Raw genomic sequence first — 62,640 nt, 5'->3', positions numbered from 1 at the left:
AGCCTACACCGCCTCTCCTGCATGGCCATCTCAGGGTAGTGGGCCGTCTTCCGCAGTGGCTGGCTTCCTCTAAAATGAGTGTTCTGAGAAGCTGCATGGCCTCTTATGACCTAGCCTGGGAGGTCACATAGCATCACATCCATAGTATTCTATTGGTCAAAGCAGTCTAAAACTTACCTGGATTCAAGAGGAGGGGGCATAGACTGTACTGCTTGAATGGAAGAATATCAGAAAGCCACCCACCCCAAGTGTCTACCTTTCCTCCCTGTGTTCTTTCGATCTAGTTTTCTGCCATTGTTCTCAGATGAACCATCTCTCCAGAGCAGTAGCTCTTAAAATGTGGTCCTGGACCCAATATCATCTGCATTTTCTGATGTCCTTGTTAGAAATGCAAATTCTTAAGCCTACTAAATCAGAAACTCTGCGGTGGGGGCCCAGTAACCTTTGTGACAAGCCCTCCAGGTTGATTCCGGTGAACACTAAAGCTTGAGAACCACCGCTCCAGGACAAAACAGCCTCCCTTGCTGAGCCTCAAGGGATGATCCATGACCATGATGGCTGCCTTCAGCTTCCCCTGCTGGGTCAGAAAGGGTTGAGGGTAACCTACTACATGTAGTACTGTTTATGGGTTGACACGTCAAAGACCAAAATGTGGGAGAGCTGGGGGGACAGAGAAGACAAGGTATTTCCTCATCATCCTTGAAGAAATTCAGGGACCAAAATAACCCCAGCTGAAATTCTCATGGGGTAGTAATGTCTTTGCAGCAGAATTCAGTGTTACATGCGGCCCCTTTTTAGTTCTATAAAGGGGTAAGTGGTGGGGCAAGGAGGAATAGAGGGCAGGGGAAATAGTTAATTTCTTCCTTTATTAAGGTTGTGTTGGTTGTGGAATGGTCTGACTCTAAAAGTCAACTGTCTGGGACTGAAAAGAACTCAGGGTGAGCCCCCAGAGAGAAAGCCCCAGATAAAGGCAATGTGAGTTCTTTCACTGTTTTCTCGGGCAGGGTTGGATGAGGTGGAAGTGGGGAGTCCTTAGCCCACCACTCCTGTGATTTGCAACTCTTAGAATGGTTACAAATGAGGATGCAGGAGAATAAACCATGCTTCCAGAACCTCTGGGCCTAGGGATGGTAATGGTGGGTGCTTAAGTGCAGCAATCTCCTTGTTGAATTACCAAGGTCCTTGACCTGTGAGCTGATTGTCACTACACAAGTGCAAGAACTGAGTTTCACTGAAAATTCTAATTGGTTCACTCTACTGGGGGCAGGGATGGGGCTGGACCACTCCAGTAAAACTGTCACTGGGGCACAGGTTGGCCCGTTCATTGTAATGAGCTCTGGAGACTCTTTAGCAATTTGATCCATTCGTGCCCTCCGTGGCCCTAGTAGAGTGATGGATGCCCTGTGTGTCTTTGCCAGGAGACACTCAGAAACTCTGTTCTGCTACCTTCAGCACTAGTTCCTAAGTGCCTAGTGACCAAGCTTCCTTCAAAAACCTTATTACTTTGCTTACAAATTTGTTACTCAAATAACCTTGCAGGTGCATAGAGAAGAGACCTGGGGCCAAACCCCATCCCCACACTTCCCTGGTTATGGTGGGAGCTTCTGGGCAGGCCTAGAGAGCCCCAGGGACAGGCTGGATCCTTGGGTGGCAGCTGAGCCAAGCATGGGCCTCTGTTACTGGTGAAAACATCAAAACCAGCCCAATACTGGAAGAGAGAGAAAATCGGTCCAGACTGAGAGAGGGAAAGTCAGCCCTGTGTCCCTGCCATGCATCACACTGCCGCAGCTGACACTCAGAAAACCAACCGCAAATGGAAAGCAATATTTCTCCCAAGATCACCGCTGCAGTTGCAAAGTGTCATAATCACTCTTTTCTTTGAGTGAGTGCTGCTTTCTTTCCAGTGACATCCCCAGCCTTGTTTTGTGACTCTCTCCACCTGAAAAAAATTCCCACGAAACTTTGTGACTGAAGTCAGAGGCTGTCAAAACTTTGCAGTTTGAAATCCTGTAAGTAAGAATAGAATACTCTGCTCTTGCCTGGAAGATCTGGGCCTGTGAGTCACTTTGACACACAGAAGCAGTTTCAATTTCCAACCTAGATGCAGAACTTCTGGTGGTGTTTTCAGGCACGACACTCAATATTTATCTAACTCCAAGGCTCTGAGGGATCCGGACCTGGTCCCCTGCACAGCTCAGGCCTGTGTTGCCCCCTTATGCACGGCCTGCTTTGCTTTGAGCCTCTCATCGCCGCTCCATTCCCATTCTACTGAAACCCCATCCCTTCCCAGACCCTATCAGAATCTTGTCTTTCTTGGTTTGATGAAATGCCCATTGTTCTTTGGGTGTTTGGTTTCCCTACTACAAGTCAGTAGTAACCTGTTAGTCTATTCAGCCCTGGTGGTGTGTATCAGAGGAGCTATTGTGCAGAGTGTGAGAACCACTGCTCTTTTTGTTTGTTTGTTTGTTTGTTTGTTTTTAGAGATGGAGTCTTACTATGATGCCCAGGCTGGAGTGCAGTGGCTATTCACAGTAGCAATCATAGTGCACTGCAGTCTCAAACTCCTGGCCTCAAGTGATCCTCTTGCCTCAGCCTCCCAAGTAGCTGGGACTATAGGTACACAGCACTGCTCCTGGCTCCACTGCCCTTTCTCACTGCTTTGCAATAAAGACTGTGGTCTAAACTGCTGTCCAAAGTGAAATCATGTAATCAGCCTCAAAGAGAGGAGAAAAATACCCCTAGGTCCTCAGAGAGGTGATTGATTCAGCCTGAGCCACTAAATAATGACACAGACAAAATCCAACACTTCCTAAACAGCTTCTAGGTGGCAGGAATTTTAACCATATTATCACTAAAATTCACCACAACCTTGAAATAAGGTACTGTTATTCTCAGTTTATAGATGAGCAAGCAGAGATTCAAAGAAGTGAAGTAAATTATGCAGGATAATTAAACAGCGAGTTAGCAGCACAGCCAAGACTCAAACCCAGATGTGTGATTCCAGTCCCTGCTTTTTCACACCACATCTTACTTGACCTACGGCACCCTGTGAAAGTCAGCCTCTCTGAGTGCACCTATCAGAATCAATCAAGAACATTCTGGGTTCGGGCAGTTTCCCCAAATATTCCCAAGTGGCTCAGCACCTATTCCTGCCGAAAGGAGAAGCAAAACCAGAAAGACGCCCACTGTCACGGACACTGTGTGTGCCTGGCACCCATTCTCCCCGTTCTTGCTCTCCCATATTCAGTCCAGTAGCCACCCCTTCCCCACGAAGCCTGTGAGCTTCTGGAGAAACCCCAAGGGATAAACTAAGAGTAATTGCATAACCTTTGCCACCATGGGTTCAGGAACCCAGCTCTAATTCCATCAGCAGGTGCCAATCTCCTGATAAATAGGAATTGGTTCAGGAATAGGCATGGGACCTAAAACAGGCCAAGGAGGCTCATGGCAAGACTATCTAGCCGAGAGGAGAGCAGAGAAATGGAGTGGGGGCCCTGATTGAACCATGCCTGATCTCCACCCCACCACTGGACTTTTTAAGTCATATGAGCCAATAAATATCACCTTGTAGTATTCAGGTTAGGTTTTCTGTTTCTTGCCAACAAAAGCATCTGGACAAGCAGAGCCTCCTTTGGTGACCAACTGCATCTCTGAAGACCATGTCATATTCTAAGCCACTCATGTGACAACCTCGGGAGTAGCTGAGGGAATCCATCACCACTCCTAGGGCACGTGCTGTCAGAGCTGGAGAGCAGAGTCCGTACTCACAAGCTGTTAGAGTTGGAAGAAAATTCAGCCCTTGTCTAAACGCTCTTTCAGGAAATTGAGGCTGTGAGAAGTGATGAACCAAGTCTGAACACAGGTACTTGGACTCCCAGTTCAGTGTTCTTCCCTCTATACTGTAGCATCTCAGCCTCCTACTGGACCAGCAAATTATCTCAGGAAACATTTTTCTGGTACAGACGAGCTCTTGGATACCTATTCCATGGCTGCCTGGCCTACTTACAGGCAGCACGGCCACTTCTGTTCATGGGGAACCCACACCCTACGGCACAGAGTTAGCATTTCAGGGAGGGCTGGGGAGCCACGCATCTTCCCTGATCTCTCATCTTTCCATTTCAAAATGCCAAAGGGGAAGAACTGCTATTATTACGTATATTATTAAAGCACACGCCTTCAAATCCTTTCATATCTTGAGCCTTTCAGAACCCTCCCTTGAAATAGCAGGAGACAGGCCCACCCCTAATATTTCAGACAAGAGCATATACAGACACTCACATACCAAATGTCTAAATATTTACATTATAATCAAATGAACAAACTAATTTTTGTTTTTTGGGTTTTTGTTTTTGTTTTTCTTAGAGATGAGGGTTTCACTATGTTGCCCAGGCTGGCCTCAAACCCCTGGCCTCAAGTGATCCACCTGCCTAGCCTCCCACGTAACTGGGACTACAGCCACGCACCACCACTCCTGGCTAAAACTATTAATTAAATATGTTCTGTCTGCTTACCCCAATAAACACACTCTCACAGGGACCAGAAGGCCAGGTTTGAATTTGGAATTTTAGGTTTCATGACGTCCTGGGGCAGCGCTGGGAGAGCAAGGCCCAGCTCCCCGCCCGACCCCCTTCCGTTTTACCCTCCGGCCCGACCCACACCGGCAGCGGCCTCACGTGGAAACACCAGCCCTCATCCAGGGGCTCTGTGATCTCTACAGATAGCTTTTCCCTGGCCACCACTCAGGCCCGAGTGTGTGCAAGTCATACTCAGGAGGACAGACGGGGGACCAGGGCTGCGCAGGCCCTGGGAGCAGGCTCAGGACCACTCGGGCAGGAACTGCGGCTCCCTGGGTGCCCGGAGCGGTCCAGGAGGGGACTGTGCAGGCCCACGGACACCTTGCCCTGTGGGGAGGCTCGTGGCCAACGGAGGGCCAGAGTGGCACCCTCCAGCCTTAGGAGCCAGGAGAGGGCCTGTTGGGAGCGGTCTCTGATTACGGGTGAGCACATAGCCAATAGAATCATTGCTGGGAGCCTTGTCAGGGCCCTCTACCAATCACTTCCCGCCACGACTACCTGCAATGGTATATAAGCCCACGGTCCTTCCTGTTCGGGGTCTCTCGCCATGTAACTAGACTAGATGCCTCATTAAACCGCTGTTGGAAGAACTCCAGTTTGTTGCGTCGTCCTTGCAGGCGAGTGCGGCGCGACAAGTGGTGCCGAAACCCGGGAACTTCTCGCACCGGCGGAGACGACCTCTTTGGAGGTGAGTTCAGAACCACAGCAGCTGGGGCGGCTTTATTTTGGACCCCTGCCCTCTTCTGACGCCGGCACCGGGTGCTTGTGACCTACCCCATGGGGAACTCTCCTAGTTATCCCTGACCGTGTCCTGCGCCATTTTGTGCAGGACGTGGACCGGGTGGCCCCATGGTTTCTCCACTTGGGGTCTTTAACGATTCCGAGTTGGGATAAGCTAGAGCAGGACCTTCGCCGTGCCCGAGAGTCTGGTCCCCTTTGGGAGTGTGTTCTCCCTGTGTGGGCACTGGTGCGCTCCTGTTTAGAGGACGACCGTTGCAGCGGTCCGGTCCGGGAAGGTCAGCAAGTACTCAGTGATTATCAAGATAGTATGTCTGAGAGAGGCAAAGTGGGTCAAGAAACGTAAGTCCGCGGGTAAACAGGAACGGCGGGGACGTCCGCCGCCTGAAAGGGACATGGAGGAGGTGGCTCTCAAAATGGCCTCCCTCCACATGTCGGCTTCCTCTTCTTCCTCTCGTCCTTCTTCTTCCTGTTCTTCTTCATCGTCTCGCTCTTCTTCCCGTTCGCGTTCTCGCGAGGCGGAGGAGGGGCTGTCTCCGCAGGAGAAGGCGGAGCTGGAGGAGGCGGCGGCTAGATATGAGGCGGAGCGTAATCGCCCGCCCCCGTACGCTACTGCCCCTCCTTTTCCCGTTGCGGGATCCGCCCCTCTAAATATGGAGGGCGGAACCTCGTTTGTGCCTCCCCGAGCTAGAAAGAAGATACAGAGGGAGTTTGCTTTCCCCGTCTTTGAGGACGCTAATCAACATCGCTTTCACGAACACCTAGATTACAAGCAACTAAAAGCTTTGGCTGAAGCTGTCAAGGCTTATGGGTGCAATGCCGCTTACACCCGTGGCGCCCACGGCAGTACTCTGGCAGGACGGGCCTTTGCTGTGGATTCATTCACATGCTTCTCCGCGGCGTGCTATAGAACATTATCCTACGCAGGTTGCGGATTTGGCCTTATCTGGGCTTTCGTTGTCCCTTTCCCACTTCGGTATTTACCCTACAGTTATTCATTGCCCATACACCAAGTCCCAGACTCAAGTCCTTTGCTCTTCCTTAGATTCTTGGGCAGTACTCTGTTGTATCTTCCCAGGAGACATAGATAACCATTACCCTAAACATCCCCTTCTTCAGTTTGCACTTCGGCAATCAGCTTATCTTTCCTCATCTGACTTCCCCTGAGCCTCTAATTGGGGCTACCATTGTTTATACTGACGGGTCATCCACAGGCACCGGTAGCTATGTAATCAATGATCAGGTGTTTACGGCCCGCTTCGCTTACTCTTCTCCCCAGCACGTTGAATGTGCTATCGTTGAATTGGTTCTCCGAACCGTGCCAGAGCCCCTTAATATAATCTCTGATTCTGCTTATGTTGTTCAGGCTGTCCGTCACTTGGAAACAGCCCATTCTCTTAACTCTCGCAGCACGGTGTTCTCCTTATTCTGTGCTATCCGTGCTGCCATCCATTCGCGCCGGTCCCCATTTTTTATAACGCACATTCGGGCCCATTCCCTTTTGCCGGGCCCCATGGCGCGCGGCAATGCCCTGGTGGATCATGCCACTCACGCTTATTGGGTTGGCTCTCCGTTGGAGGCAGCTCGCCAGTTTCATTCTCTATACCATACTCCTTCACTGACGTTACGTCTCAAATTTGGCCTCTCGTGGGCAGCCGCACGCGATATTGTGCTGCAGTGCGCGGCCTGTGCACCTTTTCGTCCAGCACCTCATGTAGGTGTCAATCCTCGTGGTCTTCGGCCACTCCACTTGTGGCAAATGGACGTCACTCATTACTCCTCCTTTGGCACTCTTTCTTATGTCCATGTTTCTGTTGATACCTGCTCTGGCATAATTCATGCCACTCCCTTGACAGGTGAAAAGGTAAGTCATGTCATCACCCACTGCTTAGAGGCTTGGGCTGCCTGGGGTAAACCTCAGGTTATCAAAACTGACAATGGCCCTGCCTATACCTCACAAGCTTTTCGTCAATTCTGCACACGCCTAGGCGTGGAGCACCGCACGGGCCTTCCCTACAACCCCCAGGCCCAGGGTATCATAGAGCGTGCCCATGGCACCTTAAAGGCCTATCTCAAAAAACAAAAGGGGGAGACGGGGACGAGCCCTTTGGGCTTACGTACCCCTAAGCCTGTGCTCTCTCTCACCTTGTTCACTTTAAATTTTCTTTTGCTGGATGATCAGGGGCGCTCTGCTGCGGACCGCCACGCCAACCCCGGTTCCCCTTTATCAGAGCAGGTCTTGTGGAAGGATGTCCTGCTTAACAAATGGAAAGGCCCGGATCCGGTTGTGAGCCGGTCCAGGGGAGCTGTCTGTGTTTTCCCGCAGGACACTCCTGATCCAGTGTGGGTCCCAGCACGCTTAACGCGGCGAGTGCAGCGGTTGGCGGATGTGGAGGATGCAGATGATGGGGCGTCCGCTGCCGGGGATGCTGCTGCTCCTGACCTTTCTGCTGCTGGCCGCATCGGTGACGACGGACCGGCGCTGGGCCATCCTGTCGGTGTTCCCGAGACCGATGCCGGTGACCCATGATGCCCAGATCTTCCCCCGGCTGTTCGCTACTAATGCCTCTTTGGGCCTTGCCAATCTTACATGGAACTCCTCCTCAACATTTGAGACGTCGGTCCACGCTATTCAGCAGCGTAATCTGTCTTTCCCCTCCACACCTGTTTGCCTCTGGCCCCCTTTTATCTGGATCACTGCTACTTCCTCTGGTCCTGGTGTTCTCAATTGCTCCACGGCAAACTGCTCCTATGCCCGTTGCTGGAATGCCTCCAGCCAGTCCATGGCAATTGTTGCCCGTATGCCTCGGCATATTCCTTGGCCGGTGGAGGCTCCTAGCTCCTTGACCCTTTTCCGACAGCGAAGAGATTTTGGCGTTACTGCAGCTGTAATTTCCACATTGGCAGTGACTGCCGCACTGGCAGCCGCTACGGCTGCAGCGGTAGGCTCTGTTCAGACAGCACAGATGCTGAACAACCTATCGGCATCTGTGGCTACAGCTCTGGACACACAATCCGCCGTCAACGCGCATCTGAAGGGTGGTATCATGATACTGAACCAACGTGTGGACTTGGTCCAGGAGCAAATAGATGCCTTATGGCAGCTGGCACAGCTGGGCTGCGAATGGCGTTTCACAGGACTATGCATTACCGCGGTACCGTTTGATAATGCTTCCGCCGCGGCCAACAAGTCTCGTCAATTATCTGCTATGTTGACAGGACACTGGTCTAGTCAATTTACCGCCTTGACCCGGCAGTTGCAATTGGAGATCACCCACATTAACTCCACACGCCTGGACTTGACAGTGACCAATGGTCTCTTTCCTACATTTCAGTCAATAGTCCGAGGACTTCGGGACTGGGCTGGCCTGGGGTCCCTAGGGTTCATGGGGATCCTGGGAGCAGGTTTCGTGATCTGGGGGTTCCTGCGCGTTCGTGCACAGCGCCGCAGGGACCGAGTGGTGGTTACCCAAGCCCTAGCCGCCCTCGAGTGTGGTCAATCCCCTGGCATCTGGCTACAAATGTTACGCTCCGAAGGTCAAGACCGCCTCCCCTCTCGCACAGCGTGACATGGCCCATGCACTCTGAGGGGTTTCCCCATTGCACCAGATTGTGGCGTGTCACCCCCTTACCAGCTGTTGCACCTCCCAGAGTCTCTGCTCATTGCACGGGAGACGGTGGCCTTTGCACCTGCTTCAGGGACTCCACCCCCTGGATCCGGACCTTGAGGTTGGAGTCCCCAAAGCTTGTGTTGCAAAACAAAAGGGGGAGCTGTTGGGAGCGGTCTCTGATTACGGGTGAGCACATAGCCAATAGAATCATTGCTGGGAGCCTTGTCAGGGCCCTCTACCAATCACTTCCCGCCACGACTACCTGCAATGGTATATAAGCCCACTGTCCTTCCTGTTCGGGGTCTCTCGCCATGTAACTAGACTAGATGCCTCATTAAACTGCTGTTGGAAGAACTCCAGTTTGTTGCGTCGTCCTTGCAGGCGAGTGCGGCGCGACAAGGGCCCTGCTGGTCAGGTCCAAGGGCGGTAGGGAATCCCCATCCCATCCTAGACAAGGTCGTAAAGCAAGGCTGGGGCAGGGCTGGGCAAGCAAGACAGAGCTTCGTGACTTCGGACAAGTCCCACTACATCTCTGGACCTCAGTTTCCTGCCTTGTCTCTAAGGGAGCTGGAGTGCTTCCACATTCTAGAACCCTCTGCAGAGATAGGGAAGCAGACTTGAATTCAGACCCCTCACTATCCAGCAATGCTGAAGCGCTGGCCCCACGCCCCAAGGAAGAGAGAGTCACAGTGGGGAAATGAACTGCCTTTATTTCTCGATTTCCCATCCGGAAATCTCAATGTGACGGTGGAAGCAGCAGGGAAGCGACATCTCCCCAGGACCTGCAGGGGCCAAGGGAACCGGAGCAACCAACGCACTCGCCCCTAGAGACACCACCCTCGGGCTGATGTCACCTGTGGGAGAAATGGGCCACCAACAGACCACCAGCAGGTGGCCTGCTGGGCCCAAGGCTCCTGCCTGCTGTGTCCCCAAGACTCAGGCTCATTAAACAGCCATGTAAAAACCCCAGGGTGTCCGTCCACCCGGTAACAAACGGGCAAATCCCACCTGAGGTCTTCCGCGGGGCGGACCTCCCCCGGGAGATGCGTTTCCACAGCAAAGCCCAGCCCCACGCGGGAGGGGCGGTGGTGAAAGGCAGCTCGCAGACATGCAGCACCGACACGGGCTCGCAGACGTGAGGACAAGGCTACCACGCAGACACAAAAGCGGTCACAGGGCACTCACAGGAGTCAGCAGAAGCGCGGGGCTGGGCGAGGGGAGTGTCCTCAGCGGTGGGGCCCCAGGCGGGGAAACCGAGGGAGGTGTCTTCCTAAGGACCAGGGAAACACCAACAGCCTGCGCGGGTGTGGACTTGGGGAGGTCGCTCTGTGCCCGTGAGTCTCCTGGATGGGAAATGGACATGAGGGACATTCGCAAGACAGGTCAAAGTGCAGAGAGAGCCACGAGGTCAAGATGCTGCCAGGGATTTCGAAAGGAAGCAGGGAGGGGGGGCGGCCGCTGCCCTGCTGCTGCTCACGTGGCCTCCGCCCTCCGCTGGGCGGGCCTGGGTCTGGCGGGTTTCTCGGTACTTTTTCACAGTTAAGTCTCTCCTGGGGGAGCCACATCCACTCGGGTCTGGGCCAGCCTGTGGCCAGCTGCGGGGTCCCTTGGCGGGTCCAAAGCTGTGAGCCACACTGAAAGAACGTGCCTGCTTTCCTGCTTTGTGGTTCACAGGCCTTGGGAGAGCCGGTGGCCACGGCCCCGGTGAGCATGCCCGGTGCAGACGGCAGAGGGCGGGAGGCCCGGACTCCAGACTCCCCAGACGGGAGATCGAGACAAACTGCCAGCCCCGGAGGCCTGTGTGTGTCTAACAGTGCTAAGCCAAGTCCACAGCCTGGGTCAGCCACTGTCTGGAAGAGGAAGGGCGTTGTAGCGGCTGTCAGGCCGCATGGTAGTGATGGGGGACAGTTCCCAGGCTGGGCATGTGGAAGGTTTTCTGGTCCTTTGGAGCAAGACAGGATGCAGTGGTCCTAAAATTCTTCCAGTCAGACTGAGTTAAAAGCACGTCTTAGCAGCAGGAGTTTGTTTTTGTCGCACAAAGGTTGGCGGAGACTGGACCAGGACAGCGCGAAGGCCAGTTGGTACAGTGAAGACGCTGCTGCCGGTGACGTGGGGCGCAGCCCACCTTCCCCGCGGGGCCCTCATGTGAAGTAGCGGCAGGGCGTGGAGTCGATGTAGCAGTACCGGGTGCACCGCAGGTCTCCATACGACCTAGGGAGGTAGAGACACGTCCTGAGGCCACTTCTGCTGACTCTCGGCCAGACTTCACCCGACCGCCACTGCTACCACCTTACCAAGGGGCAAGGGTTCCATGAAAACTTTTCTCCTTCTCATTTGGGGTGAGGGGCTTGGGGGAGTTGAGTCAGGTCTCTGGGTGTTCTGCCTTGAGCCCCAACTGAGGGAGCTGAGTGGGAGCTGGCAGCCCTGCTCTTCACAGCACATTGACCAGAGAACCACCCCTTGCTCAAGGCCTGAAAGGTTGCCGGTGCTGTCCATTAGAACACACCTTACTGATGCAAATGTTCTATATCTGCGCAGCCACTGGCCAGATGTGACTACTAAGCTCGAGAAATATGGTGGTGCTTTCCTGTAGTCCCAGCTACTTGGGAGGCTGAGGCGGGAGGATCACTTGAGCCCAGGAGCTGGAGGTTGCAGTGAGCTATGATGACATCACTGCACTCCAGCCAGGGCCACAGAGTGAGACCCTGTCTCAAAAAAAAAAAAAAAAAAGAGGCCTGAGGGGCCAGCAGATCCACTCTGGAACCAAGAGAAGAGCAGATCAGGGACTGGCTATGAGGAAGCGGCCTCCCCATTTTCCCACAGACGTTATACGGCTCTGGTCTGCGAGCATCGGGGGAACACGGAACAAGCCAGAAGGCTACATGCCGGGCATGGAGGCAGCACCTCATGGGGCGGTGGCCCTCAGTTGGCTTGGAAGATGTCAACAAGGAGGCCAGGACACCAGAATACTTGTCCTGAGTAACGAGGACACCCACTGAGGATTCTAGGAAACAACCAAAAAGAGGCTCTTGGAGAGAACATGTTCTCAGAGGGGCCACGAGGCAGCAAAATGAGGTGTTACGGCCGCAGGCATGCCCGAGGGCTGGGCAGGGCGTTCCAGAGGAGCCAGGTCTCGTAGACACGTAGATTCATTGAAAGCCCTGATTCCTCTGCCCCCCACTGGGCTTCCGTCCCAGGCCCACAGCCCAGGAGGCAGACGTAGCCGTGGGGCACGGGGGCTGCGCGTCCCACAGCACCAGGGGGGCTCAGACCGCCGCTCCCCTCTGGGCCCAGGTCGGAGCGGTGGCTGTGGTGCCCCAGCTCAGCGCCGGTGGCACGCAGGCTGTGCCCCCTGAGGGGGCCACGCTGAGTGTGTGATTACTGCCTGTCCCCCCTGAGCAGAAGCTCCAGCTGGGCAGGGAGCATGTGTTGGGTCATTCATCACTGTACCTCAGTGTCTAGAAAGTACCAGGAACGGGAGAGGCACTCAAACATTTCCGTGAAGGAGAGAAGGAAAGGAGAGGGTGGGGAGAGCAGGGAGGAGGGAGGGGTGTCATAATATCAAGTGGGGTCAGCCCTACCCAGGCAGATAGGTCTCGCACGTCAGGTGGCCGAAGTCGGAGCCATCACAGTCCTCCACACCCTCATGCCGGTGACCGTCTCCACAGTAGGCCCGGTGACAGCCTGAGGGGACACAAGCAAGCCCAGCCTGAGAAGAAGCAGGGATGGGACAGGCTTGCCGCAGCCTGTAAGGATCATGTTGCCCAAAGGATCCACCTAGCGCACTGCGCCCCTTGGAGAACCGACCTCTGTTAAGCTTCAGCCTCACCTGGGGACAGCCCCTTCAGCCCTAGGTCCCACACCGATGCGCCGTGGAACAAGGATAAGGAGGCCCAGGCTCCGGCCCAGCCTCGCCACTCGCTAGTGAGGGATGGGGGACCTCCCTGTCCTCATCTGCAAAACTGGGACATTGACATTGCCTCCCCCGTGGCCCACGGGGGGGTTCAGGAGACTGTTGAGTATCAGGCACCAGTGAGGGGACATGGCGGCTCTTATCTGTCAACAGAGAGCTTCAGGGGAAGGGGACACTGAGGGGCCCAGCCTTGTGTCTCCCGGGAGCTACACGATCTTCAGCAAAGACCTCTGTTCTCACATGCAGGGAGGGTCTTGGAACACGAACCCCACCCTCGTTTTTACAGGGCATAGAGACCCTTCTGGCTGTGAGAGCTCCTACTTGACAGTGTCTGCACCGGAGGCAGACAGGACTCCAGGCAAGGCCAGTTCCCAGGGGTCGCCATCCTGGAGTTGTTGGGGGACACTGCAGCATCTCCCCTGTACCCACCCTTGGGCACACCTTCATCACTCTGTACTGTCATCCTTCCCCTGAGCTGCTTGAGGACAAGGACCATGACTTTGCATCCACATACACCCAGCCCTGAGCCTGAGCTTGGCTCTGCTGAAGAGGGGCTTAAAATGCAAGTCCCGAATGTCCTCAATGAACGGATGTTGAACCCTTGCTGCATCCAGACAACCCATGCCAGCGTTAGCTCAGACTCTGGAAAGACTCAAGCAGCCAGCACGTCACACCTACTTTACAGCCAAGGCAGGTGAGGCTCAGAGCTGTCAGTCTCTCTCCCTCACCCCACCCACTCAGCATGCCTCCGTTCTGAGCCCGAGGGTGAGTTGGTGGCTCTCAGAGCCTACGTTCAAACTCTGTCCTGACTCTACAGCCCATGCTTTCCATCTTACCTCTTGCTTTTGTCACCTGGTTTAAAAAAAAAAAAGCAAACCTCCAGCGCCTGCTGCCTGCCATCTCGGCAGCACCCATGAGGACGGCAGCTCTGGCCGGCACCCTCGCCTTACCGAGGGCGCTGCTGCTAGAGCTCTGCTGGTAAAAGCCAGTCCTCAGTCCTCATTCCCTTTGCCTTTCATTCCTGCATGCAACTGAGAGCCCATCACCTTTGTCTCTTGTGCCTGAAACATGGGTTTTGCCAAGAAGTAGCATCGGGAGGGCCTGGTGGCTGCACTTGGGGGTAAGGAAGGCCTCGCTGGGGGCAGGATGCTTGACACCTACCCCTGTTGACCGGCTTGGGTGGTGGAAGAGTTAACATTTGGCCTGAAATTGGGGCAGGCGGGCACAAGGGAGCCCAGCTACACCCTCGCTGGCTCTAGAATGGTCCCAAACCACCAGAGCTGGTGTCCAGAGCTTGCCCCAAGCCCCACCCCACTGGCTGTTCAGGCCTCAGGGCCTCCTGGGCTGGGCCTCACTCACTGATGCAGTCGTCACCCACATTGTTGTTACCGTCGTCACACTCCTCCCCAGGCTGCAGGACCCCGTCCCCACAGGTGCTGTGCTGGTCTACAGCATAATCCACAGGGTAGAGAGGGGTCAGCTGGCCAAAGAAACACACAGCGTTAACTGGAGGATGGCATGCCCGGGCAGCCGCAAGGCAGGGAGGTCGTCAGCATTGGGGAGGGACAGACGCTCTGGGTCCGGGGGGCACTGCTGGGCAGCATCCCTTGCCTTCCTCCTGGGGGGCTGGGAAGGGTGTTGCCTGGAGCTCTGTGGCTGGTGGAATGCTGGGTCAGACCAAGACGGCAGCCTGGCAGGGCAGGAATGTGGAGACCATCTGGAACCTCGGCTCAGAGAGGAGCTTCTATTTGGGGGTGAGGGGCATGGAAGCTGCTCAGGAACAGTGTGAGGAGGATGCTTAGCCCTTCCATGGAGACAGACAGCAGAAAGCTCCGCCCAGGCCCGACTGCATGGCCTTCCCTTCCGGTACTGGCTGCGGCCTTTTCCTGGGCAGGGGGAGGTGGGGTGTGTCCTGAGGTGCTCGCCTGAGGGTACCTGGATGGGGAGCCAGCCAAGGCTGTCCTTGAAGTACAGAGATCTCTGGTCTCTGCGGAAGGCAATGGCGTTTTGGGTGTTCAGCCTCTCGAGCTCTTCCTGGTTGTTGACCACAAAAATCTGACAGAACACACACTGGTGAGGATGCTAGAAAACACTTTCACAGGGGCAGGGAAAAGCTGGCCTGGTTAACAGCGGGAAGGGGGATGACACGCTACGCCCTGGCATTCCTTCCCAAGTGGGGAGGAAGATCCCGGTTCCCACACCTTCTCAATCCTGTGTCTAATGCCCGAGTTTGAAATTAAAACATCTACTATGCTTTAACATTTTTAAACATTTTGAATGTTCCCAAAACTTAAATTAAAATGTGATGTCATACAGTTAAGTAATGCAACATCTGAAAATGATTAACAAAATTATCACGCTTGGAGTTGTTCATTACAGGATTCTTTACATCAGTGAAAAGCTCGGGAGCACCCTATAAATATCCAGCCACGGGCAGTGGTTCGAGTGCTCCAAGCACAGCCACACGGTGGGCGGGTGACTACGCAGCCCCTCTGACGATGTTTATGATGAATTGATGTCCCAGGTCTACTTCAAAGTAATCCAGGGGAGGGTGGGCAGTAGTGGGTAGGCATAAAGAGAAAATAAGGAAACTAGGCTAGCCATGAGTTGATAATTACTAAAGCTGGGTGGAGGGTACATAGGTGTTCATTACACTACTTATTCTGCTTTTATATTGATTAGACATTTTCTGTAATACCAAGTTTAAAGTGATGTTTATAGAGTGTAGAAACATGGTAGGATTTCAACTGAGATACCTAGAGTACAACATTTTTATGCAATATAATATCAATCATATATACATTATTCTTAAAAAAAAAAGACAAAGAAAATACACAAAAGGGGACCCACAACCAAATGGCCAATTTGGTTTTCTTCTTTTGATTTTCCAATTTCCTACAACGAGTGTCTACCCAGAGTAATGGAGGAAAATCAATTTTACTGAAAGGATTTTACAAAGCCCTAAGAGGATCAGATGAGAGGTCCTTATGGATAATCACCCCAGTCTTCTCCCACAAAGCCTTACCACAGGAACTCGCGGGGAACTGGGCCCATACACGGATTCCCCGTAGGAAGGGTTATTCACATTCACAGGGGGTCCACAGAGACATCTTCCTGGAGGCCCGGGAAATCCTCTTTCCCCTTTGGGTCCCATGACAAGTTGTCCTAGGAAGCAAGAGACTGCTGTGTTACTAGAGCCAAGGAAGAGAAAACCTAACAGTCCAGGGAGATGTGAGCAACTTTGCAACAGAAAGAAAGTTAAAGTCCACAGCCTTTCAAGGTAAGCCTGAGGGAGAGGTTCAAAGAGATGCTCTTGATCCAAGATGCAGAGGAGATAAGGTAAGAAAAATAGCTGGCTGGAAACACAGCTTCCTACTCCTTCCTGCCTTGAAGACAAATAAGATATCTGGTGCTGCAGCAGCCATATTGTGACCATGAAGTAACAAGCACAAGAAGACAAGCCAATGTGCACGAAAGATTAGGGCTCATGAGGCCTGGGGCCTGACAGTGACAGTTAGAGCCTGAACCAAAGCCAGCTACTGCCCACCTCTGGATTTCTTTGTTGGAGAAAAACTATGCCCTGTTTATTTATTTATTTATTTATTTATTTATTTATTTATTTATTTTGGAGACAGAGTCTCGCTTTGTTGTCCAGGCTAGAGTGCCATGGCATTGGCTCACAGCAACCTCAAACTCCTGGGCTCAAGCCATCCTCCTGCCTCAGCCTCCCGAGTAGCTGGGACTACAGGCGTGCACCACCATGCTCAGCTAATATTTTCTATTTTTTAGTAGAGACGGGGTCTTGCTCTTGCTCAGGCTGGTCTTGAACTCCTGAGCTCAAGTGATCCTCCTGCCTCGGCCTCCCAGAGTGCTGGGATTACAGGCGTGAGCCACCACGCCCGGCCATATTTGTTTAGACCATTATTAACAGGGGGCTTCTGGCAGATGAGTACATTGCTGACTGATAACTTTTGTTGTTTTTTTAATTTTGCTTTTCTTATATATAGGACCTTTAGAGGGGAATTTCTGGGTGTGAGCTTCTTTTACTTCTTCAAGAAGAAAATGGAACATTAGTATATGCTCAGCCCACTTACTTTGCCCTGGTATTGAGAAAAGTCAGGAAATATACTAAAAAAAATTGATTAGGAAATTTATTCCCTAGCAGTGTAGGCGGAGCCAGGGTGGTAGGTCTCACCTTGACATTTAAAGGCCCCGATACCCAGGCCACATCCCAGACCAATTCCATCACGTCTTCTGAGAATATAACCTAGGTGTCCGTGCTTTCATTTAAATAATTAATTATATTTATTTATTTAAACATGCCACTTTAGCATAAGGGAACCATACTTTTTTTTTTTTTTTTTTTCAGACAGGGCCTTGCTATATTGCTCTGGCTAGAGGGCAGTGGCATTGTCATAGCTCACTGCAACCTTAAACTCCTGGGCTTCAATGACTCTCCTGCCTCAGCCTCCTGAGTGGCTGGGACTACAGGCACACACCACCATGCTCAGCTAATTTTTCTGTCTTTCGTAGAGACAGGGTCTCGCTGTTGCTGAGGCTGCTTGAACTCCTGGCCTCAAGCGATCCTCCCAAAGCGCTAAGATTACAGGCATGAGCCACTTCGCCTGGCCAGGATCCATACTTGTAAAAGCTCTCAAGATGATTCCAGTGTGCACCTAGGCTGAGAACTGCTGGTCTGGCGAAATGATCCTTGCACAGGCCATTCCCCCACCAGATCACCCTCCCTCCATCCTCCATCCCTCTCCTTCCCAGGTGCCGCCTAACTACTTTCTGATGTGGGTTCAAACATCACTTCCCTGAGGAAAGCCCTTTTGAATCCTCACACTCTGTCATGTTCACCCCGGATACAGTTTCGCGGTTCCCTATCCCTTTCCTTTCCAGCACTTATCTCTGCAGTCAAATGTTCTACTCCTGAACTACACCCCCATCGGCACTTACCTCTGTTTGTGATTCTACATATTGTGAAATTATTCATTCGAGGTCTACCTCTCTTAGTAGAATGTCGGCTCCACAAGGGCAGGGCCTGTTTTCACCGCCCCCCTCCAGGGCTTGGCACATAGTAAGGGCATGTACATATTTGATGATGGAATGAATGAATGAATGCAGACTAATTGGTGAGAAAAAGTCTTTGGAAAAAGCTAGAAGTCACACTCCGGCTGGCAGAAAAGTACTAGAGCAAGAGCCCTCTGACAGGAAGAGCAAGAAGAGAAGAAAAGATGGGGAATGAAAAGAGAAATAAGGACTCCTTCTCCTGGGAAAATAAGGGGGGATTTGGAGACCAGCCAGTCAGGGGGTAGTATGACTACCTATGACCGAGGCAGTATGACATCTGGGGCAGCTGGGAACTGGGAACACAGTTTCCAGATCCCAGAAGGGTAAGACGTGAACTGACCCCAGGGGAGAGATCTGGCCAGCACCCCAGGGAGGTAGCTGTAGCTGGAGGAGACCCCAACAGAAAGACCCCAACACCCTGAGCCTTCCTGAGCTGGTTGACAGATATGCCCAAGATCAGAATGCTGACAGGATGAGGGACAGGGAGGTTTGCCATCTTATGCCAAGCTTTGGTTGTTTGTTCTAACAAGAAATATCAATACAATTCTGTGGGAAAAGCTCCAGCTCTGATATTTTCAGAAGAGGCCAAAGAGTCAGACACTCTATCAGCCTAGGGATAGTCTGGGTAATTACACACTTGGGGGAATTGAGGTGGGAAAGCTCTGTAACCGAGAACGTGAGAGTGGCATTGGGGCAGCCCTCTGGAAGGCTCTGTGACCCCAACTCTTCCAGAACCATGGCCCAGAGCGAGTCAGGAGTCTGTTGCATTAGCCAGCCAATTAATGGTGAGGCTGAGATTTGAATTCACGTTCGACTTAACACTGTGCTGTTCAAAAGACAAACGTCCAAGAATATTGATGCTCTCAGGAAGCCGGCAATTCCCAGGTACCACACTGATTCACTTATGTATAGTCTGGGTGCAGGAAGGCATCGGCCAAATTTGTGATTTGATTATCGCAAATTACATCCTACAGGCATTTTGCCCTTGTTCCCTCCCCACCCCCAGCCCCTCTTTCCCTGTAACTCGGGTAATTAACACTCCCACCCGTTCCACCTCCCCTGGCACCATCTGGTCCCACAGTGCTGGGCACCAGAACCCCAGGGAGCCTCCCGACAGGACGTGGCAGGGAGCCTGCTGCCACCACTGCAGTTTCCCTGCAGCTTCCTCCCAGCTGTTGGAGGGCATCCGTTACCCCTGCTTTCTGCCAGGCTGCGCTGAAGGGCACAGCAACCTGAACTTCCCACCTCGGCCTCTGGGAGCTCGTGGGCCTGGCCTCATCGCACGCCCTGCAGCCAGAGCACCCCGCACTCCCTCTTGCCCCAGGGAGCCTCCCCTTCCATCAGCTGCCTCAGTGGAGCAGGTGAGGAGAGGGGAATCTGGGACAAGGCAGAGGAGCCAGCTCGACAACCTCCAGAGGCTGCATGGCCGGGTGGGGAGTCAGAAGGGTCACAGACTGATCCTGGCCCAGAGTGGCCACCAGTCAGCTCTGTGACCTTGTGAAGTCACTCTTCTCTGAGGCTCAGGTTTCTGTCTAGAAAGGGAGGGATGGACTAGACCAGGGGAGTTTAACCTGAGGTCTCTAGAGCCCAGGGACATCCCAAGATGGATCTGGGGCAGGGGTTCTGGAACCCTGAGAAATAGTGTGCAGAATCTTGGGTGTAGGTACACACATTTTTCCCTGAGAGTGGGTTTAGGACTTTTATCAGATTCTCAAAGGTAGCATCGGGAATCACTCTGGGGACCTATTCCAACTTCGGAAAATTATCTGACTGGTGCCAGGCACAGGGATGTCTCTTTTAAACTCCTTCCTTCCCTTCTCTTCCCACCCCTCCAAAATTTTTCCAAACAGCAGGATTATTGCCCCATTTTTCCTCTTTCCCCTCTTTAGCCCCTTCACTCTGGAAGACTTCTCAGAAAAGAAATGACTCAAAGGAAGGCATAGAGAGGGGACATCAGTCCAAAGAGACGGCCCATACCCTGCCCGGCTGCTGGCTGTAACCCAACAATTCCTCCAGAGCCACGGCCCCAGAGCAAGTGGGGGAAGTGGGGTTTGCCAACATCCTATGCCAAGCTATGAGGAGATGGAGGAGGAGCACCCGCAGGGGCCGGCCCTGCCCACCGCACTACCAGGTGCCATGGGGGATGTGCAGCTGACTCAGACACTGACTCTGCCCTGAAAGAACTTGCTGCCCAGCAGGAAGATGAAACACCTCTGCAGAAAGCAGTTACCAGTGGAGGGAACAGAACAGCAATGTGCAACCTGGGTTCAGGGAGGGTGACCGGTCCTCTTAGGGGCCAAGGGAGGCCTTACCGATGAGAGGGCCTTGAAGGAAGCGGACGCTTTTGTTGCCTGGACAGGAGGTGACAGGAGAGCCATGTCAGGCCGTGTGAACCCAGAGAGAACACAGCAGTGGGCTACAGCTCAGCGGAGAGAGCAGGGTGTCCACTGAAGGGCAGACGGCAGTGAGGCTGGGATCTGGCAGAGGGTGGGGTGGGGGTGGGGTACTGGAGGTGAAAGGAAGGTGGGCATACTGGGCAGAAGAGAAGGAGCTGGAAGGCCAGGGAGAGAAACTAGGACTCTCCTGGGACTGCTAAAAGAATGGGATTGCAATACACTAAGGATGGGCAAGACCCAACATTGGGCACCTGAGGGGCTGCTGACAGCCCTGGGCCCTGCCCTTCTCATGCAACCCCTGACCCCAGGAGGGCTGGCCCTTCTAGTAGATAAATACAGTGAGACCATTAAGGTCTCAGTTTGCAAAGAACCTCTCTATGCATCTACCTGCCCCATGCCTCTGGACTACTCCTCAGTTTCTTTTTTTTTTTTTTTTTTGAGACAGAGTCTCGCTCTGTTGCCTGGACTACAGTGCCGGGGCATCAGCCTAGCTCACGGCAACCTCAAACTCCTGGGCTCAAGCGATCCTACTGCCTCAGCCTCCCGAGTAGCTGGGACTACAGGCATGAGCCACCATGCCCAGCTGATGTTTTTTCTCTATATATTTTTAACTGTCTAGATAAATTCTTTCTATTTTTAGTAGAGACCAAGTCTCGCTCTTACTCAGGCTGGTCTCAAACTCCTGACCTCGAGTGATCCTCCTGCCTTGGCCTCCCAGAGTGCTAGGATTACAGGTGTGAGCCACCGCGCCCGGCCACTCCTCAGTTTCTTGAGCACCGAAACACCCCAAGGGCCCAAGAGAGTCCCTTCTGAAGGCAAAAACCAGGCTTCAGGCCATGTGCTCAGTCTCTGGGGTTGGCAGCCTATGGTCATGGGCCTCCAGGGGGATGCCATGCACGCCAGAACCAAGAAGTACGAGGACTAGTTGAAAGGACCCCCACCTAGGCCATCCAGCCAATGCACAGAAACAGATTATGGATGTGGACATGTGGCCCGGGCTGCATCTCAAATCTAGTTCCCTTAACAACATGGAGGGTGTGGCAAAATAAGTTATCACCATACTCACTGATGTTTGTTCTCTCAGTATTTCCTCCTCTCCCAATTTCAAAACGGTAGTGAGACTTTGTGCTTTCTTGTCCTTGCTAAAAGCAGGTACTATCTGAAGACAAACTTGCCTTTCTGCCTTCTGTTCTCAGGAGGGCGAAGCTCCTAACTGGATGCTGGTATATGAGGAGGATGAGGAGGGAGGGGACCAGAAAGTGGAAGAGGAGAGATTTCCCTAGACATGGAGAGGATAAGGACCCTCATATCCTCACGGAGAGACAAGGTCTCAGAAAGAATGGTTGTGGGTGCTCCTTGGGAAGCTGAACTGTAGGGACCAAGATGCCTAGCTTTGGAAGTTTTCCAATAACCACTCATGGCACGAGGACACCAAGTATCCATGGACCACAGGATTTGGACAGCAGGGTAGAACAAAGGCTGGAGGGACTCACCCTGACATTTTTCTGTCATAAGTCACCAGGATCTTTGTCCAACCCTTTTGCAGCAGTTGGAGGAGTGGTGAGAATCCCAACAATGCCTAAGATTGAATTTTCCTGCTATCCTGGGAGGTTACAGTCTCAGAATCAGCTTTAATTTGGTTTGAAGAAAATATGACATTTCTTGCCCATCCCGTGATGTCGCTGAAAATATATTCTTGTAAACATGGGGGGAAAAGTGCACTATGGAATTTTAAAATTTCTTCATTTTCTTAAAAAAGTTGGAATAAAGACTGTTGGTTTCCTTTTGTACAACTGAGGACAGAAAACCTTGCACAGTCAGCAAACAGTCTTCTTGGACCTAGAGATGCTGTCTTTCCAGAGGCTGTCCTGTGAGAGGCCTTGCGCGGAGCTGACAAGGGAACAAGATAAAGGCTTACCTAGTCAAACCAAACAAGGTAAAACAAGGTAGCAGTGTACCTATGCCCTCCTCAATAGCAGAATTTTTATTTTTCAAGGAATTTCTTTCTATATTCAATGCAAACAAATAAGAACTCTTTCATAACACTGTAAGATAGAAAAATCTGCAAATGTCATCTTTACTTCTAGGTTTAAGAGAATTGTTTGGAGCCTTGAAACATGTTTTTCTAGAAAAAGGTGTTAGTTGATGAACTATGTGCCTGTTATTGTTCACGTAATGTATAAATGACATCACCAATGCCATTTTTTTCTTTTTCTTGTCTCTATTTGTTCTCCAAAATGCTAAAACAAATCCAGAACAGCATTTAACTCTCTTGTATAAAAGTTGAATGAGCTAAATTGTAGAGAAATTATAAAGATATTAAAATGCCTCTGGCAATTTCTAAAAACTTGAAACACAAGGCAGAGCTCTGCTGGCATCTCCTCGTGCCCTCTCTGCAGAAGCTGGCCGGGAGTGTGACACGAGAGCAAGTGAAGCAGGGTAGCGCTTACCTGCAGACGGGGGGCCTGGGGGTCCCGGGGGGCCTGGGCGGCCGGGTTGACCAGAAGCCCCAGGCTTGCCGGGTGGGCCCGTAACTCCACTATCTCCCTTCTGTCCCTGACGGAAAGAAGGGCGGAACCCGTTATGACGGCATGACATAGCAAACTTCCTTCCCCAATCTGTCTCTAAATCAGGGACCACCTTGCACTGAGGGGGAAGAGCCCAGGGCAGGATGCAGCCCCAGAGGTCTTGACCACCAAGCTTCTGAAAAGCTCAGGGCAAGTGACATTTGACACAGTGATGGTTACAAGTTTACAGACCTTAGTTCTTGCTCTGTCCTAGAAATATGACACATGACAGCTGAAAGGAATCAATCTAATCCATGCCCTGGCCTGGGCAGATGAGGAAACTGAGGCTCAGAAAAGAGCAGCAATTAATGTGAGTCCTCTAGCATGGAGGTGGCAGAGTTGGGCCTAGAACTCAGGCCTCTGCCTGCTCGACAGGACCACTTTCATTCACCAAGAGAACTGTTCCCTTTTAATGGCTTCTTGTTGCTCTTAGGATAAAGACCTCGCTCCTTACTTCAGTCTCTAATGCCCTGCATGGCCAGGCTTTCCGGCCTCATTTTAGTCTTTTTGGTCTTCAAGAGCACCATGCCTGTTACCCCCTTCTCAAGACCTTTCTCTCTGCCCCAAACTCATCCCCCTCCCCTCTGCTTAGTTAACTGCCACCCCACCCTCTGACTCTTAGTTCAAATGTCCCTGTGGCAAAGCCTTCCCTGGCCTTCTCAGACCGAGTCAGTTCTCCCCACCACAGGCTTTCATACCTTGACCCTTTTCCTTCACATTTATCCCAGGTCAGAGCATATAGATTATCTATGTGGCCATTTCATCAGTGTCTGCCCCTGAGACATAAGCTCCCTGTGGGCTTGAATCTGTCTTGTTCACCTCCCTTCCCCATGAAATGAGGGAGAAGAAAAACACTGAAAACACAAAGGGTAGGCAGATTTTCTGATCTGTAAACGTGGAATTTTCACCTTGACTATGAGACCCTGGATAACTCCTGTCATTGCTCTGTGCCTCAGTTTTGTCATCTGCAAAATGGTAAATAGACACCCACATAGGTTTGTTGTGAGACTAACAAAGATCTCAAAAAAGAAAATGTTTGCCCAGAACAAAGGGCTGTGTGGGGCAAGCCAATTGTTGCAGCAACTAGCCTGGTTTCATCTGTTTCACGCAGTTAAGTCCTGGCCCAGTGTGGGCCACGCCTATAAGCCCAGCACTTTGAGAGGCCAAGGCAGGAGGATGGCTTGAGGCCAGGAGTTTGAGACCAGCCTAAGCAACATAGTGAGACCCTGTCTCTACAAAAAAATACAAAATTAGCCAAGTGTGGTGGCATGTGCCCGTAGTCCCAACTACTTGGGAGGCTGAGGCAGGAGGATTGCTTGAGTCCAGCAGTTTGAGGTTATAGTGAGCTATGATCATGCAGCTGTACTCCAGCTTGCGCCAAAGGGAAAGACCCTGTCTCTCAAAAAAAAAAAAAGTCCTGAAGAAGTCCCACTTTCTTAAAGGAAAGGACACCTGTGGCTACAGCCATTTCACATGGAATGTCCTCTTTGCTACCTACTCTGGGGGCTTCAAGAGCACAGATCAGGCTCTTGGTTCCCCGTCAAGGCTGCCCTTAGGAGAGACCCCAGAAACTCAGGCTGGTGCATGCTGTGGGCTCTTCCCCCAGGCCTAATCAGGGCAGTGATTGATACTGACAGCTTTGGCCTGGCTCTCCTTACTATACTTGTGCCTTGGCAGGCTTGCCCACCTGATGAAACATAATCTTCCCCAAGTCTGGGAGGCAGGCATGCGGGGGACACTCCTTTCCAGTCACAATGATGACATGTGACCTGCCACCTTGTCAACATTGCCGTGGGGGCCCTCTTGGTAATGTCCAAGGAGCTCTTAAACTCTTAATACGGGACCCGTGAGGTCAGACCTTATTTCCAATTCCATCCTTGTGGAGGGAGTTCTTAAGCCTTAGCCCAAGCTGAAGCATTCCATGCAGTAACCAAGATGGGTCCCAGAATGGCAAAGGAAGTCACACCGTCTTAATATAGCCACAGTTAAGGCTTGTTTTTCTAACAGCCATGTCAGGTGGCTCTGAGCACAGGAAGTGCCAAAGCTTGAAGGAGCTGGAAATGCTCCTTAATTCTAACACCAGCAGTAACGGAATATTCCACTTCTCGGTCATTTGCTCAGAATGAGCCATGTCTCTCCAGGAAAGGCATTCTTTACTCCTTATTTTTCACAAAGTTGGGTGGTCTCTCTTAAGGAAGTTGCTCTGTCTCCATAAACTGAAGGTTTTATAATAAAGTCCACAGCTGCTTTCCTGGGCCTGCCGAAAGCAAGTCCTCAAGCGTGAAGGCGGTTGGGAGAAGTGATGTGGGGAAAAGCTGGGGTCAACTCTGATTTCTTGCCCTGGCTTTGAAGCTGGCTTAGCTGAGGGGTCTTGGGCAATCAACTCCACCTCCCTGGCCCTCTGCTTCCTTGCGAATAAACTGAGGGGATTGGATTAAGTGGCCTCTAAAATCCTTCTGGCTTGAAAATTCTATTCTGAAATCCCTTCTGGATTTCTGATTCCTGGTTTTAGATTAACCTACAATAGCCTCCAGAAACTCGGCACCACTGGCCTAACAAACACTGGATACATAAGACTCTACACTAGGAAATTAATTCATGATAAAAAGAAAGTACCATGGCCGGCTTCCAAGGCTAACCACTCAATGAGCTGTCTCTTCTAGTCAGACAGCTATTCCACGGAGTGGGTGGAAAGACAGCGAGGGTTTGGAGCATGCTCAGGTTGTTTATAAGGCCTTGTAGAAAGCTTGAGCTCGCTTTCCTAACTTCTCTGAGCTCCCAGGTATGGTTTTGGTGTAGTTTTTAAAATTACTGCAACTGAATCAATGTCAGCAGGGTCACGAAATAGACTTTTTGTTTGTTTGTTTTTTTGAGACAGAGTCTTGCTCTGTTGCCCGGGCTAGAGTGCCGTGGCATCAGCCTAGCTCACAGCAACCTTAAACTCCTGGGCTTAAGTGATCCTTCTGCCTCAGCCTCCCAAGTAGCTGGGACTACAGGCATGTGCCACCATGCCCGGCTAATTTTTTTCTATATGTATTTTTAGCTGTCCAGATAATTTCTTTCTATTTTTAGTAGAGATGGGGTCTCGCTCTTGCTCAGGCTGGTCTCGAACTCCTGACCTCAAGCAATCCTTCCGCCTTGGCCTCCCAGAGTGCTAGGATTACAGGCGTGAGCCACTGCGCCCGGCCATGAAATAGACTTTTTGGCTTTGGCTGTCACCAGAAAAAGACAAACACTGCCCAAGAAAAATACTAGAGAACAGATGCTAATAGGCTTTTTGAATGCCAAGCATAAAATATTCTAATGGAAGTCATCAGCAGGGGATAAAGTAATACAGAAAAGATTCTCCCTTGCCCCATTTTTTCCTTCTTTTTTTGAGCCTAGTTTTAAGGAAATGGCTATCTCTGGCATCATTGTGAAGCCATGACCATGCTACCTATTGTAAAACTTTGGAAACTGGGCTGGAATGTTATGACTTCAAAAGTTAGTGTGCAGTCTGAAGTATCCAGGGTGGAGCCTGTGTGATTTCTACATTTACGTGGAAAAGATCAAAGTTGACTTTGCCATTTTACTATGGTTCTGAACCCTGACTGCACGTTAGAATCAGATGGACAGCTGTAAAAACACCATGCTGAAGGCCCATTCCAGGGCAACTGTATCAGTCATTGGGACGAGACGCACACCTGGAACTACAGCCATTGCACCAGGTGTGGGAAATCTGTACATCTGTAGTCAATCAACCCCCCAGGTGATTCTGATGTAAGATACAGTTTGAGGACCACAGATCTAGCCTAAGGAAATAAGTAAAAGAATAGAAAAAGCTTTGCATGCAAAGATGTTCACTTGTCAGCATTATATATAATTTGGTTAGGCCTCTCTTGTTCAAGCAATCTATTATTTACTCATTTACTAAAATGAGATGCAGATATTTAAAAGAGATGTTTAAAAATTCTTAATTAATGTCTTGCAGTAATAAGCAAAAATGTGCATATTGTATTAATTTAAAAATTTAGGATACAATAACAATATAATGCATGTAAAAAAACCCAAACAACTAGAAAGTATAAAAGAAATAATACTGGAAGGAAACATACCAAAATGACACCATATCCACTAACAGTGGTTACACCTGGATATTAGGTCGTTAGATGATTTCCCCCCTATATTTCTGAATTTTCCAAGTTTTCTGTGATGATTGTATATTACATTAATAATGGGAAGGGAGGTAAAAAGCCAACAAACTGACAACTAAAAAAGTAAAGGGACACATCTTCTCTCAGGAGTGCCTGTTCATTAGAGAAAAGACCAGACATTGCTCTGAGGCACCCAGTACAGCCCTCGAGCCAGCCAAGGCAAACGCATCTTCCTCTCTCCTCTCCCTGTCACGCCACAAGGCTTAACACAAGAGCCTGCTGACCAGCAGGAGTTCAGAATGAACAATTTCCCTAAATCTTTAATCAATCCAATAGAAAGAGTTGCTTATAAATTGGGGGCCTAAGTGGGAAAAAACCACCCCACTGTTGAGACCCAGAAGACCCTTCAACAGCAGGGAACTATCTGGGCTCTTCTTCAATTCTCCCATTTGTGTCTGGGACATTGAGGCAAAAAGCAGATTTTCTGGGTAAATGACCACATCTGGCTTCCATTCCCAGTTGCTTGAGTTAGGACAGACTTGTTCATATCCGCTCTTGCATCTGGCCTTGGGCACAGTCTTAATGGAGCATCCTATCCCGTCTGCCTCAAACTATGGCTAGCCTAGAGATGCCCGCAGCTTCTGGAAGTGGTGCTGGTTCTGTCCAGCAGCCCAGAGGACGCTGGCACCTGGGTCTGTGGAACAGCTCTGACTGGCCCCACCTGCCTGCTGCCCCCCACACCCCCAGGTCAGGAAGTTCGGGGGTCCTTACCTGCTTGCCTCGTTTTCCTGGTCTTCCTGTGGGTCCTCGGTGTCCTGCTATCCCAGGCTCACCCTTTGGGCCCATTTCACCCTGGAAAGAAGATAGAGAAGCAAGAGAGGAATCAGGACGTGTGGAACAGGCGCACTTACGCAGGTCTGTCCAATCATGGGCTACTGATCTTTCCAGTGCTTTCCCAGCTGGGCTGCCCTGGGAGACCGGGAAGTGATGAAGTCATGAGAAAGGCAGACACATCTTTTAAGAAAGAAGAAGAAAAAAGGTAACCCTGGGTGGGTTATTTATTATCTGACAGAGACAGCTGTGGGGCAGCACACATTTTGGTGACCAAACCGGGGGGAGACAAATCATCATCCAGAACAGCCAAAGTGGGGCAGTGGGAGGCTTGTGCAATGCAGTCACATGTGTGCCTGTGACACTACAGCTGTCTGGGGAAATGCTTTTCTTTCTAGTTGAAATTTTATGTTGTGCTTTGTTATGTTTTGTTTTTAGCACAAATTCAAATTTAAAGGTTTTTTGAGTGATTGGACACAGTTTTGCCAACTATCATCTTTTGAAGTTTCTGCTCATTTAATAGTGTTTACTTGGGATTATCTATTTCCTCACTCTTTTTTTTTTTTTTTTTTTTTTGAGACAGAGTCTCACTTTGTTGCCCAGGCTAGAATGAGTGCCGTGGCATCAGCCTAGCTCACAGCAACCTCAAACTCCTGGGCTTAAGTGATCCTACTGCCTCAGCCTCCCGAGTAGCTGGGACTACAGGCATGCGCCACCAGGCCCGGCTAATTTGTTTTTCTATATATAATGTTAGTTGGCCAGATTATTTCTTTCTATTTTTAGTAGAGACGGGGTCTCGCTCTTGCTCAGGCTGGGCTCGAACTCCTGACCTCAAGCGGTCCACCTGCCTCGGCCTCCCAGAGTGCTAGGATTACAGGCGTGAGCCACCACGCCCGGCCTTTTTTTTTTTTTTTTTTTTTTTGAGACAGAGTCTCACTTTGTTGCCCGGGCTAGAGTGAGTGCTGTGGTGTCAGCCTAGCTCACAGCAACCTCAAACTCCTGGACTTAAGCATTTCTACTGCCTCAGCCTCCCAAGTAGCTGGGACTACAGGCATGCACCACCATGCCCGGCTAACTTTTTCTGTATATATTTTAGTTGACCAGATAATTCCTTTCTATTTTTAGTAGAGATGGGGTCTCGCTCTTGCTGGTCTCGAACTCCTGACCTTGAGCGATCCACCCGCCTCAGCCTCCCGGAGTACTAGGATTACAGGCGTGAGCCACCGCGCCCGGCCTATTTCCTCACTCTTTAGTAAACGTTGGTTTGAGTTCCAGCTCACTTCCATTTGATTTAGATGAAAACTCTTTTTGTAGGGAGAGATGTTTCAAAGATATGTTCAAATGTCCAATATAATTATTGAAAAAGGCATGGAAAACTATGTAAACAGTATTCCTGTTTGATAAGCCTATGTTGAGGCCGGGCGCGGTGGCTCACGCCTGTAATCCTAGCACTCTGGGAAGCCGAGGCGGGAGGATCATTTGAGCTCAAGAGTTTGAGACCAGCCTGAGCAAGAGCAAGACCCGGTCTCTACTAAAAATAGAAAGAAATTATATGGACCACTAAAAATATATATAGAAAAAATTAGCCGGGCATGGTGGCACATGTCTGTAGTCCCACCTACTCGGGAGGCTGAGGCAGAAGGATTGCTTGATCCCAGGAGTTTGAGGTTGCTGTGAGCTAGGCTGATGCCACGGCACTCTAGCCTGGGCAACAGAGTGAGACTCTGTCTCAAAAAAAATAAAAAAAGCCTATGTTGAACTTTCAGAACCAAATGCACCAACTATAGGATTTCATAGTTTAAGGCCAATCTTTTGCAAAACCCATTTCTCCATCTTAGTTTTTCTCCTTCTTCTATTATACATGTTCTAGGATTCCAGCCCCACTTACCATTTCTTTGAGTCATGAACCCACAGGGCGCATCATTCCTATCTCCAGTAATCCCCTGACAGCCCAGAAAGCACCAACAACAAGATAAGTTTAGCAATTGCAACCATGAGTGTTTCTGTTAGTCAGCAGCCAGTGCCCATGAGGGGCTGCCCAGCCGCCCGGAGAGAACAATAAACACCCAGGTGCCTTTCCACGTGGAGGTCAGAGGAGGTTAGACACAACGGAAAAGTCCAGGGAACACCAGTATACAGAAAGGATCAAGCATAAAGCTCTGAAATTACCTGTCAGCTCAGCCAATGTAATGAATTTGTCCCTACCCAGCCACCAGTGTTTTGCTTCACCAAGAATTGTCCTTAAATCTATGATTTCTTTCCCCCTCATGCATCCTTCAGCATTCTAGGCAGTAAGAGAATGTGAGAAGACATTGTCACATGTGAGGGTGGTTTCTACGTGACCATGGAGATGTTTGCACCATTGTCCCTTGGCTGTTTAGAGGGGCTCAGGGGATGTCTTGTTTGCCTGGGAGAAAACAGCAGCACAAGCATCATAAATTTTTTTAAGAGATTTTCAGAAGGAAGTGTGGCCCTTCTCTACATCGACTGGAAGCAGCCAGTAATTTCTTGATCTAATTTCTTTCCTAAGACATAATTATGGTTATCATATCAGCTCTGTCTTAAAACAGCCTGCCACGAAAGGGGAAGAAAACTCTTTAGATGGCAAGTCTAGAAATGGTGCAGAGGCCAGAGAAGCTGTCATAGTTAATTTTACAGTAATTTATTATTCTTTGATGTTCACTGTTTTACTGAATTAATTTTATTTTAAATATTTAAAAATAATGTATCTCTCTTCCCTTTTGCAGCCATGTCCAAAGCAGCAGAGAGGCCAAAATGAAGTTCAATCCCTTTGTGATTTCTGACCAAAGCAAGAAGCGCAAAAGGCATTTCAATGCACCTTCCCACATTCACAGGAAGATTATGTCTTCCCCTCTTTCCAAAGAGCTGAAACAGAAATACAATGTTCGATCCATGCTCATCAGAAAGGATGGTGAAGTTCAGGTGGTTTGGGGACACTATAAAGGTCAGCAAATTGGCAAAGTAGTCCAGGTTTACAGGAAGAAATATGTCATCTACATTGAATGGATGCAGTGGGAAAAGGGTAATGGCACAACTGTCCATATGGGTATTCACCCCAGCAAGGTGGTTATTACTAGGCTTAAACTGGACAAAGACAGCAAAAAGATCCTTGAACAGAAAGCCAGATCTCACCAAGTAGGAAAGGAAAAAGGCAAGTACAAGGAAGAAACAATTGAGAAGATGCAGGAATGAAATAATCTTAAGTTCAACTTTCATAAAAACTGCTAAAGTGAAAAAAATTTAAAAATAAAATTATTTTTTTCTCTTTTAATGTTTCCTTTAATTTGCTTATATAATTAATCTATTTTTTTAATCCAACTCCCTATCAAGGGTAGCAGGAACACTTTCTGACAGCCTAAGGGAGTGATAAATCATAATAAATTAATGAATGACGATTGAAAATATTTAAACATGCTCTACTGACTGGATAAGGTCAGATAAGAATGTATATTCAAGTTTGGAAAATAAAACTTTAAGGTGAACTTAAAAAATTAAAAATACCTAAAAAGAATCCCATTTACATGTTTGAAGAATATCATGGTCTGAGACCTAGGTTTTAAATAACGATTTCCAATGTCAATGCCTTACAGCATGAGCAACCAACACCACAGTGTTAGCTTAGGAGCTATTCTTTTGTTTTTTGCTTCTTTTTTTAGAGATAGGGTCTTGCTCTGTTGCCCAGGCTGGAATACAGTGGTATAATCATAGCTCACTGTGACCTTGAACTCCTGTGCTTAAGTGATCCTCCTACCTCAGCCTCCCAAGTAGCTGAAACTACAGACACATGCTACCATACCCAGCTAATTTTTAAATTTTTTGTAGAGAAAGGGTCTTGCTGTGTTGTCCAGGCTGATTTCCAACTCCTGTCCTCAAGTGATCCTCCCGCCTTGCTGGGATTACAGGCATGAGCCACTTACGCCCAGCCAGGAGCTGTTCTAAATGGCCATTTCTTCACTTTTCACTCTTTATTCTCTGATACTCCCCCCACCCACCTTCATTCTTCTTCCCTAGACCCTATCCCTAAGTAAAATTTTCCAAAAATCTGTCAGTCAGTGGCCACCTTCACAACTTTTGTCAAATCTGCACATCACTCTATTGTTATTTACTGAATATTTTTTCCTTTAAGTTACCTGAAACTGATTCCTTTCTTTATTAAATCTTCTCCCAAGCCAGATATCCACTAAATATTTAACTATTTAAATACATCTGTGTCCCTCTGGCAGGATGTATATGACCCTTGAAGGACTGCATTAAGCATTTAGGCAGCAATGACGTTAAATAAAAGATGCCTGAGCTTTGCACTGGGGCCCATGTGCTGAGGGGCCTTGACCCTTGGAGCTCAGATCTGAGTGCTTTGTCAGAGAGGTTTCTGAGTTTGAACATTACTGCAGCCCTCTGAGAGGCAGGAAAAGCAAGGAAGGGCCCCTCCTGCCCAGATGGGTTGTCCTTTCCTTCTCACTGAGTCGGAAGGAGGCCTCAGACCATCCTGCCACCCTGTCCCCAATGTGTAAGGCAACTTGACCCCCACCCTAAGGCAGAACCTTCCACTTCCATGGTTAGACCCCCTTTTGCTGCCCGACGGACAAAGAGGCAGAACTCTTTTTGTTGTGCTTGGAAGGGCTGATTTTTTTTTTCTGAGGTCTAACTTCTAGGTACTTACTTTTTGTCCCAACATTCCAGGAAATCCTGGGAAGCCCTGTGAAAAGAGCAACAAACAATGTGATCACCGCTGAAATAACACCTGAAAGGGCTCGGACAAACTTGGCTGGCCCCTTTCAAGATGGGGGCCTGTCAGTCTGTCCCCTTTCAAGATGGGGGCCTGTCAGTCCGTCATCCGTCCACAGGTGGGGGTGGGCAGGAGGCCGCCACTTCCACTAAAGTTTATGATTTCTGTGGAGTGGCCATTACCTTTTCTCCTTTGGGACCCAAGTCGCCCCTTTCACCTCTAGATCCCTAGGAGGAAACCACAGGAGAGGAGAGAGTTAGTACCTTGGGGTGGGGGAGGGACAATTGGAGCATTTCAAATTGAAAAGCTCCCTAAGCCAATACCTTCATTTTACAGGCAAATAGGGTCAGAGATACCAGGTGACTTGCCGAGGGAGGAATGCTTTGTGATCTACCTTCTATTTGAACCCAGAGATCTCTTGCATTAATAAAGGACAACTCACATAAAATTCTGGGTCCTAGATCTTCTCTCATCCTGTGGGGAAATTGTCCCCAGGTCATGCTGGTTTTTGTTTTGTTTTGGTTTGGTTTGGTTTTGGACAGTTGAGAAGGATGGTGGTGGAAGCTTGGCCTAAAGACACATCCGCCGTCTGCCTGCAGCACTCCCTGCAAACTGTGCTCATTCTCTCCCTGGCACCGCCCTCCTTGGCTCATCTGCTCCATTGTGGGGCCTCTGCCTCCCGGGGGGCCCTCCCTGACCTGCTTGCCTTGCTCCAAGAGGCGCCTCACTTCTCTCTCAGCACACTGACAAAGGACGGGGGACTATCTAGGGATGGTCACTGCAGTTGCTGACTAAAGAGAGAGCTGGGCCCACCCTCTGCATGTCACCGATGCCAGGGCCTCTCGCCCACACCAGGCTCTGGATGCCATCAGAGACCAGCACTAACCTTTTCCCCTCTGGATCCAGGGTATCCCTAAAAGAAAGCAGAAGGTGCATTTACAGTCAGCCCTGTAGGACCTTTGGGTTTGGCGCAGAGTGGAAGGAATCCGCGAAAGTGGTGGTGACGTGTGTCTCCACACTGTGCTGGAAGTTTTAGTGGGTTGCAGCAGTCAACACAAAGATGTCCCAGAGGGTTATGTTTATACCAGGCCTAAAAGAACATTGCTTTTCTCACCCTGGAAAGACCTGGTCAAAGGTTTCCCTCTGCCCTGTTGTCCAGAGGCTTGCCCCTCCCTGCCCAGGAGAACACTGGTAGGAATGGCATCCCTACATCCCTGCATCCCAAGGCATGATGTCCCCCAAAGGGCTGGTAAAGGCAAGCACCCTGGTGCCAGGCCCTGCAATACCTGTGACATTCCCCAGCCCAGGATAGCCACCCCACCCAGTTCCCATCTTCGTAGATGGCAGCTGCTCCAGAGCCTTAGTGAAAAGACCTGGGAATGTCCATGTGGACCACACACTCACCTTGGAGCCCATTGGTCCTCTTGACCCTGGCAGGCCCATCATACCCATGTCACCTTTTTCACCCTATGGGAAACAGAATAAGGAAAAAAGACCCACAGTGACATTTCTTAGAGAAACTGAACCAGCCCAGTCATGGGCAAGATCAGGATGGAACCGAGGACATTGGGACTGGCTTGTGAGTCTGAGGCCCCAAATATCCAAATGCCCCTTTGCTCCCTCCCAGAGTCCCATGGCCCCCTACTCCATATTTCACTCTGTATTGAGATGAAATACGAAATGAAAATGCCCAAAGTAAAGCAGATCTCCAAACTAAATGCTCACTAAGATGTTTTAAATGGTGATACTTGATATTTTCCTACTGAGGATTGTGAGAGGGTAGGGGAGAAAGCATGAGGGCACTGGGGCTTCAGAAGACAAATTGTCAACACACAAAAACACTTTGCCTGCTTTGCTCTTTGCATAGGGAGGCCCCTCAGAATGGTTTGTAATTGGTACTTCCAGTACCCTCTGTACTAAAAGACTTTACACCAGCACTAACCAGAAGAAATATAAGGTAAGCCACATACTTACTTAAAAAATTGTTTAGAAGTCACATTAAAGGTAAAACTAAACAGGTGAAATTAATCTTAACGATATATCCCATTTAATCTAGTTAATTTAATCTAATTATTTCAACATGTAATCAATATAAAAATTATTAATGAGATGTTTTGCACTGTTTTTCATAATAACTACTTGAAATCTGCTGTGTATTTTATATTTAAAGCATATCTCAAATTTTCTTCCAAAATACTTTATCTGTATTTACAGTCTATAAAATTTATAGTTGAAAAAGCAGATTCACACATTCAACTTGCTCCAAACATACTTAAATGTTTTCAAATAATTGAATTAAGTAAAGGTTTTTGAAATCAAACTTAAATTAATTAAAATTTAAAAATTTGGTTTCTCAGTTCATTAGCCACATTCTGAAGGCTCAAGAGTTGTATGTGGCCAGTGGCTGCCATGTTGGATAGCTCAGCTCTATACAGAGGATTTTTAAAAGAAATACCCTTGGGACTTGTCCTCGGAGGACTGGAAACACAGTTTTCTCCTCCCACAACACATCCGGTAAGTGAATCAGAGAAGATGGTGCTATCCATCTGCCCAGCCCTGCCTTCCACAGGTAAAATTCCTGAGTCCTGGCCTCCAAACTCTCTAGTCTATGACCACCATGAGAAGAACATAAATGGAGGCATAGATAGGGGTGTTGCCTTCCATACCCTGACTGAGGAAGGGATTTCATCAGCACTTGGCAATCCCTCTCTGAATGTAGGATTGCCATTCTTCAGCCAGCCAACACACCCTATAAACCCTCTACCTCCTGCCAGATCAGCAAGACAGGCAAGAGCTTCCCAGGAACAAGCCCCTCTTAGGTCATCTCAGGGAAACCAAAGAACAGGTTGCTAATTCTCAAGACAAAGGAGAACCAGGGTCCCAGGCAAAAGGGGAGCCACCCCTCTTTTCTCCTTCCACAGAAACAGAGCTGTGGCACTGATCAAGGTCTTGTAGTCCAAGAGAAGGAGGAAGTGTTTGGGGACTTGTGGACGGTCCTCGAGCTCTATTCTTTCTCCTCTTGAGGAAGTGATTCACTGACTACGTGCCAGGGGCCAGGGGAGCTGCCATCCTCCCTCCTCTTGTTCTGACACCACAAGAGCCCCCAAAGCACACTGCACTTACCCTGGGTCCTTCAGGGCCTGGCCAGCCGACAGGCCCAGGCATACCAGGAACACCTGGGGGGCCAGGTCTGCCCTTCAAAGACCAAGAACAAAAGTCAAGACAAGTGGGTTTGTTTCTTTACTTCCAAGAACTAATATTTGTCTCTGGGGCCCATGGGGAGGATGGGGCCTTCAAGTATGGCCCCATGGACTCTCATCCCCACCCTCCAAAGACTGATGGCCTAAAGAGTTGGGTCACTGAGGTATAAGTTAAACCCTTAGTGTCACATTGTATCGCCAGACAAGATTTTATTCTACTCAAATAGAGGGTGGTGGGAAAGGGATTCTAAACTTCTTGGTTTTTAAATATTCACCACCTCCACACTCCTGCCCCAAATGTCCCATGGCTTCTTGCCAAAGATGTGCTGTAGAATGAGATAGGACTATGATTGGAGAGCAGTAGCTGATGCTGTTGGTACTCCCTCGAGGTCTTTTTTACCTGCTCAGAGCACCCACCCCCCAGAGGCTACCTTTCTTGTGGCTCATTCCTGCAACCCGCAAAGGTGGAGTTTGCCCTTAGGTAATTGGAACTGCCTAGTAATGTGCCTCTTCTTCCTGCAGAGAACAGCCCAGCTCCCTTACCCCAAGGCAGGACAAGCTGTAGGGCAATTCACACTCCCGAGCTCCCCTAGGGATCACGCTGCAGAGGCTGGGCTTCACCTGACACCACTGCCCCCACTTCTCCCACTCCCTTCCAGGCTCCTCCTCAGAGTGCTCCCTTAATAATTTATTCACTCGCACATGGTACATGCTGTCCCTGTCTCTGTCAAGCCAAGGCTATGGAGCCCTGCAAGAGAGCGCAGGAGCAGGGATTGGGGGTCTATCTTGACCTCTGCACCCACTGGCTAATTTCACAGTTAGCCAGAGATGTGAAGGGCTCAGCCCCTAAACCAGAGGCACCAAATGCTGGCATGTGTACTGGTTTCTACTTTTGCCTCCCATATCCATGCTGGTGTCATTACTCGCTCATGGTCCTTGTTAGGTCTGAGCATGGAGACCACCCCAGGACCATTTCTAGCCCAGCACTTCAGCTGTGCCATGGCTAGAGTTTTCATCTGTGTCCTAAAGAGTTGTAACTTTTGCCTTGCAAAGGTCTGTTTAGTTTAAGGCTGTTGTCAACAGTGAAACCATATGACTAAAAATATTTAATGAGAAAGAAATACAGTAATTTATATTTAGAGCCATGCACATCTTTCTTGGCCAGTTTTAGCACCGCCTTCTATCACTGAGACCTCGACATTCAGTGGCTGTATGCAGTGACCACAGCAGGTATAACAGCCTGCTGATTTACTCCCTCTTGACACTAATGAGAGTCTTGATAACATGTATTTGATTCACTCCGAGTCACTGTGACCTTAAGTAACTCCCATTTCTTTCAGCTGGGCCAAAAAGCAAAAGCCATTTGTTTCTGTCTGCTCTGGCACTTTATTCCAGTTTAATCAAATAGACAGTGAGAGTTGTTCTGTGTTGATGGTTGAGGGCTTGGAGGGTTTCTCTGATGAGATGGTCTGAGGCTGGGGGAAATTTGGCCAGGCGTGGCAGCCCCTGGAAGGAGTCTGAATGCCTGGCAGGAGCAGGCTCCAGCTCCTAAGCAAAGGATTTGGAAGAAAGGGCAAGATTATTACTGCCATCGTAGGGATGGCGGCACCATTATTGTCCACCTAAGTATTTATTGGTGGCCACTGAAGTGCACTGCTGGTCCCCCATCCCAGGAGCGCACACACACTCACACGCACGTGGAGCACAGTTGCCCGCATGACGCCGACAGAACAGCACAGACCATACCTTCCTTCCTGGTCGGCCAAGCTCCCCCTGTGGATGGAGAAGACAGGTAAGGAGAGTCTGCTTTGGAAGCAGAGGGCTGGGAGGGCTGAGGACTGGGCATGTCCACGAGGCTCGGTCGCTTGGCCGCTCACAGCCCCCCAGCCATATCAGTGGCCAAGTCAAAATCCACCAGTGGTGTCCCACACCTGCTGCAGCAGCTCAGCCATCATGGAGCCCATCCTCACGCACTAAGGCAGAATTAGCACATGTCTAGAAATCTCAACCAGAGAAGTTTTGGTGCCACCCCCAGAAAACAGGCTGGAATTACCAAGGAGAGATGGGTTGAAGAAAGTAGTGGCTCCTACCTTTTCTCCCTTTGGTCCTGTCTTGCCAGGAAGTCCTCGTGGACCCTAGACAATCAAGATAAGAAGTGAAGAAAGTATGTATCAGCCCAAGACGGGACTGGTGAGGAGGCTCTTGCTTCACTGGGCTCATATAGCAGCAGCCTCGTTCCCCACGCAGATGCGGGGCTGCAGGGACCCATGAGGCCCCTCTCGTGCCCTCCAGCCCAGTCCCCTCCTCTCTGTTCCTCCTCCTCGTTAGCTTTCTCTGAGCCGTGTTTCCAGTGGTTCCAGGGCTGCTATGATTACACAACTACTCCCTGTGATTTTAATTTTCTCCCTGGAACCCTTTGGTTGCCTGAATCATCCCAAGTGCTAGGTGAGAGCAACTAAGGAGTCTTGAAGAAATTCCATGTGCTGAAAACAGGAGGCTTTGCCACCTCTCATATCTTTTCAGCTACTGTTACCAAACTTCCCTGGGGCCTTGATGAGAGAGAAGTTAAGTTTTGCACACATCAGCAGCCAACTTAGAAATTTCTATGGTTGATCTGTGGGTACCAGGTGCCAAATAATTCTCCCCTTCCCTCTTTCAGCAGGAAAAGTCTTCCTTTTTAATATGTTAAGAATATGGGAAAGTAAATTGTGCATTTTTATCTCACTGCCCAGCCATAGGAGCAGCATTGACTCCAGCTCAGGGACTCTAGAACCCACTGCACCCAAGCTTTGCACACCCACAGCCAGAATGCAAGTGTTTTCTGCTCATGCACCTGTGAAATGCTGTCAGCTGCTGTCCAAATTCCTCAGAACAGCAGAAAGGAAATCTATCAAAACCCCCAAGCACCCACTGCACCCCTAAGATCGGTGGTGAACTTGCGCAATGCAAAGTCTGCTTGAAATAGGATTTCTAGAACCTTGTCCAAATGACAAACAGCTGCCCCCCAAAGCCAGTAGTTCCCAAACCTCTCCGCACATTACAATTTCCTGGGGAATCTTTGAAAAATCCCAAAGCCCAGGCCCCATCCCAGACCAATTAAATAACAGTCTTCAGGGGAGGGGCACAAGCATCAGCAATTTCTGAAGCTCCCCAGGGGATTGGAATTTGCAGATAATCTGAGAACCACCATCTTTGGTGTATTCATCTTCTGTTTGGGGATGAGGAGGAGCAAGAGTGTTCATTTTGTTCCCTTCATTCCTCCAAGCCTTAGTTTTTTCCATTTCTTGAAATGGGCTAGAACTATTTTACAAGGTCATTGTGCTCCAGCTCAGTGCTTCTCAAACTTTAATGTTCAGATGATTTATACCATTCACTCAGTGGAGGGTTGGTGTCTTGTTAAGATGCAGATTCTGATTGAGTAAGTTAGGGGGATGAGATTCTGCATGTCTAACCAACTTCCATAAGATGCCAGTGTTGCTGGTCCAGGGATCTCACTTTGAGAAGGGACAGCATTCATGCTGTGTGCTAAGGGAACCGAGGTGGCCACACAGACCCTGCAGTGGGGCAGTGCAGACTCCGTGTGCCTCAAATGGGATTGCACAAGGTTAGAGATGTGCAAGCATGACTGGAGAGCTACTGTTCTGAGATCAGCAGAGCATCCCCCTTTTCCTTCCCATATTCTGTGAGTTCCCACGTGCCCAAGATCTGTCAGAGTAACTACTAAAGGTGGAAAGATAGAAATGCACCTTAAAGGATTTCCATCTTGCCTTTCTGCAGATTTCCCAGCCCCTCTGCAGCAGCTTCTGGCCAACCCTAGGTTCAGAGTCCTGCTCTCTTTCTTGCAGTCAACAAATCTATGTGAAGAACCATGCACTGTTGGAGACTGGAACAGTAGTGAGCAAGATGGACAGTGTCCCTGTTCCCACAGACCAGGGGTCAGTAAACTTCTTCTGTAAAAGGCCAGATAGTAAATATCTTAGGCCTTGTGGGCCATACTTGGTGTCTGCCACAACTAGTCAACTCTGCCCTTGTAGTGCAAAAGCAGCCACAGACAATAAGACTTTAGTTAAAGTTTAAAACAGGCTGCTGCAGGATTTGATCCACAAGTATAGTGTGCCAACCCTTGCCACTGAGTAACATTTTACAGAGGGGAGACCAAGAGACCAGGAATGAGAGAGACAGAGAGAGAGAGAGAGAGAGAGAGAACTGCAACAGGATGGAAAACTGTGCAGACAATTAAAATAGATATTGTGACCGACAGACAGCGATTGGTGGTTGGGGTGGGGACTACTTCAGACTGGGTGGTTGAGGAAGAAGTGTAAACTGAGTCCTGATTGTCCAAAGGAGCTGGCCATGATAAAAACCAGAGTGAAGAACATCTCAAACTGCAGGAACTATAAGCCCAAATGCCCTAAGGCTGAAGCAGGCTTGGAGTATCTGAGGACCCAAGCGATGGTCACTGTGGCTGAGTGGAGAGGATGGTGGAGGTGGTGTGAGATGAAGTGGGAGGTGCAGGCTGGATCCCCTCCCGTGGAGCTTTGTAATCCAGGGTTAGGAGTTTGGCTCTAGTCTTCCTGTGACGGGAAGCCACAGGAGGGTTTACCCAGGGGAGTGACATAATTTCTGTGCCTCCTGCATGGGGAGGCACTTGGGGAACTGACTGCTCCTTACACCCTCTTTCCCCTCCCCATGGAAGCCCCAGAGCCCCAGGCCAGGGATGCCCTCACCGACGGAGCCCCTCTCAGAAGTGGGCCAGAGGAGCCAGGAGTCTGTAAGGTGGGGTCTCTGGAGGGTACTCTGTTGTTTGTTTAGAAAGTCCTTTCTCTAAAAATAAAAAATAAAAAAAGAAAGTTCTTTCTCTAGCATTTTGCCTGTTCCTCACTCTTCCCTTTAGCTTTTGTGGGGGAGGGGTGGGCTGCTTGGTAGCAGTATCTGGGGGCCCAGTGAAGCTCAGGGTGACAAGTTTCTCTTTGCCCCCACTTTCCAGCACTGAATGCCGCACCTCTGGGTCCACAAGGGGGATCAATGAGCACATAGGGGCATTGTCATGAAGGGTTTGCTGATAACTGTAATGACAACCACATCCACACAGGCGGCATCTCATTTGATTCCCCCTGAAATCCAGGACAGAGGGGCAATTATTATCCCCATTGCATAGATAGGGAACCCGGTCTGGGGAGCCAGAATTCACTCAGAGGGGTGAGTGCTCTATCCATGTGGCTCTGGAGCAGGAGGTAAGCAAGAGAAGGAAAAACAGCCCTGCAGCACATGTGAAGGAGCACACGCTAAGAGGCTCTGCCCAGTGGGCTTCCCTTGCTCTGAACGGAGGACAGCAAGAGGGTCTGGATGGTGCACCAACCTGGGGGCCGGGAGGCCCAGGGGAGCCGAGCGAGCCTTGCATGCACGAGGACGGCGAGGTCTCCAGTTCCAGGATGAGGTTCTTCATGTCTGGGGAGAGGAGCTTCAGTGCAAAGCAACACAGGGATAGAGGTCAGACTTAGGGGACAGAGGAAGGGTCCCCACCCTGGACACAGACCTGCTCCAGGGTCAGGTCCCCAAGACGGGCAGTTTCCTGGCTCCCCAATGAGTGTCCCAAGATGATGACATTCTGGGCCACCAGTTTCTGTTCTCTCAGCTGCTCTTGAGAGGTGCCTGGCTTGAGTGGATTACAGAGGCACAATGGCTACTTTGGACGGAACAGGACACTCACTTCAGGGGCTTTATCCAATGTCTAGGACAGCACTGTCCAGTAGAAATGTCATGCAAGCCACCAGTGAGAGCTACGTTGTACTTTTAAATTTTCTGGTAGCCACAATTTTACCTTTTAAAACGGTAAAAGGAAACAAGTGAAATTAATTTTAATAGCATATTTTATTTAACCCAACAGACCCCAAATGTTATCATTTCAACATATATTCAATATTAGAAAGTTATTAAAGAGATATTTGACATTCTTTTTTCTTACTAAGCATTCAGAATCTGGTGTGTCTTTTATGCTTACAGCACATCTCAACTGAACTAGCCACACTGCAAGTGCCTGATATACATATGGCTGGTGGGTCCTGTATTGGACAGCGCAAGTCTAACAGCTTCCAAAAGAGCTGAGAATCCCAAGTCCCTAGAAGACCCCGGCCTGTTGTCTTCTAGGTCAGTTTCCTGATCTGTTTCCCCACCTTTTCTTCTTTTCCCAAATTCTGTTCCCTCTCACACCTACCGGACTATTTCCTGAGGCACTTTATGGAAATGGCCTGCATTAGACACGGCCGTGCAATGGAATTTCAAATACTTGAGCAGAAGAAAAACAGAAAGGGAAATTCCATATCTGAGCAGCTGATGGGAATCCAGAAAGTTATAAATTCACCCCATTGTTTTCAAGGACATGGGATGTTGCCAAATCCAGCTCCCTGCTGCGGAGAATCTCCCTCCATCCCTTATTTAAGACAGCGGGAGGAGGAGGGACGCGCCCCAGAAACTGCAAACTGTCCGTCCCGGGGCTCAACCTCTGGCTGGGAGTGAAGGGTTGAGCCTGTCAGCAAAGACCCTGGAGGAGCCCACGTTGAGTGCGGGGAGGCGGGAGGGCTGTGTGGTGGCGCCACATACTCACCGGGCTGCGGCCCCCCCTGAAGAACGGAGGCGGGAAGAGCGGCGGCGGCGGGGGCGTCGGCAGGCAGCACGCTCTGTGCCCGCCGCGCTTCTTCTGGTCCAGGCTGGGGAGGGCTGTGCAGAGACAACCGCCGCGTTAGCGGGGCCTCCGTCACGCGCGCTGTGCCTGGGGAGACCCGCGCTGCCACCCCAGACGCCGAATCTAATGTCTGGCCTGTTAGATGTGAGCGCACCTCCCGACTGTGCCTCGGCATAGCCCTGCCCTTGCCTTTGCTGAATTAAGATGGTCAGTAAACGAGCAGATGCTGTGGGCGCTGTGACCGTCATAAGGTCCGTTTCTCCTTCAGATACTGACTTGTCACTTTGTAGATGTGGCAGGGGTCAAAGTTCAGACTCATAATATACCCCCCCCGCCCCCCGAGGAGAAGGAAGTGTGTCTTAATATCTCTGACATTGTACTCAGAAGGAAGTCGTTTAGACAGGGAGGCAGAATCAATCAAATTCATTAATCACAGGGGACCCAGACTCGCCACTTAAAACACACATACTGACTCTAGACTCTACACACATCTGAGTGTCAGCCGTCTCGCTGGAGAGTCACAGTGTAACGCCAGTATATGGGTGGCCCCGTCCCAAGTGTGCGGAGACGAAGGGAAGGCCCCGCCCCTTTAGAGCTTCACTTCCCTGTGGCGCCTCGCCTGAGGTCCACGTTCGCGCATGCGCCCTGCTGGAGTTTGCCTTACAAGCGCGCAGATCGCTGCAGCCGGCAGCCAGCCCGAGAAACAGAACTCCCGCAAACCCAGAGGCCCCCTTAATCTCCAATCTCTGCATCCCCCCTCCGCCCTGCCACCATCCTGAATTCGAACACCAGGGATTGATTTTGCCTAATTTTGAACTTTATGTAAATGGAACCATAAAATACGAATGCGTGTCTTTGGCTTCTCTCACTCAGCATAGCGCCTGCGGGAATCACCCAGGCTGGGTGTGCAGCTGTTACTGCTGATCGGGGTTCCACTGTGCGACTGTGTCTACTTAGCCATTCCGCTGACCATCGCTGACGTTCATTGGGTTGATACCACTACTCACCCACCAGAAAGGCTCAAATGAAAAGGACAGACCATAACAAATGTCGCAAGAATGTGGAACAACCAGAACTATGAAACTTTGGCTGGTGAGAATGTAAATTGATAACAACCTCTTTGGAAATTGCTTGATATTTTCTATTAAAGCTGAACATAGAAATACACATAGCCCCGCAATTCCACTCTAGGGATTTACTAACAGGTAAGTGGGTATATTTTCACTAAAACACAGGTACTAGAATGTTCACAGCAGCAATATCCATAATTGCCCAAATCCGTGATTGTTCAGCTCCCAGTTTTGGTTTCACAATGGTACCCTCACCTGCACCCCTTCACAGAACCTCTGACCGCACAGAACACGTGCAAGTTGACCACCATGTTCTCTCAGCTCTGCTCCCAGTTTTCTGTCTTATCTCCCAGGGACCAGCATCTGCCTACCGCCTGCACCCAGTGCTCCGGAACCTGCCTCAGGCACCAAGCAAGTAAGTGCTGGGTGCTCCCCAGAAGTAACCAGGTTGTACGGCCACTTGTGTCAGCCCCAGTGCAGCCTAGCCCTGGGCACTCCTACTTATTCATCAAGAACTGTTCAGGTGCCGCCTCCACCAGGAAGTTTTCGTTGACTTCCCAGGCCAAGGTTGAGTGGCCCTGCTGTGTTTTTCTCTGGGTTGACACCTGTTATCTCTTTTCCACGGGGAAAAACTGTTTCCTTGAATCTCCCTGACTAAATTGTGCTTTCCGGGAGAAGCCAGTTTTTATGCCCAGGGTCTATCACTGTACTCCACACTAGGCACTCCACAAATGTTTGCTGAATTAATAATATTAATGACAAACTCCACATGCAAGGCACCATTTAAATAGTTCACACATATAAATTCACCTACTTCTCACAGCAACCTTGAGAGCTAAGTACTGTTATCATCATCATGCCCATTTTACAGATCAGTTAACAGAGACAAAGAGGTTAAGCAATTTGCCCAAAGCCATATAGCTAGCCAGTGACAGAGCCAGGCCGTCTGGTTCCGGAGCCCCTCCTCTTGAACTCTACACTACACGTCTACATGTGGGCAGAAAGGAAGCTGGGGAGCTAAGAAGGCGGGGAGGGGGTCCTATAACCACTCCTGGAGACTACAGCATCAGTGCTACAGCCAAAGACCACAGGAACACACCTGCAGTTGAACCAAGTAGGATTTGCTGACTCGCTGCGACCAGGGAGAACACACACCAGGAGCATCTGTGGGGCCTCTTAGTAAGACAGTGTTAGAAAGGATTTATTTTCAGATGGGGGCTTTTGCTAGGTGATTTGCGGAGACACTAGGAGGAAGGAAAGTGTGGCTTCGCTCTGGATTGGATGCTATCAGGAAGCAAGGGCTATTCTATAATCGGGTGTCTTAATTCTTTTTTTTTTGAGACAGAGTCTCACTCTGTTGCCCAGGCTAGAGTGCTGTGGCGTCAGCCTAGCTCACAGCAACCTCAAACTCCTGGGCTCAAGCGATCCTCCTGCCTCAGCCTCCCCAGTAGCTGGGACTACAGGCATGTGCCATCATGCCCGGCTAATTTTTTTTCTATGTATATTTTTAGCTGTCCATATAATTTCTTTCTATTTTTAGTAGAGACGGGGTCTCGCTCTTGCTCAGGCTGGTCTCGAACTCCTGAGCTCAAGCGATCCACCCACCTCGGCCTCCCAGAGTGCTAGGATTACAGGCGTGAGCCACTGCGCCCGGCCTTAATTCTTATCTAAAAGAGGAACAGAGCAAGACCAAAGCAGCCATCAGTTTAAAAACAAAAAAGCAGCAATCACTCCTATTACCAAGGATAGGAGAATACTTGGTCATTTTAGGGGTTGGACAATAGTCTTGTTTTTGTCTGTGTTCACTTATGATTACAGTAATTTTTTCTTTCTTCCTGATCCATCAAAGTCACAGGTGGCTCTGTCTGATGTTGGTGTTCTGTGACATTGATTCTGTGCTGCAGGAGAAGACCATGCTGAGCTGTGAGTGTCGGGTCAGCTCCAGCTGTCATGGGCTGCTTTTGTCTTTCTCGGTGGTAAGATAATATAGCTATATCATTCTAGAATTTGATATTAACATCAGCGTATTCCTCTTCAAGTTTCTTTCCTAGAGTGTGGAGTAGCTAAGAGTGTGCAGCTTCAGTTGTTCCACTCAACCCTGGGCACGTGGAGAAGGCTGGCAGGCTCGCACCAACCCTGGAACCCTTTTAAGGTCCGCTGGCTGCAGTTTCTCCTTTGCCTCCTTCTCTTTTGCCTCAGCGGGGAGCTCCCACAAAGCCTCTTCCAGCCAGGAACACCTGGGAGGCTGGCGGTCCGCATGGCTAATTTGCACTCATCACCATGATTTTTCCAGACCATATACGGCCTCTGATGCCTTCCTTCACCCAGCACCCTGTGTGGCCTTCCACTGGTGAAAGACCTTGCATCATGCAGAGCAATAACTTCTCTCATTTCTTCCTGGAAACTGGAGACCTCTCCAGTGACCACAGATTATCGGTTGCTTTTCCTGCGGAGGCATCTGCATTGTTCGCTCCTCCACCCCATTCCTCCTCACCCTTCCCCTTGACCCACTTCACTTCCAGCAGGGGAAGGCCATCTATTTCTGCCCCTCCCCCAACTCCCTGGAGCTGTTTGTTTTTAGCAGTCTAGTTTATTTACAGCTCATTCCAGCTGAGGATATTTCCATCAGGTGGACGTGTTTGGGAGCAGCTTCCCCCCCCCTCCCGCCCAGTCAACTAAGCCAGGACTTCACATGTCTATTTCGGTGTCACCCGAGTGGACTGTGGGTCTTCAGGGCCGTGCTGTCTCTGTGGAATCGTGTCTGAGCTCAGGGTCCAGTCTGGAAAAGCCCCAGAAGGCTCTGTTGTAATGAAAACAATCACGTGTGTGTGTGTGTGTGTGTGTGTGTGTGTGTGTGTGTGTGTGTGTGTGTGTGTGTGTGTACACAGAGCCTGCAGAAGCCCAGGCGCACCCCATGGCTCAGCCCCAGGCACCTGCCTTGGAAATGCCAACTATCACGGAATTTCAGCACCGCTTGCCCTGACTTAAAGGCACCAAAGTCATATTGTATGTGGCTGCTGCATCGCCAAAGTATGGGTTATTGTTTAATGCAGGCTTTTGGCAAGTGTTTGGGATTTTTTTGCTGTTGTTGATACTGGTTTTACCTGTCGGACTCAATACTTACTCTTGAAAAGGAGACTTTTCTCCTGTTTCATTTTGAGAAAATGAGGCTCATCCTTGAAAAGTAATTCACTCCAAATTACTCTTGGAAAGATACGGACTTGGAGCAGAGAGTATAAGTCTGGGCACAAGTGGTCATGTGACCTGGTACAACTCACTTCCTCAGTCTGGGACTTAGTTTCCTCATCTGTACCACAAGCGGTTTTGCCCAAGCCATCTGCAGAGTCGTTTTTCCAATAAATCTGACACCAGAATCACCACTGTTTCCATCTTCATCTCCCCACTCACAGCCCAGCAATAGGTTACTGAAGACAGCCTTTTCCATTTCTGCCTCCTGTTTTTGCATCAAGCAGCCCCTCGCAAATCCAGCAAATGTGTCATTAGAAGTCACCAAAGGAAAGATGTGACATAAGCACGCTGCCTTAGCAGGTTGGAAAATTACAAGTGCAACCATATGCTAACTGTTCTGCACCTGCTTGTCCAGTTGGTGAACTAGTCAACGTTTTACTTCCTCCTCCTGCTTTGGGGCCTTTCTCTGCCTGTGGGAACTTGCACTAGAAAGAGACCCGGGGTGGCGAGATGGCCAAAGGCACACACTCCCTGGCAGCTCTCAGTGCTCTGACTGGGAGTTGGGCGTCTCAGCTACAATAAACTTCTCACATTAACTGGCTAATTTGCCCCAAGTTTTCCCCAATTCACATATTCCGGAGAAGGCTGCACCCTATGAATTTCCTTCAACCCCCACACAAACTTTGAAAAACAAATTCTGATCCTAAAAGTTGAAAGTAATCTGAACTTCTCCAAAAGACCATGGTAGAAGTTTGCCATCTGCAGTTTGCCCCTGAGTGGGAGAGGACACAGCCTACAAAGACAACAACTTGGCAGTTTGGTGGCTGTGCTCTGAGCCACACTACCTGAGCCAGACCACTTGGAGGCTGAGGGGGAGTGTCTTTGCCAACTGATGCCAGGGGACCCTGGACTACAGATCAAGATTTGCTTCAAAGCCAAGGGAGCTGCAGCTGCCAGCCTGCCAGCCTGAAGTCAAGGTCACTGAGAGGCACACGTAAGAGTACACATGAGCATGTACACCAGGTCCCCACCGACTCCACCTGAAACCCCTTTATATTGTAATTCCAACACTGGCTGAGAATTTTAAAATTTAAAGCCTGCTCCCCGAACAAGTCTGCTTTCCAAGAGTCTTTTTTCCAAACAATGGGAGCATGCACACACATGCACACACACACACAACTCACCTAAGCAGCAGGCTGAGTAACAGAGCAGTCCTGAAATGATGAGCGTATGAGTAAGGCTGAATGATGGGTCCGTCATCGTGAGGCAAGGCCCAAGGCGGACTGGCCAGGGAACACAAGCTGGAGACAGGCTGAGATTTGTCACGCCCCCAAGTGCTCCCAGTGCCTGGCCTGCTTGGCATTTGGGGTGGGAGTCAGCCAATCCCTGCTTTGATGTTGCTTCTGCCCCAGATGCCAGGGGTCCAGGGGCCAGTCCTGAGCTCCTAGGAGCAGGAATGGAGAGGCAGCCCTGCTCTGGCTGCTCTAGGGGAGGCTTAGAGGACAAGAGTGCCTTTGGCTGAGAGCAGGATGCAAGATTGGGAGCGCAGGGATACTGATCCCCCTGCAAGCCGAGAAGAAACGGAGTGCAATTGGTCAAACAGGCTGCTTTTCATTTGGCTCAAAAACTGCCTCGTCAATACCGCTCTGGCAAGCCTCAAAGTCAACCCCCCACCGAGACTGTCCAAGGGGAATCTGCCCTCTTCTGCTTCAGAGAAGACCTTCGTGGCCAGGGGACTCAGCTCTCACTACATCTGTGCCAAGGTATTGCCGACAAAGCTAAACTTAATTAAAATAGCAACAACACAAACAAACAAAAAAATAGCATGTGGGCAAATCTTTCTGGACAAAGTCTGCCTATAAAATAATAAAGTGGCATATACCAGATACATACTGAAATCTGTACCTTATAGGCATACTCAGTGCATGAGCATGGACACACACAATATTCAGATTATAAAAGACAAGATTATTAGTACTTAGCAATAAGCACTGTTGTTTTAACCAACTTGGTAAAAACCACACGCTATAGCAGAAGTTAGCAAACTCCAGGGCCAGATAGTAAATATTTAGGCTTTGTAGGTCACATGGTCTCTGCTACAACTTAACTTTGCCATTGTACATGAAAGCAGCCATATGCAATACGTAAAGGAATGAATGCAGCTCTATTCCAATAAAACTTTATTCACAAAAATAGGAGGCAGACTGGATTTGACCTGCAGGCTGTAGTTTGCTGATCCCTGCACTATAGCCTTCAAAAGAAAAGACACTTCTTGTATGCATTTATTCACTGTTTTATTCATTCAGAAACACACACAGTGAGTACCAAATTGTGCAAGATACAATGACTAGACATAATTCCTGTCCTCAGAATGTGTTGTTCAGTGTCATGGAAAGAATACCAACTCTCAGCTGGGTGCAGTGGCTCACGCCTGTAATTTTAGCACTCTGGGAGGCTGAGGCAGGAGGATCGTTTGAGGTCAGCAGTTTGAGACCGGCCTTAGCAAGAGCAAGACCCCGTCTCTACTAAAAATAGAAAAAATTAGCTGGGCATCTAAAAATAGAAAAAATTAGCCGGGTGCGCCTGTAGTCCCAGCTACTAAGGAGGCTGAGGCCGGAGGATCACTTGAGCCCAGGAGTTTGAGGTTGCTGTGAGCTAGGCTGAAGCCACAGCACTCTAGCCTAGGCAACAAAAAAAAAAAAAAAAGAATACCGACCCTGGAGTCCTGGTTTTTCCACTTAGTAGCTGTGTGACCTTGAGAAAGTTATTCATTCTCTCTGTCACCTTCCTTATCTGTAAAGTGGGTATAACAAAACCTACCTTGCTAGTTTATTGTGAGGATTAAGCTACAGTTTGTGGAGTTCTTGGCACAAAATCAGGGCTCCTTTATTGACATATTCTTGGATAACTATTGTATAAGGTGGAAAAAAACCAGGAATGGCTAACATGGGATGTCTGGAAGGATTTACAGGAGGAAGAATGGGTTCCAGTTGAGGGGAAGGGGGTCCAAGTGAGAAATCAGGGAAAGCTTCCTGGAAGAGGTAGCATTTGAGCTGAGCCTTGAAAGCAGAGAAAATTTTCTGGTACCAAGATGGGAGGCGTGGGAGGGAAAGCTTAGGCTCTGGGCCTTGGTACTTCTCTAGGGAATTCCCCTTTGTCCTTCTTGAAACCACAACAGCAATAAGGACAGAGATTGCTCAGTCCTGAGTTCTAGACAGTTGAAGAAATATCATCTACATCATATTTTCCCAAATTTCCCTGTTCTGGGTCATATTCCTACAGATCATCAATTTTCAAACTTCATTTCAGAAATCCTTGGAGATGGAACTTTCGCCACTTTCACACCAAAAGCATTTTTGTTTTTTTACCACGTGGCATCAAACTTTTTCTAAAACAGTTTTCAAATGTAAAAGCACTCAGTTGTACCTTGTTTCATTATTGTAAAAATGAAGGTGGCTGGATTGGATGATCACTGGGGTCCTGTCCAACTCTGCAGGTGCTTGAAGCTCTATTTTGAACCTAGTGATTTAGGTTCATGAATGTCTTCTTCTGTCTCGCTCTTCTCTGTGTTTCCCTCCTTCTGCTGCTCCCTTTTCTGTCTCAGTCTTACTCTCTCTGTCTCTGTGACTCTCTATCTCTAACTTTGTCTCACTCTCTGGCTTTGTCTCTGTCTTACCAAGCACTAACGGTTGAATTTCCGTAAGTCAAATGCCGGGATGTATGCTTAACTACTTTTAACTCCCTTCAGCCAGGTGTGCCATCCTGGGATTAGGAACCCTGTCTCTAGCCCTGGCAGTGACTTGCTGTGTGACCTTGGACGACTCCTTTTCCCTCTGGGCCTTGATGAGTTCTAAGCACTTTCCAGCTTTGGCTTCTACCAGGGGCTGGAATTCCTGACACATAAATGGTCCTTCATAAGGGGCCTGGACAAGGAGGGAGGATCTTCCCTGTTCCCCGCTGGTGAGCATCTTTGCCCTCAGATTCCCTCAGGTGCCTTGGCCACAGCACAGGCTTATCACAGCAGAGCTGCCTGCAAAATCTAATTCATAATAAAAGTTTCCGGGGCCTTCCTGAAGCTGTCAGCAGGTGTCATATTCACAGTATTTTGCCTTAATTGCAGCTCTGGGATTTATCATCCAGTCCAGAGACCACTTCTGGAACACGGCCTCCCGGGCACTGTTCCAGATGCTCCTGTCCCCGCTGCTGCCACACACAGGCCTGCTCCCCGGCAATGAGGCCAAAGTGGGTTCTGCTTTGCATCTTCCTCTTTCTGTGTCTTCCACCACTACCGCACAGAGAGATTTTTGTGGCTTAGATAACTCAGACACCCTTCCCAGGGATCCAGAGTACTCGTGTGAGGCAAAGACATCCACATGTTTGGGGCAGAGCCTAGGATCCCATCAGCCGTGGGGCACTTCGCGTCTGCTGCTCCACCCCAAACCTTGGTGGGCAGAGGAGTAGGTAGGAGGCCCTGGATTCTACTTTCCCACTGACAACGATTCTCTCCTTGACTAAACTTTAGTCAGGCTCCTCTGAGCCCTCCTCCTGATTAGGCCTCAACTGCGGGCTTCCATGTTCCTCCATGCAGAATCCAGTTATAGTAAGAACCCTATTCTTGCTATAATCCTAATTCTAAACTGATAAGTCAGTTTAGAAAGACTCCCTTACCCTTGATATCTGATCACCCCTGATATCTGATCAAATTCCTCATTTCCCACCTTTGGCCTCAACACAGTAGTAAGGGGCCAGCAACCGGGAACATTCCCTGATGGCCCCCATTCAATCCTTCTTTGATCTCCACAGCAATACCACAAGGTATGAATTAGTATTATCCTCATTTTCAGACAAGGCTCAGAAAGATTAAGGGATACACCTAAAAATCACACACAATCAGGAGGTAAGTAGGCCAGGATTGAATCCAGATGTCTGACTCTGGAGACCTCTGGAGATTCAGTTACCAGCACAAAGTGGTGACCTCTTTCCACCACCAGCACCTAGAGAATGAGCAGGAAACCTCAGAAAAAAAGGCACCCAAAGGAGCCAGAGGTGTTGCCTCCACCAGCTAGGATTACAGTCGTTTATCAATGCTCAGAATCATGTCTTTCTAACCAAACCTTACAATTATTCATCTCTGGGTTTCAGTTTCCTGGTTTGTAAACTCCTATGAGCACACCATTCTGGCTGCCTCTCTGGCTATCCTGACCACAGAGAGGGTTCAATCAAGTGTGTTGGTGGCCTTCAATCAACATGCATTTACCTTCCCTATTCTACACCTCAAAATGGGCAACGGATCTGAAACTAACTTTGAAATCCACCAAAAAATAAAATGGATGGGTAAACAGATATATGATAGAGTAAATACAGTAAAAGGATAATCAATGCAGAATCTAAGTGGTGGGTGTATTACTCTGCTAGGGCTGCAGTGACAAAGTACCACAGATTGGGTGGCTTAAACAACAGAAATATATTTCTCATAGAAATGGAAGCTAGAAGTCCAAAACCAAGGCGTTAGCAGATTTGCTTTCTCCTGAGGCTTCTCTCTGTGGCTTGTGGACGGCCACCTTCTTGTTGTGTCCTCACATGGCCTTTCCTCTGTGCACACATCTCTGGTGTCTCTTTGTACAAATTTTCTCTTCTTGTAAGAACATCAATCAGATTAAATTAGGGCCTACCCTAATGGCCTCATTTTAACTTAATCACCTCTATGAAGACTCCATCTCAAAATATAGTTACACTCTAAGGACTGGGTATTATTAAGGCTTCACCATATGAATTTTGGGGAGACACAATTCAGCCCATAACAGTGGGCATATTCATATTCCCTGAACAGTTCTTTTCACTTTTTTGAGTGTCTGAAATTGTTCATAATAAAAAATAAAATTAAAAAATGTTAAGCATGCAACAGAAAACCTATCTCCACATGGGTTAGAGTTGGGAGTAGGTCAGCCCAATGCCCTTGTTGGCCGATATCTAGGGGCTCCTGCAGCTGCTTGGAGCTAAGCCATCAGCGTGGCCTGAAGAAGCCTGCAGCCACTCATTATGAGACCTTGGATAGGTCACTGAATCCCCCCAAAGCGCATTCTCTTCTGCCCCCACCCCGCCCCAAAGAGATGCCTTGAGGAGGAAAAGTCTGCCTTCACTGCAAGGATGAAAGAAAATCAATCATCTTATTTGTCATTATTTTATATAAGTCATATATCAAAAGTGTTTTCTTTGTACACATAGATTCAAAGAAACAAACCCATCCCCTTTTCCTCCCACAAAGGAAATATTTTGGACCTTATCTAAAGAAAGCCATCTGCTTTTTGAGTTCAAGTTCTAATTTGACCAAATGGCATGTGGTAAGTAGAGAGGAAGGAGGAGACAATGCTATTAGGAGCCAAGGGAATATAAAGAAACCTCCCCATGGCTGGCTGCGCCTTGGCTCTGAATTTGATTACAGCGGCCAGCATAAATCAGCCAGTGCTATTAAATCCTCTGCTAGTGCTTGACAGGGAGGCCAAGTTTGTAGAATTATTTGGGAGATCTGGCCATAGGTCAGAGACAAAACCCTCCAGCTGCATCGAGCCCAAAGGGTGGGTTATTTCCAACACCCGTTGACAACTGTGGCTGAGTGGAAAGACCCTATGTTTCCAGCCGCTATGTTTCCATGCCTTCATTTTTCCATGGTGACAGTTTAGCTCTATGGGCACTTGTAATTCAAAACCACCTGGTTCACTTATCCCTTTCCCCAGACCACCCCCCATCCATATCTCTGCTCCCTACCCCCACCTCCAGTATCTGTTGTCCGAGGGTCCACAACAGGTGGGGAGGAGGGAAGCTGGGTTACTAGGAGTCCTCTGGCTACCTACTGGCACAGATGGGCATCTCTACCCATTTGTCTCACTGAGTCACTCAAATCCTTGGATTCCAGAAATTAGGGAACCTAGGGGTGACCCCTTTGGACTCAATTAAGCGATAGAGCTTCTCAATTGAGAAGTTGGCAAGATGAACCTTAGCCTTTTTGCAGTACTATAATTGTGTGAGTCTACCATTCTGGAAATTATCTTAGATCTCAATTCCCCTTGCTGCTTTGGATCTAACAGATTTTTAAAGGGAGAAGAAGTCCATCTTGTGTTCTAGACAAAAGGCGGTGCTTTGTATGTACAAATGGTGTTGTGCTTAATTGTTTAGAATAGGCATGTGACTCAAAATTTAAAGGTATGAACAAGAATACATGAAAACTCTCTTTTACCCCTCTCCCCCAGCCACCCAGTTCCAATTATTTATTATCAATTACTTAGTTTCCCATATATACTTCTAGGAATGTTTTATGCATATCTAAGCAAACAAGTAGGTATAATATTTCCCCCTCTTACTCAAAGGGTTACTTATAATATTAATATTATATTATACCTATGGTACTCCTCTTGGTTTCTTAACAGTTTTTCTAAGAGATTATTCTGTGAAACTACATTAATGCATCCATATGCTTTTCTATGGCCTTCATTTGGAAGTACCATAACTTGTTCACTCTGCCCCCTACATTTGGGTGATTTGCAAACATTTGCTGATGCAAACTACGTAATAAAATAACCTTCCATATGCATCTTTGTGTATGTTGGTGTGTCCATGGGATGAATTCCTAGAAATAAAAATGGTGGGTCAAAAAGTATGTGCACTTGTAATTTTTACACGTGTTGCCCAATTCATCTTCACAAAGCCTCCTTCGGTCCACATTTCCTCACACGAGCAATAGGCGGGAGTGTCAGTGTCCACACACTTTTTTTTTTGAGACAGAGTCTTGCTCTGTTGCCCAGGCTAGAGTATCATGGCATCAGCCTAGCTCACAGCAACCTCAAACTCCTGGGCTCAAGCGATCCTCCTGCCTCAGCCTCCCGAGTAGCTGGGACTACAGGCATGAGCCACCATGCCTGGCTAATTTTTTCTATATATATTTTTAGGTATCCAGATCATTTCTTTTTATTTTTAGTAGAGATGGGGTCTCGCTCTTGCTAAGGCTGGTCTTGAACTCCTGAGCTCGAGCGATCCTCCCACCTCGGCCTCCCAGAGTGCTAGGATTACAGGTGTGAACCACTGCGCCCGGCCTCCACACACTTTCACCAACAGTCTGTTTGGACCTTCTGAATTTTGCACATCTGATAGGTAAAAAATGGTATTTCAGTGTGGTTTTAATTTGCATTTCTCTTATAGTGAATGAGACTGAGAATATTTTCACACCTTTTAGAACCATTTATATTTTTTCTATTTTTCTATTGGGTTGTTGATTTTTCTCTTCTAATTTTTTTCTTATATATAAAGAAAGTAACACTTTATTAAATGACTTTCACAGATTTTTTTTTCCCAGTTTTGGCCTTTTGACTTTGTTTTTGCTATTATACATGTAATTTTTATGTAGCTTTTCTTTTTCTTTTCTGGGTTTCTGGGTTTTCCCCATGCTAAAGTTACCCCCAAAATCTCCCAAGGTTTCTTCTACTAATTGTTTAGATTCATATTTTATACTTAAATTTTCATTCATTTGTAACTTATTCTGGTGTAAGATATGTTTGTTTGCTTGTTTTCTAGAAGATACTTTATCTGTGGTCTAAAGCAGAAAACAAAAACAGTCATCAAATTACCTTTATGTAGCTTGCAAACATCAGCTATCACAACACTCAATAATAGGTACTGAGCACTTATTACGTGCTAAGCACCAGCCTACAACAGTTCTAAGAGTTGTTAATGTTTTCTGCATCTGTCAGATAAGTAAACTGGTACTCAAAGAAATGCCCAGGTAAATGGCAGAGTCATGACTTGAACCCAGACATGTTGTCTCCTTGTCTTAATTTCTCTGCTCTCACACAAACTCCAACTACTTGTATACTGAGAAGTCAAGTATATAGTAGGAGGTATAATAAATATTGGTCTGAAGACACTCAATAAACTTTAAGACAAACAGAGAAGGAATGTGGAAGCCTGTCAGAGAAATTTAACGACAACATTGAAATAATTTTTTTGAAAATCAAGTAGAAATTCTGGAGCTGAAAAATTCAACTAGCAAATTGAAATATGCACCAGAGTCTCTCAAGAGCAGAATTGATCAAGCAGAGGAAGGAATTAGTGAACCTGAAGACAGGCTATTTGAAAATATATAGTCAGAAGAGAAAAAAGAAAAAGAATAAAAAAGAATGAAGCACCCTTACAAGATCTAGAAAATAACCTCAAAAGGGCAAACCTAAAAGGTATTGGGCTTAAAGAGGATGTAGACAGAGAGACTGGGGTAGAAAGTTTATTTAAAGAAATAATAACAGAGAACTTTCAAAACCTAAAGAAAGATATCAATATTCAGGTACAAGAAGGTCATAGAATACCAAACAGATTTAACCAAAATAAGACTACATCAAACCATTTAATAATCAAGCTCCCAAAGGTCACAGATAAAGAAAACGTTCTAAGGGAGGCAAGAAAAAGGAAAATAATAATATATAAAGGAGCTCTGATAAGTCTGGCAGTAGACTTCTCAGTGGAAATCTTATAGGCCAGAAGACAGTGGCATGACATATTCAAAGTGCTGCAGGAAAAGAACCTTAACCTTAGAATATTATATCCTGCAAAAATATCCTTCAAACATGAAGGAGAAATAAAGACTTTCCCAGATGAACAAAAGCTGAGAGACTTCATCAACGCCAGACCTGTCCTGCAAAAAATACTAAAAGGAGTTCTGCAGCATAAAAGAAAAGGACATTAATGAACGACAAGTAATCATCTGAAAGTATAAAACTCACTGGTAACACAAAAACAGAATATTCTATTGTTGTCTGTAATTGTGGTGTATAAACCTCTTATATCTTGAGTAGGTAGACTAAAAGACAAACCTATCAAAAATAATAACTACACCAACTTTTTGAGAGATAGATAGTATAAAAATATATAAATGGAAACGACAAAAAGTTAAAAAGCAAGGAGGATGGAATTAAAGTGTAGAATTTCTTTTAGTTTTCTCTCTGCTTATTTATTTGTTTGTTTGTAAGCGGAATTAAGTTGTCATTTGTTTAAAATAATTGGTTATAAAATGTGTTTTGCAAGCCTCATGGTAGTAACCTCAAATCAAAAAACCTACTACAACAGATACATAAGAGACAAAAAGGAAGAAATTAAAACACACTACCAGAGAAACTCACTTTTAACAAAGAAAGACAGGAAGGAAGGAAGGAAGGAAGGAAGGGAGGGAGGAAGGGAGGAAGGGAGGGAGGGAGGGAGGGAGGAAGGGAGGGAGGGAGGGAGGGAGGAGAGGACCACAGAACAACCAGAAATCAAATAACAACATGGCAATAGTATGTCCTTACCTATCAATAATAACATTGAATATGAATGAACTACACTCTCCAATCAAAGGATACAGAGTGGCTGAATAGATAAAAAACCAAGACCAAACTATATATTGTCTACAAGAAACCCACTTTACCTATAGAGACACAAATAGATTGACAATAAAAGGGTGGAAAAAAGATATTCCATGCAAATGGAAACCAAAAAGCGCAGGAGAAGCTATATTTCTATCAGATAAAATAGATTTCAAGACAAAACTGTAAAAAGAGACAAAGAAGGTCATTATATAATGATAAAGGGATCAATTTGGCAAGAATCAGTTTGGCAACAATTCTAAATATGTATGCACCCAACACTGGAGCACCCAGATATATAAAGCAAATATTATCAGAGCTAAAGAGAGAGATAGACCCCAATACAATAGTCATTGGAGACCTCAACACTCCACTTTCAGCATTGGACAGATCATCCAGACAGAAAATCAACAAAAAAACATTGGACTTAATCTGCACTACTGACCAAATGGACATAACAGATACTTATTTACAGAAAGTTTCATCCGACAGCTGCAGAATACACATTCTTTTCCTCAGCTCATGGATCATTCTCAGGAGTAGACCATATGTTAGGCCACAAAACAAGTCTTAAAAAATTAAAAAAAAAACTGAAATCATATCAAGTATTTTTTCTGGCCACAATGGAATAAATCTAGAAATCAATAAGAGGAACATTGGAAATTATACAAACACATGGAAATTAAACCATATGCTGCTGAATGACCAGTGGGTCAATGAAGAGATTAAGAAGGAAATAAAAAAAAATTTCTTGAAACAAATGAAAATGAAAACACAACATATCAAAACCTATTGGATACAGGAAAAGCAGTACTAAGAAAAAAATTTATAACAATAAGTGCCTACATCAAAAAAGCAGAAAAGCTTCAAATAAACAACCTAATGATGCATCTTAAAGAACTAGAAAAACAAGAGCAAATCAACCCCAAATTAGTAAAAGAAAAGAAATAATAAAGATAGAGCAGAAATAAATGAAATTAAAACTAAAAAATAGAAAAGATCAATGAAACAAAAAGTTAGTTTTTTGAAAAGATAAACAAAATTGACAAACCTTTAGCCAGACTAAGGAAAAAAAGAGAAAAGACCCAAATAAATAAAATCAGGGATGAAAATGGAGAGGTTACAACTGATACTGCAGAAATTCAAAGGATCATTAGAGACTTCTATGAGCAACTGTATACCAATAAACTGTAAAACCTAGAAGAAATGGATAAATTCCTAGACACATACAACCTACCAAGAATAAACCAGGAAGAAATCCAAAACCTGAATAATCCAGTAACATGTAATGAGACAGAAGCAATAACAAAAAGTCTCCCAACAAAGAAAAGCCCAGGACCCAATGGTTTCACTGCTGAATTTTACCAAGCATTCAAAGAAGAACTAATACCAGTCCTACCTAAACTATTCCAAAAATTGAGGAGGAGAGGATACTCCCAAACTCATTCTATGAGGCCTGTGTCACCCTGGTAACAAACCAAAGACACAACAACAAAAAAAACTATAGGCCAATATTTCTGATGAACATAGATGCAAAAATCCTCAAGAAAAACCCAGCAAACCAAAATTCAATAACACATTAAAAAGATTATTCATTGTGGTCAAGTGGGATTCATCCCAAGAATCCAAGATGGTGCAACATATGCAAATCTATCATGTGATACATCGTATCAACAGAACAAAGGACAAAAACTATATGATTATTTCAATTGATGCTGAAAAAGCATTTGATAAAATTCAACATCCCTTCATAATAAAAACTCTAAAAAAACTGGGTATAGAAGAAACTTAACTCAACATGATAAAACCCATATATGACAGACTCACAGCTAGTACCATACTGAATGGGGAAAACTGGAAGCCTTTCCTTTAAGATCTGGAACAAGACAAGGATTCCCACTCTCACCACTGTTATTCAACATAATACTAGAAATTCTAGCTAGAGTAATCAGACAACAGGAAGAAATAAAAGGCATCCAAATTGGAAAGGAAGAAGTCAAATTATCCTTATTTGTAGATGACATGATCTTATGTCTAGACAAACCTGAAGCGTCAACAAAAAGAGTATTAGAACTGATAAACAAATTCAGTAAAGTCGCAGAATACAAAATCAACATACAAAAATCAGTAGCATTTCTATATGCCAACAACAATCTGAAGAAGAAACCAAGATATTAATAGTGATCCCATTTACAATAGTACAAATAAAACAAAATACTTAGGAATAAACTTAACCAAAGAAGTAAGAGATCTCTACCATGAAAACTGTAAAACACTGATGAAAGAAATTGAAGAAGACACAACAAAATGGAAAGATATTCCATGCTGATGGATTGGAAGAATCAACATTGTTAAAATGTCTATACTACTCAAAGCAACCTACAGATTCAATACAATCCCCATCAAAATACCAATGACATTTTTCATGGAAATAGAAAAAATAATCCTAAAATTTATATGGAATCACAAAAGACCCAGAATAACCAAAGCCATCTGATCTGAGCAAAATGAACAAAACTGGAGGAATCACATCACCTGACTTCAAATTGTACTACAGAGCCATAGTAACTGAAACAGCATGGTATTGGCATAAAAACAGACACAGAGACCAATGGAATGGAATAGAGAACCCAGAAATAAATCCACACATCTATACTGAACTTATCTTTGACAAAGGTGCCAAGAACATACAGTGGGGAAAGGACAGTTTCTTCAATAAATGGTGCTCAGAAAACTGGATATCCATATGCAGAAGAATGAAACCAGACCCTTATCTCTCACCATATACAAAATCAAATCAAAATGGATTAAAGACTTAAATGTAAGGCCTGAAACTGTGAAACTACTAAAAGAAAGTATGGGTGAAATGCTTCAGGAGATTGGTCTGGGCAAAGACATCTTGAGTAATACCCCCAAAGCACAGGCAACCAAAGCAAAATTGGACAAATGGGATCACATCAAGCTAAAAAGCTTCTGCACAGCAAAGGAACAAATCAACAAAGGAAAGAGACAACCCACAGAATGGGAGAAAATATTTGCAAACTACCTATCTGACAAGGAATTAATAACTACAATATATAACGAGCTCCAACTCAATACCAAAAAAAAATAATCCAATTAAAAATAGGCAGAAGATCTGAATAGACATTCCTCAAAAGAATACATACAAATGGCCAATAGGTAATATGAAAAAATGCTCAAGATCATCAGTCATCAGAGAAATGCAAATTAAAACTACAATGAAATATCATCTGACCCCAGTTAAAATGGCTTTTATCAAAAAGACAGGCAATAACAAATGCTGGCAAGAATGTGGAGAAAGGGGAACCCTCGTACACTGTTGGAAAGTAAATTAGTGCAACCACTATGGAGAAGAGAATGGAGTTTCCTCAAAAACTGAAATTAGAACTACCATGACCCAGATATCCCACTGGGTTTCTTTTCCAAAAGAAAGGAAATCAGTATATTGAAAAGATATCTGCACTCCCATCTCTATTGCAGCGCTGTTCACAATAGCCAAGATCTGGAATCAACCTAAGTGTCCATGAATGAATTAATGGATAAAGAAATTGAAATTGTGGTACATATACACAAATGGAATATTATACAGCCATAAAAAGAACAAAATCCTGCCATTTGCAACAACATAGATGGAACTGGAGAACATTATGTTAAGTGAAATAAGTCAAGAATCTTGCATATCCTCACTCATATGTGGGAGCTAAACAATAAAACAATTGATCGTGTGGAGACAGAGAGTAGAATGATGGTCACCAGAGGCTGGGAAGGATAGCAGGGAGGAGGGGATACAGTGCGGATGGTTAATGGTGCAAAAATATAGTTAGATAGACAGAATGAACAGTATTTGATAACACAACAAAGTGACTATGTCAGCAATAAGTTAGGGTATACTTTAAAATAATTACAAGGGTGGAATTGGAATGTTCCTAACACAAAGTAAATGATAAATTCTTGAGGTGATGGATACTCCGATTACACTGATTTGATTATTATACCTTGTATGCCTGTATCAAAACATCACATGTACCCTATAAATATATACAACTATTATGTACCCATAATAATTAAAAATTTAAAAAAAATTTTAAAGAAATTAAGCCAAGACCACATGGCCAAGATCCCTCAGTTAGTGGGTCACAGAGATGTCTCTCCAGCCCCGAGCTGTCTGCCTGGGAACTCCATGCCTTTTACTCACACACTATGGGTTCTTAGTGCCAATGCTCAGAAGAGAAACGCACACCAAGACCCCTTCTTGTGTGGGTACTGATTCTGTAAATTAGCAAATGGCTTTTTAGCCAATAAGTCAGAGAAAGTCTAAGGCTAAAAGGATCTTTGAAATCTGGCCCACTCCTTCGTTTTACAGATGAGAACACTGAATCCCAGAAGAGAGGAGATGGCATGCCCAACACTAGACATGTGCCTGGATTTTACCTGAGTGCCTTAGCGCTGTGCTACAAGTCTCTTTAAGAACATGAGTAAGCAGGCAAATAACGAATCCACTGACTAAATGTCCTCACACCACCTTCCACGGGCCATGAACAATACAACCTTGGCAGCAATGCCCAGGGTGGCGGCTCATTCATCTTTTGCACCCTTAACTTTCCCTGCCATGACCATGACCTTGGCCAGTGCAGCTATCAGAAAGATGGACAGAAGGGAAACGGGTTGTTTTCTTCATTCGGAGCCTCCCTAAATCCTGAACACTAACCTCAGTGGCTGAGAATTGGTTTCTGGATAACTGCAGAGAGTTGGAAGCCTTCTGGGGGCCACCCCATGAGGTCCACCCCAGTAAGGATGGTCTCAGAAACCAAGCTGGCCCTGTTTGGGCACAAAGGGGCAGTCCAGTTTCACCTCCCTGTGATAATAACCCACCCCCTGGGCCCCTCATATACGGGACATGTCCAAACACTCAAACCCCAAGTCACAGTAAAGTAAGAAGAGTCTCAATCAGGCAGGAAGGTCTCTCTAAGTGGGATGGCCATTGTCACTCTATTCCCTCCCCTCCTGGGTCCCTGAGAAGCCCCATGCCTGGCCTGAGATCCCCGAAACATCCTCCCTGGAGCCTGTGTCCCAGAAGAGAGGTACCAGCAGCACCAGGAGAGCTCCTGAGGCTTTCTCCAAACTTCTCAGAAAGATACCAGGAAGAGGGGAGTGGCACGGCAGGATGGGTGGAGGGGCACGTGGGAGGCCTGGGAGGGGAGGAATCTGCCCAACTCCCACTGATGCTTCCTTCTGTTCTTCACTCTCTTTTTTAGTTTTCAGTCCCCGGCTGGTTGCCGGTGCAAAGCCTGCAGCAGCACGAGGCCTCCCCTTCAGCTGTCACCAGCTTCCAAACACACGCCTCACGCCGTGTTTATGCTGGTTGCCATGCGAGATAAGTGCAGGCTTGAATGGAGCTAAATGCTACGGGCTGAGATGGAATGGGGCCAGGTGTATTTTTAAAGCATCTGGGAAAGCCGGTCACCATGAGAAGAGTCTCATTCTCTGGGCAACATGGTCCTTCTTCAGGGACT

The 62,640-nt window shown here is 47.8% G+C and overlaps 2 protein-coding genes across 2 annotated transcripts; one reads left to right on the top strand and one right to left on the bottom strand.

Moving 5' to 3' along the window:
- Positions 1 to 9,620: 9,620 nt before the first annotated feature.
- COLQ (collagen like tail subunit of asymmetric acetylcholinesterase) lies at positions 9,621 to 42,713 on the bottom strand. Its single transcript, XM_045559562.1, has 17 exons — positions 42,620 to 42,713; positions 42,388 to 42,524; positions 41,143 to 41,244; positions 37,874 to 37,918; positions 37,530 to 37,556; positions 35,707 to 35,778; positions 33,988 to 34,050; positions 33,470 to 33,496; positions 32,766 to 32,810; positions 32,518 to 32,553; positions 27,777 to 27,857; positions 22,756 to 22,861; positions 15,862 to 16,001; positions 14,772 to 14,891; positions 14,196 to 14,316; positions 12,505 to 12,607; positions 9,621 to 11,134 (listed from the first exon to the last, which is right to left on the bottom strand). Exons 1-17 carry the CDS (start codon positions 42,711 to 42,713, stop codon positions 11,065 to 11,067), a joined length of 1,389 nt encoding a protein of 462 aa, XP_045415518.1. The 3' UTR covers positions 9,621 to 11,064.
- Positions 30,612 to 31,049, top strand: LOC123628610 (60S ribosomal protein L26-like). The gene has a single exon (XM_045538451.1). The coding sequence runs from the start codon at positions 30,612 to 30,614 to the stop codon at positions 31,047 to 31,049; it is 438 nt and encodes a 145-aa protein (XP_045394407.1).
- Positions 42,714 to 62,640: the final 19,927 nt, after the last annotated feature.

This window comes from Lemur catta, chromosome 1 (genome assembly GCF_020740605.2).
Source record: "Lemur catta isolate mLemCat1 chromosome 1, mLemCat1.pri, whole genome shotgun sequence".
In the NCBI taxonomy this organism is placed as follows: Eukaryota; Metazoa; Chordata; class Mammalia; order Primates; family Lemuridae; genus Lemur; species Lemur catta.
This window is presented reverse-complemented; position numbering and strand designations above follow the sequence as displayed.

Coding starts and splice junctions, on each gene's coding strand:
- LOC123628610 (XM_045538451.1), top strand. CDS start 30,612: ATGAAGTTCAATCCCTTTGTGATTTCTGACCAAAGCAAGAAGCGCAAA.
- COLQ (XM_045559562.1), bottom strand. CDS start 42,713: ATGACGGTCACAGCGCCCACAGCATCTGCTCGTTTACTGACCATCTTA. Junction 32,554..32,765: donor TGGGTCCCAAAGGAGAAAAG/GTAATGGCCACT, acceptor CTCTTTTCACAG/GGCTTCCCAGGATTTCCTGG. Junction 11,135..12,504: donor TGCGAGACCTATCTGCCTGG/GTAGGGCTGACC, acceptor CTACCTCCCTAG/GTCGTATGGAGACCTGCGGT.